Source organism: Orbicella franksi, chromosome 4, assembly GCF_964199315.1.
Source record: "Orbicella franksi chromosome 4, jaOrbFran1.1, whole genome shotgun sequence".
NCBI lineage: Eukaryota > Metazoa > Cnidaria > Anthozoa > Scleractinia > Merulinidae > Orbicella > Orbicella franksi.
Genome location: NC_138148.1, coordinates 21,259,025 through 21,311,008, shown reverse-complemented (window position 1 = coordinate 21,311,008; position 51,984 = coordinate 21,259,025). Strand labels below are relative to the sequence as shown.

General features: G+C 37.5%; 6 protein-coding genes and 1 long non-coding RNA gene across 7 annotated transcripts; 3 read left to right on the top strand and 4 right to left on the bottom strand.

The window, feature by feature from the left end:
- Window positions 1-1,422: 1,422 nt before the first annotated feature.
- Window positions 1,423-4,753, bottom strand: LOC145483738 (protein CEBPZOS-like). The gene is made up of 3 exons (XM_081462288.1): window positions 4,657-4,753; window positions 3,991-4,035; window positions 1,423-2,540 (listed from the first exon to the last, which is right to left on the bottom strand). Exons 1-3 carry the CDS (start codon window positions 4,751-4,753, stop codon window positions 2,467-2,469), a joined length of 216 nt encoding a protein of 71 aa, XP_081318414.1. The 3' UTR covers window positions 1,423-2,466.
- A 356-nt stretch (window positions 4,754-5,109) lies between these two features.
- On the top strand, window positions 5,110-30,549 carry LOC145483709 (zinc transporter 6-like). Its single transcript, XM_081462254.1, has 16 exons — window positions 5,110-5,303; window positions 6,203-6,258; window positions 7,718-7,804; window positions 9,637-9,721; window positions 9,829-9,871; window positions 16,866-16,931; window positions 17,349-17,429; window positions 17,976-18,011; window positions 18,939-19,033; window positions 19,255-19,303; window positions 20,512-20,631; window positions 21,022-21,124; window positions 27,872-27,919; window positions 28,727-28,795; window positions 29,209-29,253; window positions 29,681-30,549. The coding sequence occupies exons 1-16, from the start codon at window positions 5,111-5,113 to the stop codon at window positions 29,957-29,959; spliced, it is 1,455 nt and encodes a 484-aa protein (XP_081318380.1). The 5' UTR covers window position 5,110; the 3' UTR covers window positions 29,960-30,549.
- Window positions 22,408-27,900, bottom strand: LOC145483741 (uncharacterized). The gene is made up of 2 exons (XR_014048952.1): window positions 26,511-27,900; window positions 22,408-25,064 (listed from the first exon to the last, which is right to left on the bottom strand). It is a non-coding gene; the product is annotated as an uncharacterized LOC145483741 (long non-coding RNA).
- Window positions 30,550-31,344: 795 nt separating the features above from the next.
- Window positions 31,345-35,838, bottom strand: LOC145483728 (lactoylglutathione lyase-like). Its single transcript, XM_081462279.1, has 5 exons — window positions 35,573-35,838; window positions 34,373-34,513; window positions 33,731-33,798; window positions 32,538-32,627; window positions 31,345-31,660 (listed from the first exon to the last, which is right to left on the bottom strand). Exons 1-5 carry the CDS (start codon window positions 35,836-35,838, stop codon window positions 31,557-31,559), a joined length of 669 nt encoding a protein of 222 aa, XP_081318405.1. The 3' UTR covers window positions 31,345-31,556.
- Window positions 35,839-35,870: 32 nt separating this feature from the next.
- Window positions 35,871-39,772, top strand: LOC145483735 (uncharacterized). Its single transcript, XM_081462284.1, has 2 exons — window positions 35,871-36,004; window positions 37,267-39,772. The coding sequence occupies exons 1-2, from the start codon at window positions 35,888-35,890 to the stop codon at window positions 37,489-37,491; spliced, it is 342 nt and encodes a 113-aa protein (XP_081318410.1). The 5' UTR covers window positions 35,871-35,887; the 3' UTR covers window positions 37,492-39,772.
- A 457-nt stretch (window positions 39,773-40,229) lies between these two features.
- LOC145483736 (uncharacterized) lies at window positions 40,230-48,699 on the top strand. The gene is made up of 2 exons (XM_081462286.1): window positions 40,230-40,449; window positions 47,951-48,699. Exons 1-2 carry the CDS (start codon window positions 40,245-40,247, stop codon window positions 48,067-48,069), a joined length of 324 nt encoding a protein of 107 aa, XP_081318412.1. The 5' UTR covers window positions 40,230-40,244; the 3' UTR covers window positions 48,070-48,699.
- On the bottom strand, window positions 45,783-46,909 carry LOC145483724 (uncharacterized). Its single transcript, XM_081462273.1, has one exon. The coding sequence runs from the start codon at window positions 46,656-46,658 to the stop codon at window positions 45,783-45,785; it is 876 nt and encodes a 291-aa protein (XP_081318399.1). The 5' UTR covers window positions 46,659-46,909.
- Window positions 48,700-51,984: the final 3,285 nt, after the last annotated feature.

Genomic DNA, 51,984 nt, shown 5'->3' with positions numbered 1-51,984 from the left:
AGTAAGAAAGTTTTAGCTTGTTTACTTTTGTAGTTCTGCTAACCAATTCCGGAAGTCTAATTGTGAAAGCTGGGATGACTTCACGAATCTGTAGGAATATAGGCCGAACAAATGGTGGAAAATAGAACTAAGATAGTTATCAGTCTCCTCATTCTTTTTCAAGCACCCTGGTCTTCTACAGATTGCCACAGTAAAGGAAATAGAGGCTATTACATGGCCACGTGGAGATGCGAAATTTATCTTTGAGTGTCAAAAAAGTGAAATATTTTTCAACACAAGGACAGAAATTTTGTATCTCGAACCAACTCTGTAATTTTCTTTTTTATTAATAAAATTCTTACAATACATAACAACATTTTTGTTGATTTTCCAAAGATTTCTGACCACTAAATACAAAGATTTCCAGAGATTCTCCAAAATTTGTCCGAAGGCCAGATTAAGGTTTTCAAACATTTTCTGAAGATGTTTCGATCAGACACCAACAAATTTAAGTGCAGTTAAAGGGACAAAAATGTTATCAAAATTGATATCTTCACATGTGTGGATAAAAATGGTATCCGCACATGTGGGATATCGTTTTTATCAATTTGCTACCACTCGGTATATCACTAAGTTTTATATAATAAAGGATATTACACAGCAGTGCAAAGATACAAATTTTATTTTTGAATGATAAAAGCAATATTTTACTTAGTTACTATGCTCACAAGAAAGTAAAATTGGTATCTTAGAGGCACTGTAATTTTCTTGTGTATTAATATATAGACATGAATCTGTCAATTGCCATTTTCACCAACTGTTTTCACAAACAACTGTAAAGAACTGCACCAGTGGATCAGTGAAAACTACAATAAAAGTCCCAGTTGTAATTTTGTATGATTTTTTACAAGTGGTCTTTTTTTCTGGTAACACACTCATGTCTATTGACTATATAGTAAGTGGCACTGTGTTATGAATAGATATACCTTGCACCCAACCCTTAGCCCAAGTGTGTTACATTTGTAAAGAGTAATGCTGAAATGTCACCAACACAATTGCTCTATCAGGCAACTGGTAAGTCAAATCTCTGGTTATCATTTTCATTTTATTTTGGGAGTGGTTCGTAGGGGGATTCTGGAGGTGTAGTCCATGGACCGGTCCATAGAGGTAGTCTGTGATCTGGTCTGAAGTGGGGTTCCATGGACTGGGAGTCAGTGTTTCTGTATGTTTGTTTTGTTTAAAAGAGGGCGGCAAAACCAGTCAAACCCAATCCAGGTATTCTCAGAATAGCCTCATGAAATAAATTAGAAGCTTATTTTGAAATAAATTTAAAGTCCCTGAACGATTGTAGAGTAAACCTTATTTAATTGAGATTTTACAATAGTCTCAGTTCCAGTTGATTTTAACCATCATGGTTTCTGCAATCTTGTTGTGTATGTGTATTTTGTCAGGGGTTACGAATTCAAGGCAGAGAAGAACCAAAAAACTATGATTAACACTAAGATTAGAAAGAAATGAACTGAAAATAAAGCATAAGTCAGTCAAGAAGTTGCATTTCCCTAAGCTTAAAACTGGGTAGATATAATAGAATACAAAAATTCTTGATAATTAGTCATTGAGTTACAGTATCAATGAGTACACAGAATGGTATGTACATACAGACATATACACATACTTTATTTGTTATAGTAGGTTAAATTAAAGGCAGCCAGATGCTGATGTGGACCTACTGTCTACGATAAAAAGTGTGCTGTGTAACAATGGTAAAGTTAGGAATAAAGTAACTGCATACTTGTTACGTGTACCACAGTGGACAAATCAGCCACTGTTTGGATTAGAATTTAATATGCCAAGAATTAATCCATTTTTGCTCATAATTGCAAACTGCTGTGTCACAAATGTTTATTAGTGGATTTTCTTTCAGAACAGTCAAACTCTGAAAACCTCTTGCATTTTGTGAGTTTATGAGCATAAATTTTGAGCCCTGGATTTTCCAGACTTGGATTTTTCAGAGTTTCAACTCTGCTATGCAGGCACTGCTGCTTGAAAGTTACCCTCTACTGATAACTTGTAGTGTCAAATGATACGTTTAAGCTAATCAGCAGATCACAGAAAATTTAGTGGTGAACTATCAGAATGCAAGTAGCTCAGCTAATCAAATTGCATTTGACACCAGTAGCACCCTAGCATTTAAGGTAACTTTCATATTCTGTGCTCTTGTCAACCGTAAGAAAAGCACACAGTCAAGTATTTTAAAGTTATTGTAAAAGAGTGGTGACATCTTAGTATAACATCTTCAGATGTTACCAAGAGTCTTTGGAGAACCTTCTGATACCCCACGTCAACGATCTCAAGAAATGTTGAGTCAAAATCAACCAGAAATCTGGCATCAATAATCAAGTATTTTCATTCATCTGGAAAACAACTGCCAGTACGTTGAATGCTTTCTGCAAGTAAAAGCTTGGAGGGTCTTGACCAACAAACTTGCTACTTGCCCCAGGCCTCTGCATCAGCCTCGCGTGCTCCCATATAACCACCAAGCTCTGCTGTTTTGTAGAAAACTAACAAGGGAAAATCAAAAACAAAAGAAAAGATCCGTTCGTTTTTGCTTGCATACTGCTTTCCTAAAACATTTAAAGAAGTAAATGCTGCATTCATGTCTAATATTACACAGGTCAAGTTACAGTATGTGGTACAATCCTATAGACCACAAACTCTGTAATAATTCTTTATTGAGTTCATAGATATAAAGGTAGTTCTCAAAGTATAAAGCCACACTTTAAGTTGTCTCAGCTATTCAACTCATTTTACAATTTGAAACATAGTCTTTTTAAGCAGAATGTTTCAACCTTTTTTACAAAGTGCTTCACAAGGCATGTGACCTCCCTTTTACAACATCTCTCTGCGTAAGTGCTATGGATGTAGATTCCAGATAATTAATTTTTAGGTTTCTTTACATCAATAGCAATTACAGTCTTTCCCATTAAACTGTGAATCCCAAAGAAATTTCTGCAATGTTTATTGTTTTGTGACCAATCAGATGCAAGATGAAACCGCAAAAAGTAACCATAACAAACTGCAACAGTCTTAAAAGTTTGGATTAGCGAATTGACACAAAACAACAAGCTGGCTTTTTCTTCCAATTCCACCGTTTTCAAATACTAAAATTGTTGTTTGTCTATTTCAGAGCTTATTTATAAGCAAAAAATAAAATTTATTCTTATTGTCCATATTCAATATGAACAATATTTTATTGAAAAGCAATAAAACTGGATTTTGATTTCTTTTTGGCAGCGGTGGAGCAGTCGAAGCTAGTCCATCAACATCAGTCATTCCTGGAGCAGGGTTGTTTCATAAAAACAGATTCCATCCCCTTCTATTGACTCTGAAACTTGAAGCAAGTGTAATGTACATAATGTCTACGGGTGAAAGTTTCTAAAATGCATCTTTTTGTGTTGCTATGATCATCTGCATCAAACATTCGCTCGGATTGGATTTGCTTGGTTTTTACTCCATGTAATAACAGATGGCTACCTCTCAATATAATGATGGAAAACATCTAGTCATCTACTAAGGAAAACTTTAAAATTAACACTTAACATGTTGGTGCTCATGTAGTTGTTCCAACAAATACAATTTTTGTGCTCTCAGATGCACTGTCTAGCCTTTGCTGATCATCACTTTTCAGTAATATATTGTTCACGGTTATTCTTAAATGCATAAGCTCTGAAATTGAAAAAGAGCAATTTCAGTATTTCCAAATGGTAAAATTGAAGATTTGAAGTGGAAAAAAAGGCCAGCTTTTTGTTTCGTGTCAATGCGTGACTAATCCAAACCTTTCAGGCTGTTGCAGTTTCCTTTTATTAGCAGTTTCACCTCACATCCGATTGGTTGTGAAACAATAAAAGTAATTAACATTCCACAAATTTTCTTTGGTGTTCACCGTTTAACAGAAAAGACTGTAAGTTTCAAGGTAGAAAATGTGGCATTTACATTTAGTATAAAACATACCTTCCAAAATAGCTGGGTGGTTGTCATTCATCCATTTTCTGTAATCTATAAAATATGACATTCAAGAGTAAGATGAGATTGAAGTGAATGAAAGCTCTGCATTGCAGCAATGATGACTGCAGTGGATGTGCAGTAGCCACAAAAATCCTACCAGCAAACACTGCTGAACTGCCAGGTTTGTTTGAGTCATAGACATCAGATCCCATTTCAGTGCCTGAATTTTTAAAGTTGACCCAAGTATTTCACATGATTTGATTTTTCTGCACCCACAAGGTCTTAGGTTTGACTCCTAGCTACAGGACTTGGAATTCTTTTTCTTTTTGATTTTAAATGAGAGTGAATGTATGAAACATCAAATATTTGAACTGGTTAATGGTGCATTTTCATTCTTTGGGATGATACAGATCAGGATCAATGATCCCAAGTCACTCAGATCGTGGAGCCTCAAAGGAACTGATGAATCTTTGTCCTGAGTGGATTCCTTGGCTCCTTTGATGTATCATGGTTCTCTGAATTATGATAAAAATTAAATGATTAAATATTCCTGGTTATTTTAAAATAATAACCGTAATTTGACTTCTTTTCGCCTTTTTATGATTTAAATTAACTTCATCGATGGCTTTTCAAGGTTAAAGGCCTTATTTTGACTGGTTTGGGATCTAATACCTCTATCAGTGTTCATTTGATGCCATACTCTGTACGATCCTACAACCACCACCACTTCCCCAACAATTGCAGCTTTCAAGAGCCTTTTCCAAGTCATCCTAACATTACGACTTAAAATATTTTATGGGTGAATAGTCAACACCATGCAAATAGTGCAATCACACTGACCGAACTCTAACCATGTTTGCTACACTAAAATAAGATGGTGGACCATGAAGAGGACTGGGATCTACATACGTGTCGAAGTTCGCAGGCTCAACGTTCAACATGGCCGTCGTTTTGTTGTGGTGGTGTTGAGATATGTTACTTTGCCGTTCTTTCCTTCTTTAACGCCACGATTCATCGGGTCTTCTTAGAGGAAAATACTATGGGAAGAGGTTTATCTGCCAGTATAGTTTTTTAACTGATGTTAAAAACATCTAAAAACTTAACTTGACGGAGTTAGTGAACGAAAATGGCAAATCCAGAAAAAAAGCATTCTTACAACAGCGTTACAGCAGCAACAGCAGCACCGAGCATAGGAACAGACAGGTTATTACGGTATCTTCCTAAAAAGCAGCCAGAGGTTCGACAAGTTGCCATAGACATTCCAGAAACAGACAGCAGCCAAGCTCTGAATCAAGATTTATTGAATGCTGTGGAAAGAGGTACATTTCACTAGTATAGACTACAATAAGCATTTAATGACTGGCCCCAAGGGAAACAGTGAGTGTTGTTTACCCAACCCTTAATGTTCCCTGAGGTGCAGGGGAACAGAAAGAGTTGAGGGAAAACAAAACCTACTGTTTTGCAATAGATACTTGCACTGACCAGGTTAGAGAATGCCAATAAATTGACTTCTAAAAACCCGGATTTTTTATATTTTAAAGATTTTCTTTCTTTGTATAAATACTAGGTTAGTTACATTCAGTCAGGTCCACACCAGCCCTAAGTTTGCCATATTCAGGCCTGCCTTATCAAAAAGTATAATATACCTTTTGATAAGACAGGCCTGAATATGGTAAACTTATTTATTGTATGGCCAGCTCCCTAAGTGGGTAAGATGATCCAAATCCTGCACTGTGATTGGCTACCAAGCGGGCAAGATGGCATATCTTACCCGCTGTGTCTTGCAAGAAAATGGTGTTCTTTTTCCATATAATAAATACTTTTTTGACCAAGCTTGTTTGGTCAAGATGTTTAGAAATTGACCTCATTCTTATTTTTTTTGGTGAGTTTATGGATCTCAACTCCATCTCAGTTCATAAACATGCAAAAAATAAAACTTGGCCAATATCCAGCCATCTTGACCTCATGCTTGGTCAATAACTCATATGTACGTGTATGTATGTAGGCAAGGTGTTAAGTGCTTCCAAACAATAGTGTTATGATCTGTATATAAAAATACTTGGTGTTGCTTAACCTGATCCAAAAGTGTGGAATAGTGTATCATGGATGAAGTTGCATGAACGTTTTACTGAACAGCACTTGGCTATACATCATAATAAGTAACATGATGTACTATTGTCATACCATTTCAAGTTCTGATGTTTTCACATTTTAACAGCAAAGAGCCTTAGAATGAGAGGTACAATGAATGATGATGAAAGAATTATGTTGTCAGTAAGTACTTGAAAATAGTTGTCTCTAATTCATTTATCTCAGCTAGAATTATATAGGGGTAAAGATAGCAGTTGGTTATTGATAATTATTTTGCCATCTAAATTAGTATTTATGGTTGTTAGCAGTTGGTCACTGAACATTGTATGAGTAGAAATTGAAATTGCCTTTCTATTTTTACATCATCATGTAAAATACAGATCTGTGTTTTGTTTTGCTTGGAAAGACTCTGGAAATGAACAATCATGTACTTTGAAAATCACCCCATAATGTAAATGCATGCAAATATGTATGTAGATTACTTCTAATATTAATTATAGGCTGACAAAATTTGCGATTATTATATGTCCAACCAAAATAGGATATGAAATGACACATGTCCAGCTAAGTAAACAATATAATTTATTTCCAGCACTATAATAACAGTTATTACATTGTAAAAATTAGATAGTACAGTAGGTGAGTTTATACTAGCTTAGCGAGTAGACCTTAGGCACACTTGAATCATATTTTAGATATGAACAGGTCTATTCTTAACTTAAGTAGCCGACACAACAGCGCATCTTTTTTTTTTTTCAAAAAGGCGGAAGTGCACTTCCAAGTCAAGTTCAACCATTCTTACCAGCTTACTTATGCTACCTTCGGTGAATTGAATGTCAATCAAATGCGTTTTTCTTTGGCATATCAGAACTTACTAGACTTGTATGACACACACATCATTTTTGCACTACTCGCTTTCTTTACATCTGGTTCTCAATAGAAAGAATGGCATAGAAAAACTTAACCAACTTCAGTCATAGCAGTCAACATTAGACCTACGTTCTGTGGGTTAGAAGATGATGATTATTTAGACCACAGAGTCACATGCTCTCTATTACATTTACTAAAATGAAATTCACATGGCCGGGTCAGTGCTGGGATATTCAGGCACAACCTGGCTTTTTGTTCCTGTAGCAATAACTTAGGTTGACAGTTTGTAATAGTAACAAATCCAGGGCAGCCCATGAATGGCTCTGTCACTTGAAGTATACTTTGATTTTAAATAAGATCGAGTATCAACGTAAGTAATCATATATGATCTCTAGTATACTTGAGCTCTTCACATACTCAAGATCTACTTAGAATGTTAGTGTGAACCCACCGAATGCTGTGATTATGCTGTGGTTAATTTCAGCATGTTTTCGGGAACTAGATGTCCCATCAACCAATATAGTCATAGAGGCTCATCACCCTTTTTGATGGGTAAAAAGACATTTTTGCATTCGCAGTTCTCACTGATCAATCTATCTGCTTTTGTTTCAATTCCTGTGTATAAGATTCTAATGGTATCTGGTTTCCATGTTGTAATAGTTTCCATGGTAACTAAATAACTAACTTTCATAAGTATTAAGTTACTGTACTCAAATAATTGAAGCTGGAAAATAAGTTACATGTATTATTGCACTTTTTTGGTATTATTTAGAGTGCTATTAAGCCATTTCCACAAAGATCCCATCCAATCATGAAAAGAGTTAAAAGAGAACTTCAGAGTGTTCTTGCTGAGAGACAGGTAAGAATATTGATCTATAGGGATGTATATAAGGGAAAAAATTTATTAATTTGTTCATCAGTGGAATCAACATTATTTTTTCCCCCTTTTTTAAAAGTTAAATCAATCTCTCTGCTATTTTGTTGGTTTTTAAATTATTTTAAGTAAATGTCTTTGAAGTTGTGTGTTCACATGAAATCAACATTTTATTGTTTCCTCACTGAAATCATCATCACTTGAAGTGAAACAAACTTTTTTTTGTTTTGGCTTTCAGAAGGTATTTTAAATGAGGTCACTCGGAAATTTGAATTTGTTTTTCTTGCAAACATTATTTCATGAAAACAAAGTTCAAATCAGTGAAAAAGAAAAAACATAGAACAATTTTGCTCTGATAAAGGAAAGCTACTCTGCTTATGCCAAACTTTATTCATTTTTAGTGCAGAGCGCACTATTTGCTTGGTTTAGGGAGGTTCCCCCCTGCTAAACTGCTAAATCACGAAATAAAACAATAAGGTGTAAACTGAAATGTTTGTTTAATTATTAATTTCAATTAGTCTTGCAGTAGTGGGGTTGGGTAGATATCTGTGTTCACCTATTTTAATTTAATTTTGGATAACATCACAAACCTACCGTAGTTTCTCGGTTATAAGGCGCACTCGGCTATAAGACGCACCCCAAACTTGGCAACTTAATCATGCAAAGTTCCCAAACTGAAAATTATGTGAAAATACTCGGTTACAGTACAGTATACATCTTTTTCTTAAAATCCCTTGCTCTCCTTGTGGTACTGTTCTCTTCAGAACCAAGCAGTTTGCTTGCTCTTGATGCATCCACAAATTAGTTAGTATTAGTGTGAACTATATACCTGTATCAGGTGCAAGACACATTTTATATGGGATCACACATCAACATTGAGTGATTTTTATTGTAGTAGAAAACAACATGTAAAACGTATCATTCAAATCAAAATACAAACATGAAGCATATACGTACTGCTAGATTATTTCTTATCAAAGAAGGTTTTGTCCACTCTCTGAAGTAGCTGAGATTGTCTGACAACTAGTTAATCACTTTGATCATAAATAATTTAATTAATTATCAATAATTTTTGATAATTATTTATCAAGCAACTGAGGTGATGTTATTGCCTGTAGCTTTTCAGTTGTTCTGTAGTTTCCTTATGATTGTTATCATATTGCTGTTTTGGTTGTTATGGTTATTAGGAGTATATGTTGTAGGTCAAAATGAAATTCAGCTTAAAATGAAATTAATTTGTCTCTTAACCCTAATTATTCATGGGTCATGGATAATTAGTATTGTAGTCAACGTTCAATGCGCTACTTGGCTTTAATCGATAAGACGAAATTTGCAATTTAATGATAGAGTGCGAAGAAAGCAATGAAAAGGGAGCGGTTGAAACGTTGTATGACTAGGAAGCTAAGGAACACGTAAAAGGAAAACGGCAGGACAGTAAATGAAACGAGATGACGGTAGTGTTGTGATGAAAGTGCACAAATAAACTAGAAAGACGCATACAAAAGGGGACTGAAACAAAGTAAAATTATGCGAAAAAACCTGACAGAATATCGATAACGTGAAAGCGAGAGAAAAGAAAAGAATGCAATGATCACGCAAGAATGCACGCACAAACAGAAAAAATAACAAAGAATTAAATGCGGATGCAACAATTAGGGTTAGAAGACAAAGGAAATCGAGAATCCAACTAGGTTAAAATCATTTTAAACCTGAATTTCATTTTAACCTACAACATATTCTTTGACCATATGTGTAGAATTTCAATTTGTTTGACCGTCTAATCTAAAAACCAACTTATCTGTCAATTTTTTTGACAGGGTTGGAGAATATTCTGGTTGATCATTGTCAATGCACTTTGTACTTTTGGACTTTTTATATACAGTGGATCAACAAATAGTTTGGGTAATTCACAATTAATTAATTTCTTATTGGTTCCTGCTTGACTGTTACATTGTTTAAATTTCATTAATGCAGCTGTGTGAAACATAACTTTTATGGTTTTCTTTCAGCACTCACATCATTTAGCTACTTGACAATATTTGATTTACTAAGGTATGATGTACAAAAACGTCTGTAACATTAAAGAGTTTCTTTTTCATGGATTTATCATAATATTATGATTGAACCTCTTTTGAGGGAACAACCTAAGCAGCAGGCAAAGTGTCCACTGAGGACAAGTGTATGGGAGTTTGAAGTGTATTAATTAAGACCGAGTTTACCAGAGGACCAGCCAGGGGTGATACATGCCATCTCTCCTTTTTGGATGAAACTTTGCCAGATTGAAGGTACTACCCAACAACTCTAAAAGACAAAGTGGGCCAGCTTTGGGATTTTTCCCTTAGGAATTAGACCAGCCCCCTTGTTTTTTGCCCAAAATCTCAAAAATGTCACTAAAATAAGCATCAAATTTAGACACCACTCCTGCTTACAGAATGGATTGAATGTTATTGATATTTTACACAAATATAGATTAGACCTATCCTAGTTCACACCAGGAGTTTCAAGTCATTTGAAGTGGCAGGTGCCAATCAAGGATTTTCATTTCCTACCCATGTCACACATCATTGAGCTATAAGGCAAATTAGCTCAAATTCTGACCCATATATTGCTTAAATCCAACTTTCTAAATCAAAACTAATTTTACCACGGTTTAGAGTCACCCTTGGCCTGATGAAATTAAGAATAAAATTTTTGGCATCTGTTATTTTTTGGCAACAAAAGCTGTTCAAACAACATGACAAGAGACTAGTTTTAACAAAGAGACAAGGGCGAAATCTAAAAATATTAGACATTATAGAATCAGTTTATTAAAGTTATTTCTATGTTAATGTCATTAACAAAGTCTTTGAATGTTATTTAGGGCAGTGGAAGCTCAATGAATGCAAAACTCTTGGCAATATCCCTTAACCCTCAGACGTACAAGGCGGGGGGCGGGGGGGGGGGGGGGAGGATGAATGCCATCCCCCAATAAGGTTTTTTAAAAATTTTGAAAAGACGATTTACTCTAAGGGGCTGAAACTTTCAGTAGCTATTCATTCATCCTTCACGGATATTTTGATATGTCAATTGTGTGTCCATCATTTTTGACGTTTTCATGGCAACCGCTAGTTTCATGTGGGTTTGGCTAAAAATCAACTTTCTTTGACATAATTCTGTATTTTTTTTCAAATTCTAGAAATTTACCAATTTGTACATTTCATTAGTATTCTGGCTTGATTTTGTATTAATTTCTGTTATTTTTTGACTTTTTAAGAAAAAAGTAAAATCCAAGATGGCGGATCGAAGGTGGCAGGTCAAAGACTTCATTTGACACCATATGATGTCACAACCAATGATTATGGTATCATTTTTTAGACCAAGTTCAGGGCTATCTAATCAATGTAAATTTGTTTCGCTGTGCCTTAACACTTCCCCCTTGTACCACGGTGGGGGTAAGAGTTAGCTTGCATGTCCGCGGGTTAAGTAACAGTGCAAAACACCTAAATTCTATTTGTACGATCTAAATATGGGAATGAACGGCCATGATGTTTAAATTCTAAGACTTAAATTCTTAAAGCTTGTGGCCGATATAACACGCACTCTGATTAGCTGAGAGCGAGATCTGAGCGGTCATTATGCAGCTGTAATGCCCACGGGCCGATTACAGATTATGCAAATTAGGAAGAGCCCGGCTTGGAAAATTCAAGCGCATTGAAACGATGAAAGCCGATTAAAAACAGTAAGAGAAGTAAATTTAATTCCAAGTAGCTAAAAGTTTAGGAATTTTTCCTTAATAAAATTTACATAGTAGTCGTTTTTGACTTACCGGTAACCTTGGCGAGCACTAGTGAAAAACAATCAAAGTTTGCTGAGTGTCGAGTAAAGCTAAAATCGCTAAGTGAAAAACACCATAGGCAGATGTGTCACGTATCCTGAGCAGAAAACCACAAAGAAACTTATAAGTTATCATCTTAGTCACAATAATTACCAAAATATTGAACTCCGTTTCAGTTCTCATCAAATAGATTCCCTCGCTTCAACACAAGCAAGTGAAAATCAGCTTCCAGGATCATCAGGTGTAAACAATCGGGCGGTTTCTGTCGGTAGCAGTGTTTCTGATACCTGTAGGAGGTTTTAGACGCTCGCAAAGCTTGAAAAGTTCATTCATAAGTCCCAGAATTAAGAAGGCCAAGATATGTTGTCGAAAGCGAATGCGAAGATCGAGTTATTCTGAGCAGTGCATTCTGAAGCATTAGTATTTTCTTTCACCGAAAGACCGTTGGTTTGGACCATTTTGAAGCACTTTCTGTCTTTTCTATATGTGTTGACGTTTCGCCACAAAAGTTGGAAAAACTCCCTCATCAAGTTGTGGCTCCACAATACTAAAATACCTTTTTGAGGGCTGTGACAATCATTTTTCCCGTAAAGAATTACAGTAGTGAAGTTCGCTGACTGTGTAGTTTTGCCCTGGGTTTGAGACAATGAATGAATCGGTAAATGCGCGCATCACCGGATGTACATTGACGACTTCCGCTTGAATAATTTTTTTTTCTTTAATTCGTGAGCCATATAATAAACAACTTAATAACCTTGACCGTTCGGTCGTTACGGGAAAATCTCAAACTTCGGCCTACCGTATTGACCTCAGTTTGAGATTTTCCCGTAACGACCTCACTCTCGGTTATTAAGTAGTTATTAATACTTGATCTTGCAATTGATTATTGTGAACTCTTACTTTACATTTGGCATACATACTCATCAATCCTGAGAAGTATTCTTTGCTGAAACTATTGTTTGCCCCCATTTCGAGTTCAAAAAACCCTTGAGATATTGATTTTGCTGCATTAGGCATGCAAGTAAATCTTGGTAAACACGTATATAATACTTGCACTGTAAGACTGAGCTTCAGCTAGCATTTTTCTTCTGAAAGTTACTATACTGAATTAGCTGCAGATAAATTTTATACCTCAAAGATGCTAGCACAAAATATTATAAATAATCGCATATCTGCGAGTAAGAAGATGTGTGAAAAAAAATTGCAATTCTGAGAAAAAATTGAGCCTTGAGAAGACCTGAAAAACCTAAGGTCCAAGCGAGCACACAAGACAACATACACGGCACCAGTGCCTTAGGTTTAGTAAGGTTTGGCTCTTGTTGAACTTTTTGAATTTTTCTAGGCACTCAAGAAGCTTGAGTGGCTCTCGGCTATCGTTTTCTTTTCTGCTCAGTAACCTCCTGTGTTACATATTCTACACTCTATTCTATTCCTGTGTTACGTATTCTACATGGTGGATGATTAAGTAGCTGGGAAGTAGTACTGTTTTCCTACTGCAAGCCTGGTCAAGATCTCTTCTGCTTAATCTTGAGAAGGACTCAGATCAGCCTGGTGTATGGTGAGTTGGCCACTTCTGTACATCACAGACAACCTGCAAAAGTACTGGGCTATTTGGTCTGCAGCAAGCTACTCTTCTTTCCTGGACATTTTCCTGCCACTGCTGTCTTGCAGAGTCTCATCTTACTGCACTCATCCACTACATTTTCGCCCTGTCTCCTCACCTTCCAGGAATGTTCTTTTCACTTTCTCAGAAAAGCGGGTTCCTCAGACCCATCCCTTTGAGATTTCTCATGTGGATCATGATCACTAAAGGATGCTTGGGATTTCAACCCATTTTATTTTCACGCTGTCTATGCCGTTTCTTTCTCTAACCTCATTAGGTGTTTACCCGCTGATCCATGTGCTTCTGCAGACTGCAAAATATTGGTATGTTTTTGTGAATCCCTCCTCAGGGTAGGAGGAATACACTCTCGTAGCTTTGACAACTTGGGACTCTTCTTCAATAGACTGCGAGGTCCTAGACCATAGTTAATTGAGGGGAATGGTTATGAAGCCCAGCAAACATCAAAGGAGCAAACAAAGATGCCAAGATTTGTGTTGGAAGGTCCACGACCATGCACAATTTTTTGTGCTCATGCACTATGCATGAATTACATAACCAAAATGTTTCTATTGGTGAGTTCCTCGGTCAGTAGTACACAACAATTGTGTTTTGTGCAAGTTCAAGGCCAAAAAAGAGAACAAAAACATACAACAAAGAACTTTGTTGAGTATTATAATAATCCCCTTCTATTAACTATGCCTAGACTGAGGCTGTTGGAGCTGACACTTGTCAAACTCCTGGATCTAAAAGTAGCAGTCTCTCTCGTGCACAGTACATTTAAGGGCTGCTCTACGCACAAGTCTGTAGGCCCTTGAGGTCTTTTAAATCCATTCCTCGTTGTGCAGGTGTGAAACGTTTACCAGGACCCTCATCATAAGCCTTCTATATTCTCAAACCTAAAAAATTTTAGAGACAGGATCCCAGACATTGTGTGCTTCATGGCCCAGCCTGACTCTTAAGTCTTAATAATATTATTGATCTGCCTGGCACCCTTTAACCCACCATAGGGTATCACTAACACTTTTGATGTCGTCGCCTTCATTTATGCTACGAGGTACATGGCTCTTCACTGTGGCAATTCATCTGTCACAGACATCCTTTCCAGCCTGTGGATCACTGAAATCATATCTGATGATCTTAATGCCTGTGCACTCTCTAAGGCTGGTAAATAAGTAAGTAAGTAAGTCAAGTTTATTGTGCATATGCACTTAGCTTAGCTGGGAAGTGAGAGGATGAGATGGGAAGAAAGGTGACATCCGGTACGTATTGTTGCGCTTTTCTTTCAAAAAAAAGTTACAATTGAGCAAAATATCGAAGCCATTCTTAACATTGGAGTGTGCACATCTATAAATAGAGATTAAATCTCTTGCGCACTGACCTACAATTAAAGGACTCTTTGACTTCTCTGGACATATGTACAACAATGAACATGTTTGCTTTACAGGTAATTATATAAAGGAATATTTAATAAATAATAATAACAACAAACTATTGATGATAAATAATAACAACAATAAATATAAATAAAAATAATTAATAATAATACCAACAAACTATTAATAACCACTTGGTGATGTTATTTACCGCTGACAAAGGTCTTTGGTTATTGTTCCCGTGCTTTCAAAGTTATATCCACAATGTTTATTTTTACATCAATTAAGATTTACTTGCCAGCTGATGCAGCAAGGTAAAAAAAGTCAAAGATGTTTTTTAACTCGATTCGCATGAAATGGATATTCATTGGGTGAGCTCAAGAGTTGATATATGAGGGCAAACAATAATTTCAGCGAATAATACTTGTCAGGATTGATGAGTTTGTATGCTGACTGTAAAGTAATAGTTGACAATAATCAATTGCAACATCAAGCATGTAACCTGTCCGTGATAATCGGGCAGGGTTTCAAGAGTAATCTAAAAAGTAAGATATGCCCAGAAAAACTCTCCTCTAACTAGTCAATGTTTCAGAATTTTAATATCATGACCATTCATTCCCATATTTAGATTTTACGAATAGAATTTAGGTGTTTTGTGCCCACCGTGGTGCAAGGGGGAAGTGGATGGAACCCCTTTGGGCTTTCTCTCTGTTTAGGGCCAGTGAAATAAATTTACATTAATTAGATAGCCCTGAGCTTGGTCTACAAAATGATACCATATATGTTGGTTGCCAAATGACATCATTTGACCGCCATCTTGGATCCGCCATCTTGGATTTTACTTTTTTCTCAAAAAGTAAAAAAATAACGGAAATTGATACAAAATCAAGCCAGAATACTTATGAAATGTACAAACTGGTGAATTTCTGGAATTTGATGAAGAAAACTGGAAAAAAAATACAGAATTATGTCAAAAAAAGTTGATTTTTGGCCAAACCCAGATGAAACTAGCAGTTGCCATGGAAACGTCAAAGATGATGGACACAATTGACAAATCAAAATATTCGTGAAGGAAGAATGCACAGCTACTGAAAGTTTCAGCCCCTTAGAATAAATCGTCTTCTCGAAATTTTGAAAAAAAACCTTATTGGGGGATGGTATTCACCCCCCCCCCCGCCTTGTACATCTGAGGGTTAAGGGATATTGCCAAGGGTTTTGCATTCATTGAGCTTCCACTGCCCTAAATAACATTCAAAGACTTTGTTAACGACATTAACATAGAAATAATTTTAATAAACTGAATACAGAATGTCTAATATTTTTAGATTTTGCCCTTGTCTCTTTGTTAAAACTAGTCTCTTGTCATGTTGTTTGAACAGCTTTTGTTGCCAAAAAATAACAGATGCCAAAAATTTTATTCTTAATTTCATCAGGCCAAGGGTGACTCTAAACTGTGGTAAAATTAGTTTTGATTTAGAAAGTTGGATTTAAGCAATATATGAGTCAGAATTTGAGCTAATTTGCCTTATAGCTCAATGTTGCATGACATGGGTAGGAAATGACAATCCTTGATTGGCACCTGCCACTTCAAATGACTTGCAACTCCTGGTGTGAACTAAGATAGGTCTAATCTATATTTGTGTAAAATATCAATAACATTCAATGCATTCTGTAAGCAGGAGTGGTGTCTAAATTTGATGCTTATTTTAGTGACATTTTTGAGATTTTGGGCAAAAAAACCAGGGGGAGGGGGGGTCTAACTCCTAAGGGAAAAATCCCAAAGCCGGCCCACTTTGTCTTTTAGAGTTGTTGGGTAGTACCTTCAATCTGGCAAAGTTTCATCCAAAAAGGAGAGATGGCATGTATCACCCCTGCCTGGTCCTCTGTTAAACTTGGTCTTAATTGTTATATTTTGTATGTGGCTGGGACTGTTGCTAAGTATATGCTTACAGGTATAAGGCATGCACTAGGGAAGGTTCAAATGTGTTTACTAATATAAGGCAAGAAAAACTTGAATTCCAGCTTGCCCCAGGACAAAAATCCCTCAAATTTTTTTTGCCCTGGACAAGTCTTAGTTTGCCCTTTTAATGGTTTAGTTGGTGGACGGGTTGCCTGATCTCTTGCTCATTGAACAAGTGAGAATGAAAAGTTACTTTCCCGGAAGGAAAATCCCCTTATCCCAGATGACTGGAGGGCACTTTTTGTAAGGCCTGCTAATAGCTCAATATTTTTCTCCTGTTTGTCTCTTTTGTGTAGTCTTTTAACCTGTCTTTTGTCTCTCTGGGTGTCACTTCAGAAACCATCATCAACCTTTTCCTTCGGGTAAGGATGACTTCCATGTTGTTGTATGGTTTGAATGTGTCATGTTTGTGTCATGTCCAAAGGCATGAAGACATCTGTGTTATCCTGGTGAGAGGGTGTAAAATAAGATCCTATATGTTACATGAAATGGAATTCTAACCAATCAGCCACATTTTTCCATGCATGGTGTACAGTTGAATAGATTATGGAAGAATATAGAAACAATATACAAATGATGTAATGAGGTACGAAAATGGTCACACAGGTTACGTGGAACCAAAAGCAAAGTCCATAAATTTAAGACTCTGGTCAATAAGTATTGCTCTGCATAAACCCATGGCTTATTGCTGTTCTTAAGACTAACAACACAACCTTTGATCCTTTCTGAGACCCTATACATTCAAATTTTATTCACTGTGTTATTGGTTTGTGCCACAGGTATGAGAGGTTTGAGGTGTTGGCAGTGTTTACAACTACTATTCTTGTGATGTTTGGAGCTTTGTTTATAGTAAAAGAAAGGTAAAGATAACTAATAATAGCAACTGATATCAGCAATTAGAATGGCATCTCAACTGTACAAGCAAAAACAATGTTGAGCTGTGAACATACAGTATGTTTTACTAAATGTACACTTTTTTCTCAGTGTATTTCAAAAGAAGTCAGGGTTATTGGCCAAGTGTGAGGTCAAGATGGCTGGATATTGGCCAAGTTCCTTTTTTGCGTGTTTATGGACTGAGATGGAGTCGAGGTCCATAAACTCACAAAAAAGAACGAGGCCAATATCCAGCCATCTTGACCGAACAAGCTTGGTCAATAAAGGATTTATTATATGGCTTTCACGGAGATTTTTCTTGCGGGACACGGCGGGTAGTCCCGAGCGGGCAAGATAGCTCCATCTTGCCTGCTCGGGTAGCCAATCACAGCGCAGGATTTGATTCATCTTGCCCGCTCGCGGAGCTAGCTATATAATAAGGGTATTTACTGTTCAGTACCTTCTTCAAACCCTTCTTCTTGGATTTACAAAGAGTTACTATGTTTCTTTAATTTGCTTTTTATATTTCCCAGCACTGAAAGATTATTAATGCCCCCAGAAGTTATGACGTGAGTACAGTAATAAAATAAAATCAAAGTGTGTGTGTGTGAGCAGCTTGAATTTACTCTTCAGGATAACAGGGACCAGTGTTCAAGCTTTTATTTAAGGCACCTTTCCTTGCATTGTGTCCTTTAATTTCTATCTCACCTCACCACAACTACCTGCAAATCACCAATCATTGCACTGCAGTGACAGCACTCAGTGACAGATCATTCCCAACCACAGTGCAGTCAAACAAACACCTCTCGTAGACCACTGCCATTAGATAGATAGATAGATAGATAGATAAACTTTATTTAAACACGATAATTCTCATCTTAAAGGGCCTTAGTCAGCCTCTGCCATTTTCAATGCAATTGAAATTATTGATATTGCATGGTGAAGCAAAATCTGATTGCTTCACCATAAGTTGTGTTCCTGAAAGTATGTTTAATTATTGTTAGTAGTTTCACAGTGATTTTGACATGCCCCGAGTATAATACAATAGCCAAAGTCTTGCTTGTAAACAAAAACAGAGGTGTGGCTGACTAGGGCCCTTTGAGTCACATGAATGGGGATTAGGGTGCAAGGAAGGGTGCTCTCTGCTGCTTTGTCATGAGTGGGACAAGATGAAAAAGTGACTTACACCAGAATATCTTAAAATAAGTAACTACATGTATAAGCTCAATGCAAAATTTTGTTTGTTTGTTAGGCTTGGTGATCTGAATTATTGTATGGAGTATGTGCTCTGTGAACCATATTCATTTACTTTTCTTAATGTAGTACAGCTACTAGTTTGCTATTAGCTTGAAAGATGGTATTAATGTCAAAAATAAATAGCATTTAATGAACTCCATCATCAATCGTCCAGGGATGGAACTTTTTTTTACATAAACTTTAGTTAGTGATACTGTGATGAAATGTTTCATAGCTTGTTTTTGTTGTGTTGTTGTTAGGGATAATCTTCTTCCAGTCACAGTGGTTGGATTAATGTTACATTTACTTGTGACTTATGGTGTCACAAACAAGCCATTTAGTCTAGTCTCAAAAGGTAATTAAAGCAGAGCAGCTTTCATGATTCAATTTTGATTTTAAGCAGATCCTAAACAATACAGAAATATCCTGTTGTTTAAATGTTTAAATGACACATTTATGCTGCAGTCCCCAAATATTTGGATTACTCCTAATACCAATGCAGACCTTGGCATTTCAACTGGTTTATGTTACTTTATATATAATGGGCTGACACGTTTCCACATTTTATTATTTTAGCTGCATCATCAAATTGGTTACAGGATGCAGTGAATGACTTTGGTCATAGGTTAGTACATATAAGTTACATGTACTACTCCTTAATTCCTACTTTGCCAAGTTCCTGTCCCTGTTCCTGTATGGTTCTGTAGCACAGTGGAAGTAAAGCAATGGTGACCTGTTGTGGAGATTGTGGGTTTGATTCCTGCTGAAGTCAAAGATTGTTTTCTGTGCTTCATCTGGTCCCCCATTTCATTTTTAGCGCTGATGCTCCTGGGCAGCCCCTTTAATCTAAGAAATAGACTTCACACATACTAGAAGACAACTGTCTTTAGCATTAAAAAGAAAAGATTGTGTCAAATTATATCATAGTTAGTAGAGGGGAACTATGATTATATCTTGAACTGTCAGTATTGGGATATGTCATGTTTGCCTGTGTACAGCCATCCACTCTCCTCAAGGAAAATCAGAGAGGTGCATCTGTGCTTCTCCCTTGATAATCTTTTCCTTGCATAATCATTTGTGCATGAAAACCAGTTCAGTGTGACAACATCTAACATGACTCATGGAGGCAATAAAGGAAATTGCTCTCTGCACGTGATCTTTGCACAAGACATTCAGTGGCCTTTACTATGGTCACAGTTTGCAAGCTTTTACATAACAGATCTAGTTCATCCAAAATTCAATTCAATTCAGTTGTTTGTTTATCATTTCCATGGAAATATCAATTACCCTTTCCAACAGATTAGGTCAGATCAGATTGGGAAGGTTGATAAAACGCTAATTGAAAATGGTAGGTAAGGTCCAGATAAAACTCTAATGAGAAAATGAATCAGAAAGGTCATGGCTGCAAATAACAGTTGGTCATTGGAAATTGGCTGAGCAAACTTTGCTCATGTCTGATGAAATCCCAACTGTGGTCAGACATGATGTCCAGACAATTTTTTTATCGTAAATTATTTTACAACAAGGATGAATAAGAATCTACTGTGAGTAAATCTTACTTTTTTTGGTGATGTCCAACCACAATTTCTTTTGTCTGACCAAGATGGTGTCTTAGTGAGACACATGTCCTTTCAAGGAAAAAAATATTTGTAGCCCTGCAGGTTGTTTTCCACATATTTTGGGAAGATTCCCTCCCACCAATGTTTCTTGAGCAAACAGACAGCTGTGTATAGGCTATCTTTGAGTTGCTGAACCTGCACCATGGTCCCAAAGTTGTTGGTCATGACTGCTCTGTGATGTTGGGTTTCTATTGATCAATGCTTTGATTTGCAGCATCTGTGGGTTTTCACCATTCTTGGGCAAAGTTTTGGTTCAGAGGTTCAACCCTATAGCTCTTTTGGGAGTCGCTGGAGCTGCATTAGTTATTATCACTGATTCTTTGATAAATTACAAGTAAGTGCTTGAAGTCCATGACAATTAAAACTTTTTTTGTTTCAGTCACAACCAACTTGCATTGAATTTTATATGGTTTTTCTTTTCTTTGCTAAAAAAGTGGATCAAAATTCACTATCCACAACTCCCAGATATAACCTGGTGAACCCAATGAAGTAACTTAGTTGTTTCCCGGAGGGAGAAACTGTAGAACTGACTATTTTTACACAATTCTATTTTGGTAACAAAACAATGTCTTTATTTTGCGATGATGTTTTCTGTATACTCATTGGCTCAAATGGCTTTTTAATTAGTTAAAAATATTTCATTGGTCATGTGTTTTCAAATATAATTGGCCAATTTTGGTGAAGTGACCATGGTAACAGTGGTTATTGTTGTTTTCTTTGCCAGTCAATCATTCATAGCTGACAGCTTTTGTGCAATAGTGACAGCATTCATGATGTGGGCCACCATGCTACCGCTCGGCATATACAGCGGCCAGATTCTATTGCAGGTAACTAAACTTTGTTCCTACCCAATAGTGACCAATTCTTATACAACAGTTGTTCTTTATTAATACAGAAGGCAAATTAAGTAGAACCAAAGTTATCAGTAATGAGTGTTTTTTACGTGTCTAGTGTGTTCTTAAGGAGATGGGAGAATAGGTTTTCGGATCAATGAATTTGGCCTTAAAAAGCACACAGATTGTGGATTTTTGTGGTAAATCAAGCAGACTTGCAGATTTTGAAAACACAGTGTATCGTAGATTGGATGTGAATTTTGGCCTGCATTCTGGATTGTGCCTGTCTTGATGTTTGGATCTTGGGTCCTACATGAAATTTGGATCATAGATCTTTCTTCAGCCCTGGTCAGTATGTTAATGAGTTCATCCAAGTTATTTCTTTTTTCGAACAAAGCTAATTTAAACTCAGTTGTGAGACTGTTATTGGAATATTATTGTACTGTGTTATAGTCATTAAGCATGTTGCCTTCTTTACTATTTGTGCAAAATTAACAACGGCATTCACATTTACCACTTTACCTTTGAAGTTTTACTCTTCTGTTTCCAGATGTGGTTGTGGTTTCAGATTTGAACAAAAATATTAGCTGATCAACAGATTTGGTGAAAAAAAGGCACGGATTGGTGGATTTGCATACCCCTATACAAGCATCAAGAGTTTCCCGCTTCCGGTTTTTGGGCAATGCATTATGGGATATGCGCTCCAGAAAAGTGAGCACCAACTCTCAAATCTCCGCCATTACTGAATATTCGTTTCAGCTTCGCGTTTGTTTACCTTTTATTTATGGTGTGCTTTTCCACTGGAATACTTACTTTACGCCTTCTATACTGGTCAGCAATTCTACAAACTGGTGAGTCAATCAATTTTTTGGCTACTTATGTCTTCCGCGAAAAAAAATGCGATAAAACTTTATGGTTTTCAAGAGGGATGTTTACATGCGAAATGTTTCAAGTCTGTAATCATTCTGTTTTGATTTCTTCTCTAGGTATGGGATTTGGGCGCCGGAATTTTGTTGTTGTTGGCTGCCCAAACAGCGGGAAAAGGTTGAATAAATGGGAGAAACAAACCTGCACTGTTCATGTTTGAACAGGACACATACCTGCGACTGCGAGCCACCATTCAAGCTTTTTTCCCTTCCCAACGAAGAAAAAGGATAGCGAAGGAAGACGACGTTAATGTTGCTGAGTCATTGTATTTTCAATTGGTGCTAGCTATTATATTGTTTCAATTGCCATTTGCTTCTTAATTTAATGGGCCAAATTTATTAATGTCACTGTTTATAATTCTGGACCTTTGACTTAGCTATATATGTACCTGTATTACAGATAATGTTGCTATTTTTGCACATGCCACATTTCATAAATCTCATTGTTCAATGGCTAAATGTGGCTCTCATGTGCTCTATTCTATAGCTATTTTTAACCCTGTTAATTATAAAAGGCTTAATTTCAAAGCTATTTTAACCCTGGTTATGTCAATTTTAAAGCTATTTTAAAGCTAACTCATGTATGTTTTGGTCAGCACTCTGTACTATTTTTTGGCTATTTTTTGTTTCAAAATAATGGATTTAAAAAAGGTAAAAAATTGTTTTAAAATAGTCCAGAAAAATAGTAAAAAAATATATGATAGGAATGATAGGAATGATAGGAATAAAATAACATATAAAATATATATTTCACCTACACACGCGACAGGAAATAAATCTTGTACCAGTATACTGAATTCATTAATTCAAGTACATTTTGTCAGTTTTCTGAACTGCCATTCGCATACATGAATGACCACAAAACGTTGGCTTAAAAGTTAAGTTAAGAGTGTCAAGCTCTTTGTGTTATGTAAACAAGGATGGGACAGATGAGTATCAACATTGTTTGTGGTTGTTGACAGGAGGATCCTCATTGAGGTGAAGACCTCTTCTTTGTCTTTTTATGTTGTTGTGCACTCATTACGCCTTCAGTATTGACTACAAAGCTATTACATTCAAAGAATATTTTATGTAAACTTCCTTGGAGTTTTGTTTGGGAATACAGTTGTTTGTTTCATTAGAAACTTAATTGTACCTCACTGAGGGTTATTTAAACTCAACCTTTCTCAGTGTGAACAGAATGTACAAAATACATAGCAATAATGGATCATCCTTGCAAGTGCAACAGTCTAGTGCCATATATTTTGTGTATTCTGTTTAAATTTGTAAGGTTGTACATTAAATGGTTCTTACTGTGGTATTATTATAAGAACCATGAGGATATTATGATGATTTTACTACAAAAAAGCCAGAAAATGGCTTATGTTTTCATATACATGGAAGAGGTTTGTTTAGGGTTTTTATCACTGACTCAAAAAAAAATTATTAATTGCACTATAAGTAAAGAAATGCAGATGTTAAAGTAAATGGGTTATGGTAGAATTTTCAGTGAGAGGAATATTTAAAGGGGCTGTGTTGCAGATTTAAATTATATTTTTTTGCAAGGACTTTAAATTTTGAATACAGTAAAACATTCAGATAACCAGTCTCAATATTCTATGTCCACCACTCTTGGTCATTAGCCTCTACTTAAAAATCATGTTGAGGTTTGTTCCTACTTCAAAGAAATTTGATTTCACTTGACAAGACGTGTTAATATATTGCGACATGTATCCTTTAATAAAAGTAGGATAATTCAACCCTTTCCTGGTGGCCATGGAGTCTTACACAGGACCAGGAACATCTTATTTAGGATTTTTTTTCCAACAAGCGTCCAATTTCTCCCGTTTGTGTATCATTTGTTAAAATCAATTCATCATTTGGAAATAATTGAGGATTATTGTAAGAAAAGAGATTTGAAGAGCTACAGTGGTCAATTTAAACTCCAAGGCTGTGGTATGTAACATTCACTTACTTTGAATTTAAATTATCTTTAGTGTACTGAATGTGACTCTAGCTGTTAGAGCATGATAAATTAATGGTATTTAGTAGCATACATTGTGTGCTTTTTATTTCACCGTAAACTCCTCTTTTGAATTCTGGAGCATTGGGACAGCCTCAAGAGGTATCCTGAAATTTCAAAAACTTGCTTGTGGACTGATTTCCGGAGTATTTGGTTGAATGGAGTGTGGCCATTGTTATTATGTGGTTATTTCTCCACACAGAAAAAATGGTTATTAAGCATTTATGAAGTAGTTTAATGTCCTGTTGTGAATCCAATGTCTAGCTGGATTACAAATAAAAGACTGAGTTTTTATGTGCATTGCTTTGCATAGAGCATTGTATTTTTCTACTAATAAGTACAGCGATGGCATTACAAGACTTAAGTATATGTGATACTACATCCACAAATGTTTAATCTACACTGTCCCTGGCCTCAGAGCTTTGGTTATCCTCACACTGAGCACCATAGGAGAGACCTGTAAATGGATTTGATCTTGTCCAGAATAGTGAAAGTAACAGGAATTCTTGAAATACTTCTTGATATACTTACATGAAATGAGAAAAGTGCTCTTAAAATGGGAATTAATTTTAAAGAAACAATATTCTTGAACTGTTCTTGAAAATAAAAATAATCTTGTCTTGAAATAAGAGCATTCCTTCTTAAATTAAGGATTTTAATAAGGAATCTCAAAGTAAGAAACTGTTTCTTAAAATAAGAATTAATCTTAAAACAAGAAATTTTATTTAACAAAACCAAATTTCTTAACTGGAGATTTGTTTTAAGAAATTTATTTCTTACAATAAGATTTTTCATTTAAGAGTGTTCAGCGGTCGGTTGGACAGGAATTCCCATTTCCGAGGCTGCAAACACATGAGTAACTAGTTCTTGCTTGCTTCCGGAAACTTTCAAGCCCTGTTGACGGCAATAAAGCTTCAGAGCGTCAGAATGCCAAGAGTTCACTTCATCGTAAGTTAGACTCCTCTGACTCCTCAGAACTCATGGCAGCCGGTCAGAAATTCTTCGCCTGAAATCACAACTTTAAATGTAATTTTTTCCCTCAAAATTATCTGGAAACCGTCACTTGAAACTTTAGACGTATGTAGTTGATTAGGATTGGTAGAAGATGAATTAAAGACGGAGAAGTAAGACAAGATAAAAGGTAACCAGACGCGAAGATGAAACGAATATTCAGTAATGGCGCAGATTCAAGAGTGGTGCTCACTTTTCTGGAGCGCATATCCCATAATGCATTGCCTGAAAACCGGAAGCGGGAAACTCTTGATGCTTGTATTCACCCCCCTCCTTAAGTTACTGACTGTGGAAGTGTCTAATCCCTTGAGTACCAGACCAATGTGTATGCTGTGTATAAAGGAAGGTTAATCTGACTAACTGCATTGTGACTAATATACAGACAACAGATACAAGGAAAATTAGCAATGGTGTATTTCGTTATTATTCTATACCATCTTCAGACTGATGTTTTCGAAGATGAAGATGGTATAGAATAATAACAAAATATAACATTGCTAATTTTTGCTGCTTCTGTTGTCTATATATTAGTTACAATGCAGTTACTCAGATCAACCTTTATCCTTTATGTACATGTATACTGAAATCATCAGCAAGTAATGGGTTTTGTGTGCTGTGTGCCACACCATTTTCACTGAAAATGAGTGTCTGGTAAAAAACGTCTAATACCATGAGCATTTTCACTTTGACTATAGACATGGACACATTTTCTGAAAGGTCATTAAATGCCTTTTCAATGCAGTTAAGTTTGCTGAGTCTGATGTAATTTGATATCCCTATGATGTCACAACCATGGGAAAATTAGCAGTCGAACTCTTCTGAAATTCTTGGTGGTCAATAAAAGCTGCTTCTGGTATGCGAGGAGTTTAAGTAAATCTCTTAACATTTTGATGTAAATAGTACATCATATAGGCACCTGAGCGAAAAAAATCATGACGTACTGAGCATGTCATATAATCACTCAAGAGATTATTGATGCATAATACACAGCTTTGAATAGCTTTTCCATACACACAATTGTAAAATATGTTCTTTTAGTTAAATTCTCAATGATGAAACAATTTTTTTGATCTATTCAGAGGGTGTAAAGATTCATATTGATTTATAACTGTTTTATTGCATTCTTCATACAAACGAAAGGTCCTAGAACAACCACAAAATATTTGCTTTATCTTTAGTTGGAAATATCTTGGAGTGGTTGCAAAATAAGTTCAAAACATCTGGATTTTCATATTTTCAGTGTTACCATCAAATTCAAATTTAAAACGATATTCAAGATCATTTCACAAAAAGTTGTGTAATAATTTAGAATAACCTGCAATCAGGTGTTCTTTTTCGGCAGTTGCAGGGAGAAAGATATAGGTAGGGAGGGTGTGATGGCAAGGTAACAGTAGAAGCAAAAACTATTCCATGTTTGCATGCAAAAGAATGACATACTTACCACACCATAATTACCATTTGCATCATTTGTTGCTGCTGCAGTGAGTGAGCCTGAAGTGAAAAGAAGAGGCAGCAGATCTTATTAGTAAAAAATTACAATATAGGGGCATTCAATCACTTTTCGTGCAAAATGCAAGGAATTGTGGTCAACAGTAAGATCACAGATGCAAGGAATTGTGGTTATGTGCAAATGGAGGGATTGAGATGAGCTGTTTTCCATGTGCTCTCTTCAATCAATGAGAGCAGTGATGAAAGCTATCAGGAACTTATCAGTCCATAATATCCAACCAAAACACTCTTGTGGCAAAGGAATAAGAAAAACAGTTAGAAGACTCATCTAAAACTAACAGAAGTCGTTTGGAAAATAACAATTACAGAAGTGAAGAAGTTAGTAGGTCAGAGGTGCCCGCCATGACAGAGAACCAAGTTTGTCTGTGGAAATTGCCACAACAGCAAGCAAAGTTGTAATTTTTAACCGGGCATCTGTTTTATAGTTTTAAGCAGAGCTCACTATCATCAAGTTTTGTTTGCGATCTTTTGAAGTTAGTATATTATTTCAAAAAAATCACAGATTTTGCCGTTACCATTTAAATTTTTTTTCTGCACAACCTTACTCTGTTTTGGAAATCACATGGGGGAAGAATATATTTCCTTCCAATCCTTTGCAAATTAAATTTACGGCTTGTTGTTTTCATTAAAATTCTACAGAGTACTTGAACCAGAAGTCATACAGCTGTCACCTAAAACCTTCGTGAATGATACATTTCCCATGTAATACATAATTTCATATTTAGAAACCTTGCAATAATGCTATTTAATTCTTTTGAGATTTTTCTGGTAACTCCAAGTGTACTAATATAAGAGTGTGAGTTTCGTCTGTAAGAGAGCTGTGAAAATGTAATGAAGCTTAGTGCTGTGGAGTGCTGTAATCCGAGAGGTTCACTGAACTAGTTTGTTACTTACCGATGATCCTGAATTCTGTGTGGGAACAACCCTGCTCTGCATTGACACTCCTTACATCTTCTTTCCCTTCGGCGACATTTTGTACCATTTATTTATTTAACTTCAGCTAACTAAAATACTTAACTTATATACAACAAATTCACTAGACCGGGAGACCAGTACAGCAAAGCCAATTACAGTGGATGCCAAGGCCCTTATTAGAATTTAGAATTTAGGTAAACTGGTTTACACTTAAATCTTAGAAAATACAACAGTAAATTATTTTAACAATGCTGTGGGAAGTCACTCACTGGCTGGTAATATGTCATAACCACACCTGATTGACACATTAACTATCTATAACAACACCAAGAGAACTCAGACAATATGATATTATGTTTTTATTTTACTTTTTTTCAGACTTGTCCCACTGATATTATGAGCCAGATAGACAAGTGCCTCAGAGAGGTAAATTTATCTTCTATACATTATATCTAGTTGTTGAAAAGCTTCTGAGCTGCAAAGGTGAACCACAGTTGTTGACATCTGCTAATTTTATTGGTGCAAATAGTTTTCTTGGTCCAGATAGAAAGCCCATTTATTCCCTCTCAACTTAATTTTTTTTATACAGGTACTTATTAATACAGACAGCAGTGCTTTTTTACCTCTCTTAACCTACAACTTTCCTTACAATTTGAATTGAAAGTTGTGAAAACATTACAGTGAGTTCCTGACAAAAGAACATCCGGTTTAATTTGACTGGGACGAAGGTTGATTCAAAAATTCTTTTATTCACTATTGTTAGAATCATCCCACAACCACTTCCAGTGGTTACCCAAAGACCTGCTCCCCCACCCCCTCCCCCCAAACAGTGCACCACTGAATTATATGTTCATCATTCCCATAACGTAAGATAGTAATAAGAAACAGTCAACATGTTACTTAACATGGTATCTACAATGGGTGACAAAAGTGTTCAGACACTTGGCAGTAAAAATCGATTTTTGAATGTCTTGGAAACATTTCTCCCCTTCCTCCCCAAACAATGTTGATTTTTCTATTTTTTAGACTGCACAGACCACAGCACCTACACAACATTGAATTGGGGGGGGGGGGGGGGGCTGGGGGTATCAGAGAATTAATGCTAGATGCAGATAAAATAGAATAAGAAAAGTGCCATTTTCTAAAAGTGTCTCAGCTACTTTTGTCATCCATTGTGGCTTCCTCTACAATGTTTTTTTTTTTTATCACTTGTGTTGTTGATATTTTTTGCAGGCATCCACCTTAGATGGAGTGCTAGAATTCAGAAATGAGCATTTCTGGACAGTTTCATTTGGAAGAATGGTGAGATGACACACTTTAGTCCATTCAGTTAAGTGTTAAGTGAGTAAACCTCAAGGGGCTTAAAGGGTTGAAACGAGGTTAGTTTGAGGTAACATTCAGAGCTATCTTAAACTGAGAGTCGAAAGTTATCGGGCAATTACTTTGGTTTTGGTTTTTGGTTTTATTACCTTTTGAGATTGGCCAAGTAGAAGTAATTGAGTTGGTCTTGGGCTAACTGAATGGTTGTGAATGTCATTAAATTACCATTCAGTAATAATAATTATAATTACAGGACAGTTTTTGTAGGTTAATCCTTTCCTTTTGGATCTTTAAAATGGTAGTAACAGATTCTCAGCTCAGGGACACTGTTCTCTACTTAAGATTATCCATTTTGGGGGGATTTGCTACTAACATTTGTCATTAAACTTTTGTAGGCTGGCTCCCTGCATGTGAGAATAAGAAGAGATGCAAGTGAGCAGGTATGAGAATGTATATGCTACAGGATATGTTACTTGCAGTGTTCAGACACCAGAAATCAAATATGTACAAACTACATATGTACATTATTAGAAAACATCCTGTAAAAATCGTATACTAAAAGGTGTACTTATATTGCCTATCACTTGTAGTGTCAATCCTTAATTGCCCTCATATTCATATGGACCTGCATCCATTTCATTTCATTCACTATTTTGTCTTTTAAGCTTTCTCATCCCTCCAGCTTTGTACAGGTCTTCTATTTATCTTTTGGTAAATTTTGACAATGTTATATTTATTATTCAGAGTTGTGATAAAATGAACAGACCAGTCCGAGCTTCTTAGTATTAACAGTTAACTGTGAAGCATATTGGTTTTGTTTTGAGTTATATTGAACTCTTCTAACTTGTAAAATGTCTTCTTTGGTAGATGGTGTTAGCCCATGTAACAAACAAGTTATCCAGTCACGTGACTCACTTATCAATCCAGGTGTTTAAGGATGACTGGATACGATCATCAAGTGGGTCAAAGCTCAATATTTCCAGCCTGTCTGCTTCTCCTAGCAGCTCACCATTGACTAGGACTTACAGTAGTCCTCAGCAGTACAAAGCTTCAGGTGGCACAAGAGACAGACCTAAACAGGAACGGGCAACTGCACAAAAACTCACAAGCCCTTTCATCAACATTTCTCCTCACAAGAAATCCTGATAGTTAACAGGGCAGCATATACAGAATAATGACACAAATAAGAAGGTCGTTTTTCTCCAACTGAGTTGCATGCTTTTTTTCCCTTTTTAGGGAAATGTTAGTCACTAGAGTAGTATTATTTATATTGAGGCAAAAAAGTAATTAAAACTAACTCACTCAAATAGGAATAGATGTTTGTACAAAATGTCCATTTAATTTTACTGTTCAAATATTTAAGTTATTTTTATAATCTTTGATCTACTGTCATCTCCAAGTCCATATTTGTTACAGTATTACATAAATTGTTGTTTGACTGAATGATCAGTGTAATGAAGAACCTCATTACTGATCAGAGAAAGAAAACTTTGACATGGCTGGCATGTAAAAGAAAAACACCCTATTAAGCTGCATGTTGTTTTGCTGTGTTGAGCACTGCATGTAGCCCTATTCTCAGACGCTACAGGTCGCTTGCAGCCACCCACTCTCTGAGAATTAGGCTACAAGGCATGGAGTAGTAATTAAAACATAATTCTTGCATGCTCAGCTCTGAAATAATTAAAAGCAAGTATCTGTATTTGCCCGGAAGAAAAGCCCTCAGAAGACTATTCAGTTCGAAAAGTTTTCTCTAATATATTACTAATTTTCAGTTGTCAGTGTAAGGCTACAGCCTGTATGCATGTGTGGCAAAAGTCAAACACAAGTGCTCAAAATAATTTTGTAGTCTATCTGTGTTGCAAGCTTAGAAATCATTAGACCACTGGGTTATTTCCATATGTTCTTAGTGGACAACACATTCTGTTGCTCAAATATTTGAACTACGAGTATCACATAATAGACCCTGTCTGATTTGATGTCCATTGCCTGATTCTAAAGTGGAATTAGCCAGAAGTTTAACTTTTTAATTGAGACAAAGTGTTAAAAACTGGATAAACCAATCAATATGCATGAAACTTTCTTCTCTTTACCACCATGATGTTAAAGTTAGAGCAATCCAAACAAAGATAATTACATATTAAATAAACACCTTGCCAGCTTGCTGGCATATCAGAGGATAATGGCTAATGCCAATGATTGATATGTTGAAGTAAGAATTTCACAGTCACTGTAGAATCTTTGCCACCAGACCAACTGTTCATTTTTGGACAATCTTTTATCCTTAAACATTATCCTCCATTTTACTCAATACTCGGCTGTTCCCATTAACATCACACTGAGCTGACAATGCACGCCCACTACCCACCAAATTATTAATGAAAGTTTTCCAAACATGATGGTGTGTACTGCCCCTACTCCCCACAGGTCAGTTCCCTTCCCTACTCACCCATACACCTATTCAACCATTTTTGACAGTATTTTGAGCATGATCCCACAAGTTTAAGACACAACAAATTAAATCTTTAAGAAAGTCTAGTATTTAGCTTTATTCACGTAATTCCTAATGGTAATTAACAGGAGTGCAAGTGTATTTAATAGTATAACAAACAATATTTCTTTAACTACATGTAGTGTCTAGATATTGCATGGAAGACGGTAATATAATTTGTTACTCAAATGGTGTTCCTGAAATGTTGTCTAAGCACTTCTTAGATGGAGTCTCCAACAGGTCATAATAGCCTTTCTATGATGAAAACTCTCTTGTAACCTTGACAAGATTTTCACCATTCAGAATTTCAATCCAGTATCCATCTGGATCTTGAACAAATGCTATTCCTTTCATTTTACCTAACAAAATGGTAAGGGCAAAAAACAGTTGTATAAAAGACGATAAACATTGCATGGCCCTAATAATAATTATTAGGTTTGGTTCTTGTGTACTGGTACACAAGAACAGACATAAATTAAAGAACAAACAATACAGCGCAACTAAACAGACTCCTGCACAAAGTAATGTAATGGTTATTCCCTCAGTGTGTCATTGCACGAAAGCACAACCAATTATTGGAAAGAAATAGACTGAAGAAAACAAATGAATGGCAACTTTTAAGTAGAAGCATTTTACCGGTACTCCTTTACATCATTCAAGGTCGACAAAAGATTTCAGGGGCAAAAATGCATTGTTGCATGATGCTTAGTAAGTAACTACCTGGTTTTTAGCTGTTGGTTTTTTTGAACCACTGCACACCTATCTAACCAATCAATCCAAAAATGAAAGTTTCCTGGGATGTCTGCAACTTTTTTTGAGCAATTACAGTGTGACTATTCCAACCAAGGCCACCGAACAAAATTTTCCACAAATTTAACAAATAAAAATCATAGAGGTTAATTATAGTTTTCCAACAAATTACCCTGGCTTGTAATCAAGTTGTACATTTCAAAGGTAACAGATTTGTGGTCACTTTCGATAATTTGTTAGAAAAATATTGTTAACCTCCACGATTTTTATGCACTGAATTTGTAGAAAATTTTGTCAGATGGCCTCGGTTAGAATTGTAGTCACACTGTAATTCCTTGTACAACTTTTTTTTTCGTATTCTTCAACAACAGTGGTTAACATTTGTTTTGCAGAAACATTTATCCTCTGATTGGTTAATTGTGTTTCAAGAGGCCAAGTTCAAGAAGTCAAACTTAAATATGAAAACGGTATGAAGAACAACCTCACCATCATTAGGTTTCTTAACAAATGTGACCCCCAGCTTTTCAAATCGCTCACAAGTCTTTTCTACATCTGGCACTGAGAAACCAATATGTCCTTGAGTGGAACAAAAACATTGTTCAAAGTGATTATTCAGTATTGTCATTTATTATATGGATGAACAGGCCCCTGATGATAAAAGGAATTGGTTCCCTGAGTGGTCTGAATCTTGCAATACAGACCACTTAGAAGGACCGCGCACAATTGATTTGGGCAAATTGTGTTATCAGTACAAAGAATAAACAGTTTTTTCTTAAGGAGAAATATTTTTACCTTCATGTATGAAGCACAATTTCAGTTAAATGTTCTCAAAAGCAATGTTAGAAATGCCTACTTTACATGCCTGCATTGACTGAGAATGGATTGCAGGGATGCATCAATTTATCAGCAGATTAAAAATAGCCATAAATAATAAAAACTTATTGAACTAGCTTGTTTGGTCTGTATTAGAAAATATTGGTCTCTTTCTTTTCTTTTTTTTTCTGCAATTTTATGGATCTTGCCTTCGGCTTGGTGCATGAACACTCAACCATTATTCCTTTTATATGGACCTCATGCTGCAGATCTCTCTAAAGCGAACAATCTCAGCTAATTTGAATGAGATTATTAACTTCAAGGAATATTCAAACAGCAACAACAAAAACAAGACAAGAAAGCATTTAAACAGTCTAGTTTACAATGCAAGAACTGAAAAGCTCATAACTGATGAAAAATGTTTTGTTTTGTAATATTCTTATAGCCACCTGATATGTTATTTTTTGGGTGTCTCAGAAACACCTAACAACTAACAACCCCTCCAAACCTCAAAAACTAAGACTTAAGACCCAGTTGTCAGAAAATTATTACTGTGCCTTTCAATAACATGCAGACTCTAAAATTCAAAGCTGAACCGACAAACGCGTTTTTCACTACCATCAATCACAATTATGTTCGCAGCTCCTCCCAGCTAACAACTACTGCTGAGCACTGTTTCGTTGTCTGAACTCAGCACTCAAAAATTTGATTACCATGCGTGTGGCAGTAGCTGAAAGCTGGGAGGCGCCACTGAACATTTCATTGATGGTAGCAAAAAATGCATTTGTCGGTTAAGCTTTGAATTTAGAGACCGCATGTTATTGAAACATGCAGTAATGCTTTTGTCCCACAAAGTTCACACTCACCAAATCCTTTAGGTTCAGAATTTCCATTGTGGTACTTCACCTCGGGATCATCCTCAGTCCCCCAGTTACTGGCAAGATCAAACATAAAGAATATTGTTCGCTTTAAAATCAAACTTGTAAAACATTCCTAATGAGTACATGAATGCAACAAATAAGCTGAGATAGTGACTTTGTTAGCACAGTACCCGGATGTACATATTTTTAATTTCTCACCAGCAAAACAATGTCATTTCCTATCAAAGGCTTGAGCAAAAACATTTACCAGAACTGCATATAAACCAACCATGACATTACAGGACACAATGGAGTACAAGAAAGCACATGCTATTTTAAGCTTGAATTTCATATTAACTCGACCACTAGAAATTTCTATAACACTACAGTCAGTGTAACAGGTCTCAAAATGAGGTACAAGTTTGGCATAAAAATGAAATAAAATTTGAAAATGCAGTTACATGGCAAGAAGGACACACTAGATATTTCTAATGGATTATCTATCACAAAATGCTTGGGCAGCCTGTATTCCAGGTTACCTATTTACTTCATACCACTCATATGTACTGGTTAGATCACTGAGTAATTTAAGACACCTATTAACCAACTGTTCGGGTTAAGTGCTGATGTAGGTGATATTTTGCTTACTGAGTCAACTCCAGAGTGGCTTTCTGGGCACAAAGCCACTTGGTTCTCTTATCAGCATCATTTGGAATACTGCCTGCTTCCTCGAATCCCAGGAAATACAGTGAAAATTTCATTTCTGGGAAGTGGAACTTCCTTAAAAGCCTAGAACATGAATTGGACTGGTATTAACACAAAACAGTATATTTTATCAGTGAATTAGCTTCAGTCTGTCTTTTGAAGTTAACCACCTTTTGAACAACCAGGCCTACCTCGTGAAATTCTTAACCTTTTATATACCTACAGCCTGAAAAAGGCTGTACCCCTTTGGGACAAAGCCTCCTGTGAGTGTTTAGTCCAACTAAACTCCCAAACTACCCCTAAAATCAACACCTGCCATGTCTACAGATATTAACTTCCTTAATTTCCCTATAAAATCTCAAATGTGGGAGGGAACGGGGATGGGGAGGGGGTACGAGAGAGGAAGGAGAAAAAAGAGCAGGAAACGGGAGAGAAATGCAAAACACTGATTTTCAGCAGAACACTTTCAAAACAGGAATCCAAAATGTTATTTGACCTGTAGCATCTTCTGAGACTTCTCTGATACTTCTCAGCAAATGAGCAAATAAACATTCATGCTTGGGCCGAAAAAGAGACTTACTTCTGCTTATGAATTTGTAGTTACATGAGTAAGATCTGTTTGAGTCTCCTAATTTACAAGGGACAGGAGTAGGACGAAAGAGGGAGGGAGTCGGGAGATAAAGGTATAAGAGACGCAGGTGAAGAGGGTGCGGGAAATTCTGACACTCTGCCCCGTGCCCATCTCCCTTCAGAAATTGACCTCTTCTTGGGAAAAACACTAAAACAATATGAATATGGTATATCCTACCAAAAGAGGCTACCTCCCCAGCTATGATTTATCATTGGGCCATTCCATTTTTTATCTGCACCCCCTCCACTCCCCCCACCGCTCCTATTGAGGTACTAGGTAACCGTAGGGAGGAGTCTTAAAAGCCGTTCCTGAGGGGGTAACTGCGTCCACACCTTTGATCTGTTAATAAATTCTGATCGGGGAAGTGTGTCGGCACTTTGGTCTTCCTTTCTTGGGAGGGGGGGGGGGGGTAAAAAGTTTACTTTTCTGAAGGGGTAAAATTCAAAGCTCCTCAACGGGATGGTGCGGACATTAAAAGCGTCCACTTGGTAAAATAGAAACAATGTACAGACCTCATACCCATTACACGCGTGTAGAAATCCAACGACACTTTAGGGTCCTTTACCCTAAGCATGGTCTGCTGAAAGGTAAAGCCCTTTGTAGCTTGGTCTGGTTCACTGAGGGAGGAAGCTATGTCCTCTTCTGACAGAGCCATTTTTAGGCTTTGATCCGGAGAGAAAAGATTGGTCTTGTACCCAGTCCTTTCATGAACATCTGAACATCGAATAGCTTGGTCGCCTGGTCGGTTGCCTGGTATATTATTCATCGAGTTATTCATCGCTTTGTACCATGCATGTTACATAAGCTCAGTCAGAGCCAACGGCATTATGATTAGCGACAGACTGTACCGTCTTTTGCTAAGTTCTGGGATTACTTTTGGTGGTTTAGGCGTGGCTTGGATTCTAATGAAGGCCATAGTACCATCTAAAGAAGAAATGCTAAAGGTATTTACCTGCGAAATATTTGTTAAGGCGGCCTCAGTGAAGAACTCGGCGTGCAGCCCTGCCATCCTGAACTGGATATCTGGAGAGTTCTCTAAACAAACGAGAACATTTGCGATGAAGCCTAAAGAATAACTAAACAGCTCATAGCTAGTGCTACAAATCAATGAATAGGAACCAGTAACAGACCATGTTGCGCCATCTTCTAACTGTGCAATGTGTGTATAGGAGGGGGAAGAAGGAGGGGTTGACTTCAACCCCGGAAACAAATTTTTCAAGATTCAAACAAGCTCCTCTAATAGAAGTAAATAGCAACCGTATGAGTTATCTACATGACATTGGCAGTGTAACAACTCTCCCTCCTGACTCCTCAACACTGTGGAGGGGGACACTGGGGGCCTCTGAACACTGCAACACCGCCAAAAAAATTAACGAATATCGCATCACCGCAATAAAATTCAACGAAACAGCGTCACCGCAACATATATTTTTAGCCCCTTGATTTGAACGTCAACACTTGACATAGAACTTTTATACCTCATCAATTTTCGACAAAATAAACATATCACAATGCTGGTCATTGTCTATGAGTCGATACTGCTGACTCCTGTAAAGGTCAAAAACAGCTTCAGATTGGCAGCTTAGGCATATTGAAGATTAACTAGACAGTGTTGTTCTGTATTGGTTGGTTTGTATTTTAAACACTATGATGGATAGCTTTATTAAGTAAAATCATTGCAGTCCCCGAAGCGGCTCAATGGTAAGTGTTGCGCTTACTATGCAACTATAAATTAGCACAGATCAAGGAAGTTTTTGTGCTAAATTTAGGTCGGAGAAAGGTCTAACAAGAAATGCCAGCACTGCAAATAATTTCATTTCACTGAACACTGTAGCATGAAAAACACAAACATCACACACCATAGGGTTTGAGATCACCACAGCACTGCAAGGCGGGATTTTATTCACCACATTATTACTGCATTAGAAAGACAATCAACACCACAACACTGCAAAGTCCTGTGTCTCCCTCTTTGTGACCAATCAGAACGTAAATTAACAAAGGATGCAGTTCTGTTAGGTTCAGATCTCTTTGGTCACAACATTTTTAACAGAGTTCTTTAAAGTTGACTCCCAATAGTTCAAACTTTTAAGGGCGATCAAGGTTTCAAGTTAGTTATTGGAAGATGGAACAAATGACTCAATGCCCTGCATGCTTAATGGAGAATAGATCTTTTTGTTTATTAACTTGATTATTGTTACTTTAGAAATTGCCAGAGGAGGCTACATCACGTGAGGCCTTAGCAGCAGAACAAAGAAGACATGAGGATTTTATAATGGTCCTTCAAGAAAACATGAGGTCAAAAAACCCTGCTTGGAAAGTTATGGGAATCGATGAAGTAAAGGAAAGACAAAAGAGAAGAGCAGAATATCAGCAGAAGAAAGAATCAAAATTACAAGACAAGACATCCAATGAGCTTTTAAGTGAATAGCTGGGAGTTTACAAAGAAAACAACAAAAGGTCACCATGACTTCCCAAAAAATACAAAAACAAGATTTGTCACAACTACAGGGGGGAGACATCTCTTGCTCATTTTATGGGAAGCATTCACTGTACTTTGTTGGGAAAGTCATGCCAGGAAAAACAATTAACTGCAACAGTAAATTTTTTGTACACTATAACGTGCATACACCCCGTATGTAACTCACCTGGCTTGAACATTGACCATTGGAAATTCTGCAAGGTGCAAACTACAGGTGATTAATTCAGCCCTGGGAGACAAACAGTTAATAAAAAGCCCCTCAGTCTGTAAAATTTGGAATTAAGTTGGCTGATACCCATGTGCAATTTTATAAGTGCTAAGTTCCTGAAAAAAAACACATCTTCAAGTGACAAATATCATAACAGTTTAATATACTACTTTCTCATTCAACAAAGTTGTCAGAGTAAAACAGCCTCTCAATCATAGGAAAGAAATTAAATACTTGTTGTTCAAACATGGAAGAATGCAATGTAGAATCCTTTTGATGAGTGTCAAAAAACTTTTCTTTCTCTGTGTTTTTTCAAAACACTTTATGTGGTCCCCTCCAAACTTGTTGAATAAAATGTGTACTCATTTAAGTGACTGGTAAAATTGTTAGCTTGAAAATGAACTGAACACTGACTACACCATATCGGAAACCATTTCATTTTTTCACAATTTTTTTCACACAGTCACTTACTCAGCTGGTAGAAATTAAAAGAAAATGAATGCCTCTGACAGTTGCAAATTGCCTTTAAATTGGAAGTCCAACATTAAACTTGTAGCCTAACTAATTTTCAGGAGGCACGGTGGCCTCATAGGTAGTGCACTCATCCCCGGATCAAGTGGTCTGGGTTTGAGCCCTGGCCAGGGACATTGTGTTTTGTTCTTGGGCAAGACACTTTACTCTATGGTGCCTCTCTCCACTGCATGCAATTGATAAGTGAAACAACATCAATGAAAAGGTGTAAATCTGAATTGTAGAATGCTCTTCTCAATGGAGTACCTTCAGATGGTCCTTTCCTGTAAATCTTTTTATTTATTTATTTATCTTTTAATGTTCTGTTTCTCATTTCATGGTTATGTTTCTGAATGAAAAATGTATTTGATGCACTTTCATTTGTATTGCCTGGGAGATTTGGCGACCCATACGGTAGAGACTCGGTCCACATCTGGGTTACTCCCAGATAATCTGGGAGAGTTGGCATAGATGAATTTCAGTTCACTTAAGTATAAGGTTACAAACAAAGGAAATAATTTATTAATCTCTAAAGGAATGTTTATGTACGAACTTTTAAGTGTATTTAAAAATGCATTTATTTTAATGAATAATTTAATGTACATGTGCGCATTAATCATTCTCTTAAATAATAAGGACTCTACAGTGGAGGATCTAGGGGAGGGGCCCAGGGGCCCGGTCCCCTGCCTTAAAAGAAGAATAAATGACAGAAGGAAGAAAAGCCGGCAGGGCAAGTAAAACAAAACCAGGCCCCCCTCTTAGCTCAAGTTCTGGATCCGCCACTGCTCTAGGGTTGTAAAATTTCGCTTCGTGAATGTTTAGGACTACAAAGCAGTAGTCAACCTTGGTATCAGGCTCTCTCTTTCCTTTGCCTCCCTTGCCAAAAAGGAAGGCAAAGTGACCACTCACTTATCAGTGTTCCAGTTAATAATATTGTTCTTTATACTCCTCCACTGTGAAAGCGTCACCACTTGTGTTCACCACAGCTCACCACCAAGTTGTCACATTTGATGCCTGGGGGAGGTATGTGGGTTAGTTTTTGCTGGATATGTGCTGCTGGCCTCTCAGAGCCCCTACCCCATTCTAGTCTATGCTGTGGCCAATTATAGACTCCATCTTAAACACTTTTGGGTGAATATGTAATTTTCGCAATCCCAACTTAGTCACTTTCTATTTATAAATGTACTTTATATTGAATAAAGACCACTTTACTTTTCACCTACAGTACAAACATTCTGGTAATTTTGCTAACCGTAAATATGAAGAACTGTCTTACCTCAAAAATCAGAAAATGTGCGACCCCATTCTAGTAACTCTATTGAAAATGCGACCCCATGATAGTCAATCCAGTTGTGAAAATGCAACTCCATCCAGCAGCACATCCCCATTAGCCTCTTATAAGGAAGTACCCCCCCCCCCCGATTTGATGTAAAGGCTAGATTCAGAAAAAATCGTTACCCAACACCATTAAGAAGAAGCGGCTGAACATACAGAACATACAGTTCAACTGGCCATCTCTACTCCTGATCAGCAGTTTGTGACACTTTTTCATAGAAGTATTGAACTGTTTGGTAGTCCCTTTCCTCTAGACCGTCCACAAAAAGGTTTCTCTCGTGGTCAGTCCAACGCAAAAACCACTTGTTAAACATTCGAAGCTGGCAGTGAAACACATCCGGACTTCCAAGCGAGAGAGACTCCATGGCTCCAAAAAGAGAACATACTTTACCAGGAGTCACTTTACTTGCAAGGATATCCATGAACTCATACTTTTGATGGTCGGTCCAGCAGTTAAACCACGACCAAACAATTCGTATTTCCTGATCTGTTGAAGACTTCTCCGTAGAATCGGCCATCTACCAAGGTCTACCACCCTTCAGAAACATTTTCGAAACGAAGCCGAGTCCAGCGATTCAAAGCAGGCGTTTCCTGCTTACTTTTTGGCCGTGACTTCAATATAAAGGGACTAGGTTCTAGTAGAATCAAAATGGCGGTAGTTGGTGTGTTGACGAAAAGAAGCGGCGCATTGATAGAATTTAAACACGATCTTCATTCAAGTGAATCTTGTGAAGGAAAAGAAGAGAGTTTGCAAAGCCTAGTGTATTCCCTGAGAAAACTTCAAAATGATGTTAATTCCTGTTTGACGAAAATTATCGAGGAAGAGAAGACATCAGCAACAGCCACGAGCGAAGGTAAGCTTAAGTTAAGCTGATTTTTAGTGCAGAGTGCTCTATTGGGATGGTTTGGGCGTTGACGTCGCTAAAGCACTATGCAATAAGGCACTATAGCACTGTGGCAATAAGGCACTTTAGTATCACCCAACTAGTGGACTAATGCGAATTCGGTTGTAGCGAAAACTAAGACCCCTAAGACCTAAGACCCGAAAACTAAGACCCGAAAACGAAGACCCGAAAACGAAGACCTGAAAACTAAGATCCCTTTATTTTCTTTATTTTCCTAACCCCTGCTCCACCCCCGTCCTTGATTATGATAAATTGTAGGATTATGATGTCTTTCCGCCGCCCGGACTTTAGCAACTTTAGGACTCAACCCATAAAACAGAAAATCCACCACTACAGTACAACGTTTTCACTCAACAGATTGAACTGATTTATTTCCTCGGTCAAACGCTGTACTTCAATTACACTCGATTACACTTGGCCTAAGTCCATTTAAGAAAGCCGTAAAAGCGCCTTATTTGCACCAGAGAATGGGTATTCTTGCGACAATCAAAAAACAGTGACTACAAATAAAATACCATAACATAACAAACAATAACAATGTCAGTAATACTAACTGAATTTTTTTTCACATTTGATGCTGTTGGAGTGTGAAATGGCATGGTATTCTTGCGGCAATCAATAAAAAAAAAAACAGTGATTACAAATAAAATAACATAACAAACGTTAACAAACAATAGCAATGTCAGTAATACTAACTGCACTTTTTTGGCTTTTGACGCTGTTGGAGTGTTGATATTTTTTCTTTCTTACTTAAGATGAAACTGGAACAACTTTCGAAAATAGTGAAAAAAACTTATTAAATAGGATACCTCTTTAAATATTTATAGGGCTAAATCAAACACTTGCGTCCCAAGTAATTAAGCAAAATTTGAATCTAATTAACACAACTAACCTTTCTCTTAGTGCACTGGCACCAACACAAATAAAATAACATAACAAACATTAACAAACAATAGCAATGTCAGTAATACTAACTGCACTTTTTTGGCTTTTGACGCTGTTGGAGTGTTGATATTTTTTCTTTCTTACTTAAGATGAAACTGGAACAACTTTCGAAAATAGTGAAAAAAACTTATTAAATAGGATACCTCTTTAAATATTTATAGGGCTAAATCAAACACTTGCGTCCCAAGTAATTAAGCAAAATTTGAATCTAATTAACACAACTAACCTTTCTCTTAGTGCACTGGCACCAACACAAATAAAATAACATAACAAACATTAACAAACAATAGCAATGTCAGTAATACTAACTGCACTTTTTTGGCTTTTGACGCTGTTGGAGTGTTGATATTTTTTCTTTCTTACTTAAGATGAAACTGGAACAACTTTCGAAAATAGTGAATAAAACTATTAAATAGGATACCTCTTTTAATCTTTATAGGGCTAAATCAAACACTTGAATCTAAATTAACACAACTACAACCTTTCTCTTAGTGCACTGGCACCAACACTTAAAGTCGCCTTAATGTCATCATAACAGTAACTGCCATAAAACACCTGTACTCAGGTATTTTCACTTAGCTGCAATTCACTTCACCCCGGTTAATACTGCCAACAGAAATCAGATCACGTGCCTTTTCCTACGGGACGAACAAGGAAATAAACGGAAAAGTAACCGATTTTTGCATATAGTCAATGCACTCTGTCGATGGTTTGATTATTTTTCCTTCATTGCTTTAAAAAATGAAACTGAAACACGAGCCAAACATTATGGAGACAAATTACTAACGAGGTGTTCCTACTTCAGTTTTGGGATCCGGCGAGGCGAACTGTCAGACTGTTGCTAGGTGGGGTGTGACATTCTTCTGTCGGGAAAATCAGAGAGCTTGTCAAGTCTGTACAGTCAATCTGATCTTTATATTTACCAGGATTCGGACAATCTAAAACGGGCCATAAACGATAAAACAATAGCCGCCATGCTAGCTAGTTTCCCTGGCAAAACTTGTAATAAATCCCACTCAAAGACGAAGGAAACGATAATCAAACAAAAGTGAACACAGGGGGTCTTCGTTTTCGGGTCTTCGTTTTCGGGTCTTCGTTTTCGGGTCTTCGTTATCGGGTCTTCGTTATTGGGTCTTCGTTTTCGGGTCTTAGTTTTCGGGTCTTAGGTCTTAGGTCTTAGTTTTCGGGGGTCTTAGTTTTCGCTACAACCATGCAAATTCTGCATTTTAATTGGCTACGCTACTAGAGGACTATTAGTAATAGTCCTCGAGTTTGGGGCAAAAGAACAATTTATTGAAAACTACAGGCTATGAAATTAAACCCAGGGAGGGTAGGGAGGGTAAAACTAGCGAGGAGAAACCACAACTGACCTTTGAGACAAAGCTGAACTCGATATGACCGAGGAGAAACCTGACTCGACTGCGAAAAGACATGAACCACACTAGGGGGTGTGTCACAAATTAAGCGTTTTGACAAAGCCAAAAACCACCAAATTAGTGAGGCCCTCTTAGGGGTAAATTCTGACAAGCGACATGGCCTTGAAACGGCGACACGAGAGCCACGAACTGGCAACGATTGACAGACTACTCCAGCGAAATAGGGAAAGTGACACCAATGTCAAAACAGACTTACAGCGAATTTCGGATTTGTGAAAGCAGTATGAAAGCAGTGAATGTTTTAAACAATAAGGTCAATAATGTTTCAATAAAACCAAGAAATGAGTTTTAAATGCGTCTCATTTTACCGACTGAAATACATTAACGTCATTAACGACATTAATTAACAAAAACTAATATAAATATTGCATAAAACGTACAACAGTTTTTAAAGACATGTTTCGGCATGCTTATGCCATCTTCAGTTTAATAGAGTGACTAATGATACGTGACACAAGTTATATACTATTAAACTGAAGATGGCATAAGCATGCCGAAACATGTCTTTAAAAACTGTTGTACGTTTTATGCAATATTTATCATTATTGCTAGTATTACGACCTTATAAAAACTAATATCCAACTAGGGCTCGTCACAGAGGAGGATTGCGTGACGAGTCCAAAGAAGTAGGAGACTAGATCCACGTGCGCGCGCGCTCCATCTATCTGTCATCTGTTGGAGAGATTTTACTTCATCTGTCACCGAGATACTATAGCAGGCAAAGTGGACGTAGGACATTTTCAGAGAGGAGACGACTTTGTCAAACTGACAGAGATGTCGTACAAGACATTTCTTAGATATCAAAATGAAGTGGAAGATTTTCTGCCAGCCAAAGGAAGTTACGAGGAGACCAGCGACCTTGACTCCGATGATGAAAGCCAAGCAGACGGTGGTCTTTGGCAGGATGTCCTTAGGTACATCATCTGGAAGGAGTGTCATTCGCCCAGACCGTTTGAACCTCTGAGTAGAGCTTTTTAAATAATAACATAGACGGCCCTAAAATATACACTATTAGTATATTCTCAGCTCCGACTATTGCATTTCTAGCTCTCTGATTGGCTCAAAAACTCCGACTATGAGCCATTAGTCGGAGTTTTACCTTATATGGAAAACAGTGCGCCAAGTTTAAAAATTTTCCGCTCTGTAAAATTGTTGAAATAAAAATCGGCGGCAAAAACCCGATTAAGAATATACTAAAACAATTATTCCATTCGACCTTGTTGGATATGAAGTGATCATAACCAACTCGCGCTACGCGCTCGTTGGTTATTTATCACTTCATATCCAACGCGGTTTCATGGAATAATTGTTAATTATTACTCCATTGCTGTTGTGTCTTCATTGACTTCAGTGGATGTTTTAATATTCTCTACATTACTATCATGTCAAATTTGATACAAGGCATTCACTTTTAACTGGTAGTGTCACATCAATTCGTTATTTTATTGGGGTCATTACTAGTCTAGCCATGGATCGAGGTTGAACAAACTGCACCTACAAAAACTGAAAGTCACTCTGGTTTCAGTTTTGAAAGTATCTTATTAATATTTTTAGTATTATTATTATTCTCATTATTATTATTATTATTGTTATTATTACTATTATTATTATTATTATTATTATTATTATTAATAAGACGAAATTTCGAACGGCAACATAAGAATCTTGCGAAGTGCCGAGATAGCTGCTTGTGAAATTCAGACAGGGGACATGGGCAACCCCCCTAACAGGGCCTCATTAGTAGACACAACAGCACGCAACGAGTTTGGGGCAAAAGAACAATTTATTGAAAACTACAGGCTATGAAATTAACCCCCAAACCCAAATGAGTGGGGGGAAAAAAGTGAAATGAGAATGGAGGAAAAAGGGGAAAGAAAAAATAAAATAAAAAATAATAATAATAATAATAAAAAATTAAGTCAAGTTGGAAAGACGAACGGAAATGGCACGCAAGATGTCAAGTTTCTTCTCGGTCGACAATTTAAGATAAACTAAATATGCATCGCTGCGCCAGTCGCCCTGTGCCGTAATAAATACGGTGGGAGCGCCGCAATTGAAAGCAAAAGTGGATGGGTTAAGACCCACAGCAGCGAAAGATTTTAAGAACCGATTGAAATGAGCGGCGAGTAAAGGCTTAAGCGAACCACAGTGATTGACAACGAACAAGGGCGAACTAGCCTGGCTAGGTACTGCGCGAAAATAATTCTGAAGTGCTGTGACTGGACACAACACGGAATTGGGGATGAACGGTAAAGGGATTTCTAGAACACGCTGTTTAAATTGAATAGTTTCGGTCCTATACACCCTAAGAACCGCTCCTGACGCAGTGAAAGAAACATCTTCGCGCTTAAGGAAATAAGCGTTGTCGGACTGACAGGAAGCTAAAGTGCAAGGTACTAAATTAGAAATTCTAAGAAAGGAAAAAAAAGCAACTAGGAAAGCCGCATGCATGCAAATATGCAATTGAGAAGACCAATCAAAATGATGCAATACATTCAGAAGAATATCAAAAGTCACCGGATGAGTGAAATGCACTGAATCACCCATAACACGATGGAGAGCCCGCTGCGTAAGAAAAGCATCATAGTCATGCATAAAGGAGAAATCAGCTCCTAGTGACCTGTTGATATGTCTAAGAATATTGATGTAGTTAATTAAAGAACGATAACAAGATAACAATTTCGACAGGAAAGCTAAATATGCTAAAAAAAGTCTGCTTTGAAACAGGAAACGGGATTAAAGCAAAGTGATCACAAAATAAAAGATAAGCGTTCAATTGAGTTCTCATGTTCCTCTTGGTTGACTCTTGAAATGCAAAGGACTGAATCTTGCAAGCATAGTCCAACAGTGGGGCAGCACTCGCTGCAAAACAAAGAACAGTGGATAGATCCATGAGCCCGGCTACTCGACTGCGAACAGAAACAAAGTGTCTGGCACGGTGCATTCTGTAAGGGATAAATCTGCAGCCAGTGAGTTGAATTGGGAACAAAAATTGCCTGTGTGGAATCTACTGAGCGAGTCAGCTAACCAGTTGTCGCACCTGTGAACCGAACGCACACTGAGCTGGATGTTATGCAAAGCAAGGGGCAGCCAGAGTTCGCGTAAGCAGCGCTGCATGAAAACATTAGACGAGTGTTGAGAGTTTATGACTGAAACGCAGGTAGCATTATCGGTTAGAAGCTCTACTCCCAGACCTTGAAGCTTGTGCGTCCACAGTTTGATAGAAACGACGATAGTGAGCAGCTCTAATTCGTTGATGTGGCGACCTTGGTTGAGAATGAAATCCGGAAACTCTCTGTGAAAACACTCGCCGAAACAAACCGCCTCGCAACCAGTCAGACAAGCGTCAGTGGCGAACTGCTCCGGGTTAGAAATGATGAGATCACAAGGAATAACAGAGATGCCATTGTAATGAGAAAGAAAAAACATCCACCAGTCAATGTCCGCACGAAGTTCATCCGAAATAGGATAAATTGTACGCCGAGGAGAAGAAGAGCACGAACGAAGGGCATTGAGGAGGCGACTCATAAAAGCCCTGCCTGGACGAACGCAAGCAGAAACGTATGATAATTTACCAAGTAGCCGCTGGAGCTCGCGCCTCGTAAAGGATGGTTTCACCGACCACGCGTGAAGTTCTTGTTGAAGCTCAGAAACGCGAAACGCAGGAACAGATAAAGTCATGTCCAAGGTGTTGACCCAAATACCCAGGCAAAGCATTTTGTGACATGGAGGAGAATCTTTCTTGCGAGCGGCCATAATGCCTAACTCACATTTCATTACCGAGCTTAAAATTCACCATCTTTATTAACTTATCACTACTCACGATGAATTCGATAGCGTTGATCCTAGCAGTATGCAGGACACCTATCATATATGAACTCAGTTAAATGATCTTGCTCTCCATGAGTTCTCGTAGCTCAGTGGATAGAGCGCCCGCCCGGTGTTCGGGAGATCATGGGTTCGATTCCTGTCGGGGACTCAGAATTTTTCTTTGTCCCACGCTCGTGTCATGTTGATTAATTCACCTTCAGATTTCATTACCGAGCTTAAAATTCACCATCTTTATTAACTTATCAATGCCTAACTCGTCGAACAAAGAATTCAAACGTTGAAAAGCCTGCTCGGACGAAGCTGTACATTCTGCGCCATAGAAGTCATCAATGTAAACGTCGACAGAAATGCCTTCAGAGTTTAAAATGTACACAACGCTCAACGCAACAAGACCATACAGGGTTAAAAGAAAATTTACGAAAATGGAACATCCAGTCAGATCAGTCAAGGAGGACCACGTTCAGAGTTGGATCACTTTTTCTGGAGAGTTTCCTCCCTGATGGAAGTGTTTTATTTATATTTCAGCAGGAATGTCCAGAAAATTCAGTATAATTGAAAGCACTCGGAGTTTTTTAATGCTTCCTAACTTTGTTAAAGACACAAACAAAATAGCTTTATGTTGAGAGTACATGTATCATATGAGGAGAGGAAAACAATGAGGATAAAATTTGTTTAAATCACATTAAAACTGCCTAAGCAAGGAACCAAGGCAATGGGTTTATAGTGGTTTCCTTTTTTATATTTCCTGTCACTGAATACCTCTGTTACATTCAATACAAACTCTGGCATTTAAACTAACGGTGTTTTGTAAATCATAGACTGCAGACTTGGGGTAAGATGTAGACTGAGGGTGAAATTTAAAAACTCCAGATCAAAGGTAAAATGCAGACTGCAGACTTTTTAAGTTTATATTGTGTTACCATTGCCATTATGGAGAGCTGACTGTAAACAGGCTAACCTGGGGAGTATTCAAGTGATTGAAAGTCTGCCCTCCCATTAGATGGTTAGCTTCTGGTTATCCAAGCTCACCCAGTGAGTTTGGGATATTAAAAATATTTTCCTTTAGTCTGCAACACTGACATTCAGTCCCAGTTATTCAGTTGCGTGCTTTGGCAGGAAATTAGAAGACATGGGCATGTAAAGCACTTGTAGCCTATTTTATACAGCCTGCTTGACAGTTGCTACAGCAGCCGCGGCACTTTTCACAGACTAACATACTCATATCATTTGTGTCACAGAATTAAGTGAGGATGAAGATGAGGACAGTGATGACAGTGAAGAAGATCTAGAAAGCAACAATCATGTAGGAGACCAAAATGGAGGCCAGCCACCTCAAGCTAAGAAGTTGCGGAGGTGAAAATGAAGTACCTGAATTAGTCCATATTGGACTTACTGGTCTTTCATATTACAACCTTACTTACAGAGTGACACCAAAGGAAAGAAAACCACAAACTAAAATACATGACATAATTCAGGCTTAACACTGGTCTGTGTCTCTCACTTCTGAAATGGATAGGATATTATTTAGAGATTGTAAATAGACCTTCTTGAACAGGCAGATAGAATTAAACAAGTTAGTCATACCATACTTTGCTGTGCTCTCTTAACTTATTCCATACTGTTCTGTAAACACCAGTGCCGTTGTCTTCAGAGGTAACTACAAAGGGAACAGAGGCCAGGATAGAAAGTGAAATTGAGTGACACAAGGTAGACATTGATTCTCAAAAACTCGGAATACTAGAAAAAGAAAGCCAGGCATTTTGGCTTTATCTCAATTATACTCGCCAAAATTAGCCAGTAGAGACAACCTCTGAGTTTCGATGTACGATTCTTAGTTCTTTTAAGGTGTGAAACATAACATTGTAAGTAAGTTGTACTTCTGATGAAAATGAAATCAAATTCCTGTCGTAGACTGTCACAAAATTACAAGGTTTGTAATTTTGTTTTGTACAGACATCCAAGCCTGGTAAAACCACAGTAAATGTTCAGGGAAAATCTCCGGTCTTGTTTATCACTTGGCTGAGGTTTATTTTTAAGAACTATTATTAGTATTATTATGACTGAACTGGTCGAGAATTCTGATTGGTTCCCTTAGCGGCCCGAATTTCACAATACGGACCGCTCAGATGGACCGCTCATGAATTAATTTCGACGAACTGCTTTTTCAGTTTATTTCACAAAATAAACAGGTTTTTGTCAAATGGAAAACTTCTTAATTTCATGTTTGGAGGACAATTTCAGTTAACTGTTCACAATAGCGAAGTGAGAAACATAAATAAGTGCTTACTTTCTGAGCGCGCGCTTACCGTGAATGGATCGCGGAGACATAGTCTATCAATTTTTATCAGCAGATAATAAAAAGCCATTAATTATAATAAATACTTTATTTAACTATCTTGTTCGGTCCGTATTGGCCTCGTTTTTTGTAGGTTTGTGGAGGATCAGACAGGAATCGATAAAGCAAAGGAAATTGTCGGGAACGCGTGAAAGTGCAGTGAGACGATGACGTCATTGTCTTATGTTTTTGTTGTAGACTCTCAACCTGTAAAGTTCAAAATCAAATGAAGCTTTCTTCTACCTGTTCTGTTCAAACATCTGCCTATCTTATTTAAGTGTTTGATTTCCAACTGTGGTACATGTATTCAGAAGAGAGAATCAAAATGGTTGATGAAAGGCTTTCAAAATCGTCGCAGACCCAAGGGTAGATAGTCGGGTCAGGAGGAATTGAAAAGCCACGAGAAGAAAAGTTTACGTCACCCGGACCGCTCAATCTGGAGCCATGAGGCCCCCGTGCCTCCCACACACACTTTCTTTCTACACACTATAAACGTCTGGAAACGAGTCTAGAGGCCACACAGGCCGGCGCTTATCTCCGGTTTCAGCAGCATGAAGAGACTAGGAGTATTTTCTACTCCAACGCCCCCCCCCCCCCCCCCCCGTTCCTGGATGGGCTGCTAGACCATCGCAGGGTTACTTCCACTATTAGATTCACCGGTATCCATTTATACACCTGGGCGGAGAGAGCCACTGCGACAATTAAGTGTCGTGCCCAAGAACACAGACCTCACTAGTCAGTTACGCCATTCCTTATTGGTGTACCCCCTCCTAAGAGAAAATCCTGGATCCGCCCCTGAGTTGTAGGTACTGTGATGTAATATAACCAGTGAAGATCATGTGTAAGTAATATCAGAGCCAAAAACAAGTAATGCAAACGAATGGAATTAAAGTAGGTTAAGCGATATATGACATAAGTGATGTAAGCACAAGAAGAGCAGAAACCAAAACAAAAGCAAGTACATAAGGTGCGAGAACAATGCAGTCAACATTTGTTGGAGAGACATCCAGGGAACACATCATAGTTCCTTTATCCTCCAAATCCAGGGATGTTCTTAAAGATTTAGTGAAACAGTGGATCGTCTTTGGAAGGTCAATGGACGCTTTAAGTGTCGTTTGGTGGTTGTCTACCCATCGAACGCATCACAACTCGCGTCTAGCTGTGATATCTAACTCTGGTTTGCACTTCCTTGACCTGACAGCGGAATATTTAATGAGAGGTTACAATGAAGAAGAGATTATCATTCTGCCTTCACATACGGTGTGTTTTGTTTTTCCTACCCAAGGACAGTAGTGGACTGGAATGTATCCTGCTACCGGGCATTCTTATGCCTTATCACAGGTTAAAAGTGGAATGGGTCAGAGAAACAGTGACAGTTCACTCCAGACAATTAAAGCATTAATCTCTTGTTCTGCCTCTATTGCACCCTAAAATTAGGGAGTGGTCTATCCTTCGAGGTTTTAGCACTAATCAAGGAACCAAGACAATCGCGGAATCAAGATAATCTAATATCTAAGGCTAACTAGTTCAAGGTTAAAGCTGCTGGACTCCAGGGGGAATGCATGAAAACCTGCAAGTCAATGATTCAACTAAAGAGCTCGGCCTAGAGTGTTCTGGAGTTGAATTAGATAACAACCACGAAATTTGAGATTGGCGATGGTGTGATCGTTCTTTTGTTTTCCACATCAAGTGCAAAGTGGTACTCAAGCCACAAAATCTAATTTGGCACGAGAGTGCTGACGTCGGAATTGTGTTCAATAAACTCTGTACATGCACTTCGCTTGGCCGGAGTAATTAAAAGGAAGACTTTTCTCAGCTTAGTCTTGACCATGCAGCTCAAGTTGACCGTAAAGCTATGAGTGCCCAATATCTGCACGAGCATATTCTCTAGATGAGCCATTAGATTTTTTTCCTCTTGTTGCCATCCTTGGACCTAACGCTTTGGAGAAGTCCTGCTCAACCTGCTTACTGTCCAGCAAATTTAACCACACTTCCAAGTCGGTTCTTGGTCGATTCATGGACTTGTTGCCATTTTTAAAACAATGACTATCATTTTAAAAATAAGTAGTATTTCAAGATGTGGAACGCATGATAAATAGGCCACATTAGGGACCGTTCATTTTTTATGAGGGAGGGGGGGCTGGTGGGATTTGGGAAGCACCATTTTAAAATCGCATGACCCCCCCTCAGCTTACCAATTTTTTCACATGGCCCCCCCTTATAGCGGTCAGTTTTGGGGATGACCCCCCCCCTCAAAAAAAAATTGAACAAACAATATTTAGATTTCAACTTTTTTAATATTTCTCTATTATCCCCCTACTTCACGTTATTGTGCTCACTATGAAGACAATATTTACAATCTCTATACGACAGAGAGCTGTTGTTTAAAAAACAAATCAAAAGAAAGAGAAGTCAATTTCGGATCTCCTAGTTATGGCTCGCCCTGAGCGTGTGGCATTTGGCCTCTCATTGGCATCTTCCTCATCTGAATTGATGAACGCAAGAATGACGTCACTTGAGTCATCTTCTCCCCCAGAGTCAATGGCGTCACTGTCATACTCATCATTGTCACTTTCATCCGTTTCACTGCTGTCAGCACTTGCCCTGTTGTCATTTTGTGTCAATGTCCTGGCATTTCTCAGTGTTGGTTGGCCAGCTCTGAGAGGACTCTTCTGCTGCAAGCATGAATGTCTTACAATTGCCTTTACTTTCTCACTCTTGCTGCTTTTCAAATGCTGTTTCAGCCCGTGGTGGTTTGAGTACTTGTTCAGTTCTGGAACACGTAGCTTTTTAAGCTTGGTTAGATCTTCGCACAACTCAGTCCAAGGATAATCCTCCTCCCTACTTAAATTTGCCTTTTCTTCTGCTCTCTTTTTCCTTTTAAATTCCAGCACTTCGAGATGCTGAAGATAATCCACCACAAACTTCGATTTGACA

What these genes read in the sequence shown, in the direction of transcription:
- LOC145483735 (XM_081462284.1), top strand. Translation starts at nt 35,888, where the DNA reads ATGATTAGCGACAGACTGTACCGTCTTTTGCTAAGTTCTGGGATTACT. An exon ending in CTAAAGAAGAAATGCTAAAG is followed by an intron (nt 36,005 to 37,266) that starts GTATTTACCTGC and finishes TTGTTACTTTAG; the next exon opens with AAATTGCCAGAGGAGGCTAC.
- LOC145483724 (XM_081462273.1), bottom strand. Translation starts at nt 46,658, where the DNA reads ATGAAATGTGAGTTAGGCATTATGGCCGCTCGCAAGAAAGATTCTCCT.
- LOC145483709 (XM_081462254.1), top strand. Translation starts at nt 5,111, where the DNA reads ATGGCAAATCCAGAAAAAAAGCATTCTTACAACAGCGTTACAGCAGCA. An exon ending in GTGTTCTTGCTGAGAGACAG is followed by an intron (nt 7,805 to 9,636) that starts GTAAGAATATTG and finishes TTTTTTTGACAG; the next exon opens with GGTTGGAGAATATTCTGGTT. An exon ending in TTGTTTATAGTAAAAGAAAG is followed by an intron (nt 17,430 to 17,975) that starts GTAAAGATAACT and finishes TATATTTCCCAG; the next exon opens with CACTGAAAGATTATTAATGC.
- LOC145483736 (XM_081462286.1), top strand. Translation starts at nt 40,245, where the DNA reads ATGGCGGTAGTTGGTGTGTTGACGAAAAGAAGCGGCGCATTGATAGAA. An exon ending in AGCAACAGCCACGAGCGAAG is followed by an intron (nt 40,450 to 47,950) that starts GTAAGCTTAAGT and finishes TTTGTGTCACAG; the next exon opens with AATTAAGTGAGGATGAAGAT.
- LOC145483738 (XM_081462288.1), bottom strand. Translation starts at nt 4,753, where the DNA reads ATGACTTGGAAAAGGCTCTTGAAAGCTGCAATTGTTGGGGAAGTGGTG. An exon ending in TCAAATGAACACTGATAGAG is followed by an intron (nt 4,036 to 4,656) that starts GTATTAGATCCC and finishes CATATTTTATAG; the next exon opens with ATTACAGAAAATGGATGAAT. An exon ending in CCACCCAGCTATTTTGGAAG is followed by an intron (nt 2,541 to 3,990) that starts GTATGTTTTATA and finishes TTCCCTTGTTAG; the next exon opens with TTTTCTACAAAACAGCAGAG.
- LOC145483728 (XM_081462279.1), bottom strand. Translation starts at nt 35,838, where the DNA reads ATGAATAACTCGATGAATAATATACCAGGCAACCGACCAGGCGACCAA. An exon ending in ACGCGTGTAATGGGTATGAG is followed by an intron (nt 34,514 to 35,572) that starts GTCTGTACATTG and finishes TTCATGTTCTAG; the next exon opens with GCTTTTAAGGAAGTTCCACT. An exon ending in GCCACTCTGGAGTTGACTCA is followed by an intron (nt 33,799 to 34,372) that starts GTAAGCAAAATA and finishes TGATCTTGCCAG; the next exon opens with TAACTGGGGGACTGAGGATG.